Source organism: Anolis sagrei, chromosome 1 (assembly GCF_037176765.1).
Source record: "Anolis sagrei isolate rAnoSag1 chromosome 1, rAnoSag1.mat, whole genome shotgun sequence".
Classification (NCBI taxonomy): Eukaryota; Metazoa; Chordata; class Lepidosauria; order Squamata; family Dactyloidae; genus Anolis; species Anolis sagrei.
Window position 1 is genome coordinate 147,385,692 of NC_090021.1, and position 60,948 is coordinate 147,446,639.

Consider the following 60,948-nt stretch of genomic DNA (forward strand, 5'->3'; position numbering starts at 1 on the left):
TCATAGATACAGGCGACACAAGAAGCCTCCAGGGTTGCCACAGAAGAAGCATGCCAGTTCCGCCCTCCTTCACAAAAATGTCATCTGATGGGAGCTTGCCAGCTCCATGGGTGACTGGGGCTAGAAGATATACCGCTGATTCTAGTCCCGTATGATGATGTGGTTAGTAGGCTTGTTTGATTTAAAAAATGGTTCAAAACTTGTTTCGGATGTAGCTGGTGGTTCAATTCTAAAGTCAATTCCGATTTTCACAGAAAAAAAATGTTCAAAAATGTTCAGAACTTCTGAGACTTCCGAATCCTTCCTTAATGATTTGAAAGTGTTATTTCCTGTTTCATTGGGTAGTCTTTACTTTGAAAGTAGTTGTTTTACTCCAGAAGCGGGGAGGGGTAGGGGGGAAGCAAAGGAAGGAAATTAATCCACTCTGGTTTAAAACGGCTTCCCAGGCTTGAGCCAAGGCCAGGGACCAGAAACGGGGAAAAGCTGAATCATTTCCGACTCCCTTACTGCTTCGTAACAGAAATAGCGGAAAAAGCTTCAGAAGGGCAAAGGGACTTCCGATTTCCTTAAAAACTTCAAAATCGCTTCAAAAAGCAAATCTTTCTGAATTTATTCCGAATTACGAAGTTTCTGACCGAACCTAACCATGCCTAGTGGTTAGAATTGGAAGAGACCACAAGGGTCTCCAGTCCAACCCCCTGTCATGTCATGCAGGAACACACAATCAAAGCACCCCCAACAGATGGTTCTACAATGCAGTGGGGGAAATTGCTTTAGCCATGGGTTTTAGGAGATGTGCTGTCCATTGGTGGCTGCTCTTCTCATCTGCAAAACAGAAATATAACCTTTCTCCCCCTGATAATCCTAATCACTTCCTTAAACATTAAAATAAACAATATTGCCCGTTATTTAAACATTTCCTTTTCTTGAAAGGCAACATTTTGCAAAATTTCCCACTCATGTATTCTTTTGCCTTGCCACAAAAGCATAAATTAGTTCAAAGTAGATATCTTACTTGCTGAATAAACATAACACAAAAAGGATTTAATTGCAAAGTGTTTTTTTTTTAATTTGCACATAACTGGTGATTTGGTACTCTGAAAACACTGAAAGCAGCTTCAAATATCTGAACTCTCAAAGTTACGCTGATTTTTAAAAAAATTAGAGGTATGTATGAAGACAGTGAGAGTGAGAGGAATCATATCCTTGCAGATTCAGCAATGACAACATGCTTTGAGCTTTCTCAAAATGCATTCAAAATTATTTGTTTGATAAGAAAAGGAACAGATAAGGAAACCTCCTCCTCAGGCAAGATGAGCTCATCACTGCAGGGGCCATTTTAAGAGTTTTGGCTTTGTTTTTGCTTGGGGGTGGATGTTTGCATTCATTGCCACAATGCAACATTTCAACCATAAACAACAATGTCATTGAATTGTTATCTTACCATTTTCATCATATTGCTGGCAGTTGGCTGAACATTTCTTCTGATGGTATTGTGTTTATCAAGAATTTCCTTTTGTTTTGTTGCAGAAATCTTACTCAATTTACCCTAAAGTTTTTAAAATATATATATTGTTATGTTTCATTGATTTCAAACATTCCACTTCTCTCACCTCCCACTTTATTATGGACTTAAGGAGTCAAACACATTTTCTATTTGGTGATTACAGGATGTCAACTTTTGATAAAAGGTAAAGGTTTACCCTTGATATTAAGTCTAGTCGTGTCCAATTCTGGAGGGTGGTGCTCATCTCAATTTCTACGCCGAAGAGCCAGCACTGTCCGTAGATATTTCTAAGGTCATGTGGCCAGCATGGCTGCATGGAGCACCATTACCTTCCTGCAGAAGTGGTACCTATTGATCTACTCACATGCATATGGGATATATTGAGCATGGTGAACATATCATGATATGAATAAACATAATAGTTTAAATAATGTACCAGCCTACCGCCCCCAGCTACATGCCTGGAGAGTTGTTATCTTCCCGCTGGAGTGGTACCTATTGATCTACTCACATTTGCATATTTTCAAACTGCTAGGTTGGTAGACGCTGGGGCTAACAGTGGGAGCTCACCCCACTCCCCAGACTTGAACCACTGACCTTTTGGTCAGCAAGTTCAACAGCTCAGTGGTTTAACCTGCTGCGCCACCAGGAGCTTTTCATATTGCCTGCAATTATCAGTTATCTAATCGGACTGGAAATCTATTATTTTAGGTTAATTCCTTCACATCCACTTCCACCGTCCACTATCAGATATTATTTCAGAGGCAAACAGAACCCTCTCTAGCCTTTTCTACATCACAGTGAGAGCTTCATAGCATTTATCATTCCCAGAAATTCTTCCCTGCTGCAGTTTTCTTCTTTAAACTGATTATGGCTTTTATCTCCAGCAATGGCACCAGAGTTTCTTTTTGTGATTGGCTTGTTTCTATTTTGGTTGTCTTTTACAACAGGTGAAGAGAAATCATAACGAAATAAAATAGAAATGGACAAAAGTGGCCAGTAAAAGGGGTTTAATTTGCTTACTCTTTTCTACAGAGAAGCAGGAGGTGGTAAAAAGTAACAATCCATATCTATTAGTTGTCTATTAAAACTTTGTAACGAACCTACAGTGTACCTTGAGTTTTTAACACCATGTATCCAGAAAAAAGAAAACACAACAAAATCTCCTCCAGACCTACAAACACACACACACAACTATAAAAACTGGCTACAAGTGGACTTAGACGTTATTTTTTATTCCTATTTGTCCACATAGTAGGTGGGACAAATTTCCTGGGAGGGTGTGAAAAAAAATGGCCCTTTGACCTTGCTCTAAATGAAATGTACCAGTGTCATACTAATAATTTATTACTTATTTATTAACAGCATTTATATTCTGCACTTCTCCCCCTGAAGGGGACTTAGGGCAGATCACAGAACACATACACGGCAAACTTTCAATGCCATTAAACAGACAGGACAGATAACAAATAGAGATAGTATGTTGGCATTTTTCCCAACTTTGACATCTTGGAGGTTGTGCTCTATTCTGGCCAGAGGGGGTGCTGTTGCTCCATCCTCTATGATGAAGAGCTCTTGATCACAGACTTCCTTTCTTTTATTACTGAAAGATTACAGACTTCCTTTCTTTTATTATTCATTTTCTGGTATTTTCTTTATAGTGCCGTAAAATACCTCCCCATTTAAGCAGTGTCTAATTTCTCTACTCATAGCTCACAGCTGTTTTCAAACTGCTTAGGTGGACAGTAAGCTGGGCTGAAGGTCAGGTGCTCACCCAGACCCAGGCTTCGAACTGCCAACTTTTCTATTGGTAAGATCTATTACTGCTGGTGATTAACCAGCTGTGCTAATGCCCGACCCTATAATAATTGAAATTTAATTGAGGGAAGCAGAGAGGTGGCTGCAACAATTGCCAAGTCACTGTCCCATCAACACAGCCCTTTTGTGTTAGCAGTGAACAGCAGCAATCCTACCTGCCAACACCACAGTTTAAGCATATAGGGTCAATAATGGCTGCAGTGCGGCAAAAGCAGACCTACAAGGTAGATATGCAATCCCAGCAAATGCAACAGGAAGAAATGGTACCAGCAACTTTCTCACTATATAGTCATGCTTCCCTGTAAACTGATTAAGATAATTGCCTCATCAAAGTCAATAGTATGAATACAAATATTTACAAAGATATTTTACTCTATGTAAATATAGGTCCTGATCAAACCATGTTTGGCCAACATTAAAAAAAAAGTCTTAAAGCACATACCTGTTCCAGAGATTGCTGCACCATAACCACCAAGGACAGAATGAAAACTGATACATGCATTTCTAAAGAAACAAAAAACATCATCACGTGCAGTCAGAATCTTTAATTCGATTTCCAATGTTTACTTCTACTCATTATAATCCCATAGTAAATCCATTATAAGAACTCTTAGGCTGGATCTGTAGAGTATTTTTTGCTTTGTGAAGCGGTTTTCTTGCTTTCACATTGTAGTGAACTTGCACCTCTTCATGGCTCACTATCACGGCCTGAATATGATTAAACTTTGATGAAACCATTATTCTAACCTTCTTCAATGTAAATGTACTTGTGTATCCTTCCAATAATAATAATAAAGAGAGTAACATAATAACTGTAATAATAATAATAATAATAATAATAATAATAATAATAATAATGGGTATGGCTCACTAATGGAACCCTGAAGAAGGAGATAGAAAGCCTGATTCTTGCAGCCCAGGAGCAAACCATCAGAACAAATGCAATTAAGGCCAGGATCAAAAAAATCAGCTGATGAACCAAAATGCAGACTGTGCAAGGAAGCTGATGAAACCATGGACCATATCCTCAGCTGCTGCAAGAAAATCACAGAGACGTACTACAAACAGAGGCACAACTCTGTGGCCCAAATGACTCATAGGAATTTATGTCGTAAGTACCACCTGCCGGTAGTAAAGAACTGGTGGGATCATAAATCTGCAACGATGGTGGAATATGAACACACAAAAATACTGTGGGACTTTCAAATCCAGACTGACAAAGTTTTGGAACACAATACACCAGACATCACAAAGAAAAGAAAAAAAGTTTGGATTATTGATGTCGCCATACCAGGTGACAGTTGCATTGAGGAAAAACAACAGGAAAACCTCAGCCGTTACCAAAACCTCAAAATCAAACTGCAAAGGCTCTGGCATAAACCAGTACAGGTGGTCCCAGTGGTCATTGGCATACTGGGTGCCGTGCCAAAAGATCTAAGTCAATTTTTGGAAGCAATAAGCATTGATAAAATCGTGATCTGTCAATTGCAAAAGGACACCTTACTTGGATCTGCGTGCATCATTCGAAAATACATCACACAGTCCTAAACGCTTGGGAAGTGTTTGACTTGTGATTTTGTGATATGAAATCCAGCATATAAATCTCATTTGCTGTGACATATTGTGTTTTGTGTCAGTAAAATAATAATAATAATAATAATAGAGTAAAATAATGGAAATGTAATAATAACATCAATAATAGAGTAAAATAATAAATCTAAAAATAACAATAACAATAAAGTAAAATAATAATTGTAATAATAATAGAGTAAAATAATAAATGTAATAAAATAATAATAATAATAATAAAGTAAAATAATAAATGTAATAAAAATAATATCACTTGACTGAAAGGAAGATTTCACCAAGAACCTACACGTACTGAAAAAGAAGCTGGAGATTAAAGTTCTCAGATTACCACAGAAAATGTCATATTTCTTGCAGCTATCCGCATAATCTTTGACCTCTAATAGTATGGCCAACAGTAGATTAATTTTCTAATGTAATTCATGTCTTTATCTACAATAACGATGCATTTATATTGGAATGGGTGATATATATATATATATATAGAGAGAGAGAGAGAGAGAGAGAGAGTAGGTATCTATATCTATCTATCTATCTCTATCTATCTATCTATCTATCTATCTATATCAGCACTCCATGCAGTCATGCTGGCCACATGACCTTGGAGGTGTCTACGGACAATGCTGGCTCTTCGGCTTAGAAATGGGGAAAAGCACCACCCCCCAGAGTCGGACACAACTAGACTTATGTCAAGGGGAAACTTTTACCCTTATGTGTGTGTGTGTATCAATTTAAAGATATCTACTTGAAATATAAGCAAAAATAGTTAAAAAAAAAACAACCCACATGCTTTTCTACGTTACCTTTCTTTGTATGCTAAACCTTTTCTGTTTCTTCTAAAGGACTTCAGTATGAAAGACCTAAGCTGCATCAACATGTGTATATACTGGAACTCTTCCTGTTATGTAAATGAAAACTAGTAAGAACACTACTTGATTTGCAAATGAAGGAGAAGGAAGGGAAAGATGAAGGGTGAATGCATTTAAATCTCCAGAGCCAGATGAACCACATCCAAGGGCATTAAAATAATTAGCAGATATGATTTCAGCATCAATGGCAACAGTTTTTGAGGATGTCTGGAGAATAGGAAAAATTCCAGCAAACTGGAGGAAGGCAAATGTCTTCTGCCCCTTCCACACAGTGGAATAAAATCCCACATTATCTGCTTTGAACTGGAATATATGTCAGTGTGGACTCAAATAATCTACTCCAAAACAAATATTGTGGGATTTTCTGCTTTGATAATCTGGGTTATATGACTGTGTGGTAGGGCCCTCCATCTTTAGAAAGAAGAGAAAAAGAGGACCCGAACAATTATCACCCAGTCAGTCTGACATCAAAACCAGGAAAAATGTTTACTGTGGATGATTAAACAGACAATCTGTAATCTCTTTTACGCTGTCATGTAAAGTAATGTTTGAATTGCATTAGCCAAGTGCATCCATATAACATACAGGTTAGTGAGATTGAACCTGGGGTAAGTCACTTAATGCAGCTTGAACTCGGGTTTAAAAAACACTGAGAAAACAGTAAGATTCAGACCTTTCCTAGGATTTTGGGCAGTTTGATTTGTCATTCTAGATCTCCATGTGGGATCAAGGATCATGTCCCACAGCCAGCCCATCCTCCCCAGGCTCAGGCAGTTGAGGAAGGTGGGATAGCAGTGCCTTCCTGATCCCCGCTCCCCCCCCCCAAAAAAAAAATGACAGAAGCCACCTCCCCTTTACTGGTGATTTCTGTTTTTTTAATTTCTTATTCTTCCTCCTTCAGGGAGCAAAGCAGTTGGAGGAGGGGACTTTTCCTAAGCTCCTTTGCTTCTTGAATTATGTACAACCAGGAAATAAAGAGCAGACAGCTCTGGTAAGGAGTGAGGATTTTATGTCATGGGGTGGGAATGGGAGCAGGGAAGGTGGGGTTACGATTAGGCAATAAAAATGAAATATAGAGATATGGGATGGGTGACACCTGGATTGAAAACAGTTCATGTGAAAGGGATCTAGGAGTCTTAGTAGATCACAAGATGGACATGAGTCAATAGTGCAGCAGCTTTAAAAAAGCCAATGCAATTCTAGGAGTGTTTAGATCGAGAGAAGTAATCATTCCACTCTATTCTGCTTTGGTCAGGCTTCATCTGGAGTACCGTGTCCAATTCTGGGCACCACAATTCTAGAAGGATATCATCAAACTGGAATATGACCAGAGAACAAAGATTTGGAAACCAAGTCCTACAAGGAGAAAAGAAGACTAGGCGTGGTGGGAACAAGATTGCCATGTTTAAGTATCTGAAAAGATGTCACTGAGGAAGAGGCGAGCTTGTTTTCTGCTGTTTTTGATACGAAGCAATGGATTCAAATTGCAGGAAATGAGATTCCACCTCAACATTAGGAAGAATTTCCTTACATAAGCACTGTTTGACAGTGGAATATGCTGCTTCGGAGTGTGATGGAGGCTCTTTCTCTGGGGCTTTTGAGCATAGACTGGATGGCTATTTGCCAAGAGAAAAGACGGTGCTTTTTCCGGCATGGCAGGGGGTTGGACTGAATGACCCGTGCAGTCTCTTTCAGCTATATGATTCTGTTTTTTTTTTTCCCCTTCCAGAACAGAAAATTCTCATTTTATTCCTTACTTCACAGTTTAATAAAATATCAATTGTATTCACCAACCAAAGATTTCTAGAAGGAACAGAATGTGATAAGTGAATAATGCCTTATAGCAGAACTCCCCAAACTTTTCATGTTGGTGACAAACGTTTTAGACATGCATCATTTCTTGACACAGTAATTTAGTTTTATTAGCAAACCGGAGATTAAACTAACCTCTTATAAAAGATATTGTGATAGCAAAATCTATGGGGACACAATGTCTCTCATGAAAGCTTTTCAGCTATATATATTTAAAAACACATCATTTGTAAGATAACGTGTTTCCAGAACATATGTTATCTATGAGCAACAGTATGTAAATATGTGTAAACATTGTAAACAATGTAAACATTGTATGACACTAATAGAATTACTACTTACTATTTCAATAAGATGTATGAAGTTGATGGGATGAACATTTGGTGGAATATTAGATAAAGACACTCGCATTTCATCATCAAGCATTTTCAGTGTTTTAAGATTGTCATCACTGAAAAAGATATTTCACAAGTGTATGCAATAGAAAATCACAGACAAAGTTTATTTATTAAATGTTTGGATGCATTGTGTGAGTCTAAAAGCTATCTAAGTCATCTTGTTCATACATCATTAAAAGACTTTGATCCTTTTTTATTTCGCCTAATTCTTCAGTGAGTGAAAAGTTCCTCATTACAGTTGAAAGATAATGGATTTCTGATCCAACCGTAGTCTTAGATTTCAGCAATTGGAAAGTAATGAACTTTCCCTCCAAGCAACGTTAAATGGTCAACAATTAGATAGATGATACCATATTTTAGCTCACTTTTAGCAATTTTAGAAAACATTTCAAAGTTTCCTTTTTTCACTTTCCTTTTCCAAACTGTTATTTTGTCTCTCATAGCACCACTGTTCAGATATTTTCTCATTTTTCTTGCATACTGATATTTATTCATTCCAATGTTCAGCTATGTCAGCCAGATCTGCCAATTTTGTTCACCAAAGTGTTTTTAGAATTAGATCACTGAATTCATTTCGCTGATATTCCTCAAAAAGTTTAAGTGTAAGTTCCTTCAATTTATATATATGACAAAGCAATCAACCTCTTGAGAACCAACAAATTTCTATGTGTACTAGAAAAATTTTGACCTTGCCCCCATTTCCTCATAAATATAAGCAAATAATTTTGATTTCAGAAATCTACTTTTAATGTAATTGACCTTTTTTCATAGCTTTTCTTAATATATTTTGCAATGTTTTCATGACTAGTGATTTGCAATATAAAAAGGAATGCATCATTATAATATTTTCATTGTCTTTCTTTGCTAAAGATATATAACTTTTTGTTGAACCAGTTACAGTAGAACCTCTACATATGAATGTCCCAATATAAGTACGTTTTAACTTATGAATCTTCATTTGACATAGAGTGATGTTTTCAGGCAAAGTACAAAGTATTAGTTTTGACCTTTAAAACCCTGCATGGTTTGGGTCCAGGTTACCTACAGAATCGCCTTCTTCTGCACAAATCTGCCTCTTAGGACACTGAGGTTCTCTGGGAGATGCTTACTCTAATCAGCCAAAACCTGACTGGTGACAGGTGACTGACACCCTGAGGACCTTTTCATCAGCAATCCTATGAGTGTGGAATGACCTGCTGTAAGAGCTCTGACAGGTAAATCAGCTGTTAGAATTCAAGACACAACTGAAGGCCTATCTCTTCAGTCAGTTTCATTTTCATGGCAAGCAAGCAAAGCAAAGCCCAAAAGGCTCCTATTCCTCTGTACACGATTCATGCACACCAGGCTCTTTCCAGAAAGGGGACAGCAAATGCCATATGCCACCACTGTGACAAAATGGAAGCTTTCCTGTGTTCCCTTACCACCAACGGGGAGAAGCCAATGATGACACTTCCCCCTGTAGAATGGGGGTCGGGGTAAGTCACACAATGCAGGACTTAAGGGATGGGTTCCCCACACCCCTTGCCAGAAGTCCATGGATTTGCTTTGATGCGTGATGAATCCATGGGCCTGTGTGATGAGGTCCTTACTTGAAAATATGTCCCATTAGTCAATGGAGGGACACAAAGGTCAAGATAAATCTTTTCCGTATCTTGGTTGTTCAAAACAAGATCCGCCTAAATAGTAAATTATTGGCTGCAGAATGTACTTGGCCAACAAACTTGAGTAATATTGCTGAGGAAAACAGTAGATACACCCCACCCCACATAAACACACACACACACACACACACACCTCTTTGTAACAGAGCTTTACACTCTGCAAGTGTTCTTGTCGGATCTTTTCCATATGTTCCCAAATTATAGGAGAGAAAAGTCAAAAGGGATGAATATGCAATATATCTACCCCTGGTATAAGTCTATATAGACATGAAAAATACAGTGTCACTTCAGCATAAGAAATGTCCTATTAAGTGATATTACACAGATTTGGTTACCCTGACATCTGTTAGGGCAACTCTATGCATGCTCAAAGTAAGCTTTGTTTTGATCGAATTTTTTTAGTCAGGCAGTGACTACTGTTGCTGTTGTTATATGTATTTTTACCCCAATTTATCACCCCCGAAGGAAACTCAAAATGGCTTAACATAAAAGCATCAGCATAGCTATTTAAAATATACAAATATACAAAATTTAAAGAGTATTAAATGAAAATAGTATGAAAAAAATTCCCGTTCGAAATCATTAAAACAAATTCAAAGTTTGAAAGCACAGCACCCGCTGAACTGATCTTAATAACCTTCATCCTTAAAAGCATGTCTAAATAATGTTTTAACTTGCCACCGGAAGGACAGCAAGGAGGGGGCCATTCTGGCTTCCCTGGGAAGAAGGGAGTTCCAGAGTTGAGGGGAACTGAGTATTCAATTCTTATCGCTACTGGACTCTCTGGAAATACAACATACATTTTAAAAAATCAGTGGAATGTTTACTCTCAATTTACATTGCATCATTTATTTTAAAATATCATTACTGCTTGACATTTAGGATATCTGGATTTGTCATGCAGAGATGATAGATAAACCGGGTACACAGAGGGAAGAAGCAATGAACCATGTTAGTTAGTAGTACATTAAGTAGAAAGATATGAATGCTTTGTTCAATCAAAGATGACTCAGGTGTTCCAGTTAATGGCTAAAATGTTAGTTTTAAAGCATATGTGAAACAAATAGATTTTCTTTATTTAGACCAAGACTTCTTAAACTTTTCCTACTCGCCACTCCATGTCACATGCTCATGGGCATGTAAGTATATAAAACAAATGTTTTGAGGGGACAAACAAATGTACAAACCAAATATTTACTGATAATTAATTATAAAGAAATCTATTTTGAAACAACTCCTTAGTATATATATAATTTTACCATTTATTAAAGCCCAAAGCAAATTTGCATACTAATAAATTGTATAAGCTTGTTTATTTTTACATAAAGAATTAAATTATAGTGGGATATTTGATCCTGTGAGATGTAGAACATCTTCAACTTTTTTCAAAGTTGTGAATGTGGCTTTGCATAAATACATAGTATTATTAGTATTATTTCATACATTTCTATCCTCTCTTTCTCGCCCTTCAGGTGATGGGCTTAGGGCAGCTCACAACTGGTAACCATTAGATGCCAAACAAACAAATAGTAATAAAATCACATTTAAAACATTAGTTAAAAACATCAAATTATAAACACTCATTTAAAAATAAAACAAATCCAAATCCAAAGTAATAATCCAAGATCTGTCCATTGTCAGTCACATAAATCGTATGCATTATTATCACTGTGTCTGCTGCTGGAATGCTTGATCCTACCACCATGATTAAAGTCCCCCCCCCCTAAAAGTAGGGGGAGCAAACTGATTTCATTAGGGAGTGAGTTCCCCAGATGGGAGGCCACTTCGAGAAGGTCCTGTTTCTCATCCCTGCCAATGGTTATGTTGTTTTTATTCTGTATGTTTTGTGATATTACCTGGGAACCGTTCTGAGTCTCCTCGAGGAGATGGAGCGGTATATAAATAAAGTATTATTATTATCATTATTATTATTATTATTATTATTATTATTATAGCACTTGCGAGGGTGGCGGGATCAAGAGCAAGACCTTCCCCGACAATCTTAACCTCTGAGGTGGATCATAGAGGGAGATACTAGGCCTGGGTAACAACGGAACAATTTGTTCTAAAATCGATTCGTTTTTTGGGGGGTTTTTGCGTTTCGTTATTTAAAATAATTACAAAATTTTCCTTTTAAAAAGTTCGATATTTACGAAATTTCGTAAATGTGAAAAAAATTACAAAACATTAACGAATCGATTTCCGAAACAATAACGAATCGATTCGTTAATGGCGGACGCAACCGCGAAATACGCTAAAAAACCTCCAAAAACTTCTGAAGCTTCCCTCTTCCTCTGTTGTTGACTGTTGGTGTGATATTATAATTTTTTTTCACTAATTAAACAAAAAACAACCATAAAACTTGCCCCAGACATGCGGAAATAATAACGAAACGACCTCAAAACAATAACGAAACGAATACAATAACGAAATACAAAGCATTTGCAAAACTATTTAAAAATTCGTTTTTTAAAAAAATTGCTCCAGAATGGTTCGTTATCGTTTTGTAATTTAAAAAAATTAACGAATTATTAACGAATTACGAATTAACGAAACGAAACCGCCCAGCCCTAGGAGATACATTTGGACAAGTAATTCATAGTACAAAATGACCAAAGTATGTTTACTACTATTTCGGAAATTTTTGAAAATCCTGCCCTAAACCCAAGCCAACATTCATTTAATGATCTTTAAAGAAACTCTAGCTTTAAACTATGTCACGTGATAAGTCAGCAAATTTATCTTGAAGTTTTAATGGCAGATGGCTGACGTTTTCATTTCAGATAAGTATGGTTCATGAACCCAACTTAACGACTTCATCACATGCATTCTGGGCTTCGTTTTTGTAAGCTTCAGAAACAGAATTCCACGGAGGCCATTACATGACGTAAAGCTACTTCCAATGGGACTCTGGGGGACTCCATTTGTGCAGTGCATGGAAACAAAGCCCAGGTGTTACCTTCCAAGCTGGAACAAATGGGAGAAACTGGGGAAAAATGGGGATAGGACATGGAATCGCTGGCCATCACAGAAGACAGATCTTGGTGGTAAGCAACAAAATAAGATGGTTTCACCTGCTTTCCCCCTACTCCTGGGACAAACTCCTTAGTTTTTTGGAATCAAAATCTGAAGGGGAGTATTTCTGAAGCTGAAAAGATAGCCTCAGGTCTGATTCACCATCTAGCCCAGGATGATTAAACTATATTGCTGTTATAGAGGCTCTTTAAAAGCCTCTTCTATCTGCCTTTCTTCATCTCTCTTATTTCATCTGGGTTTTGACATGGCACTTAAATCTATTAAACAAAGACTGTGAGACATTGCCTTCTGCGAGCTGCATACACTCTTATAAGCTTCTTGTTTCCCAAGCACCCTGAGTATACACTATACTGGGCCTCTCTATGAAGTAAATTATCTTAAGAACTTGCAAATATCACTGCCTATTCTAAGGCAAGGTGCAATGTGTTCCCGTCTGAAGTGCTTTGAGGTAGATTTGTGGAAGTCCCATACAAAGCAAGACTTTGGCCATGTAATAATAACCAGGATGCTGAATGTATGTGTCACAGCTTATTGTCCTGCAGTTTTCACAAGCAAGCTCGGCTACATATTATTAAACCACTACTGAGCAACCTACCTGGTAGATCAGCCCAATTTCAAGTAAAGTTTTTACTAGTTGACAATTTTCCCCATGTGACCTTGGCTGTTGCCAAGTTTCTCTCCGAGGTAGACAACTTCCTGTATCTAGCATTGCACTTGAGCTGCTTTTAAATGGTCTTGTCTAGTTTATGGATCTGTTGGCAGTTGTGCACTTTTTATTGCTGAGCAAATTGGATCTTTGGACCATAATAAAGTTTGATTGCTTGGTTGATGAAACAGACACTAGGTGGCAGGGTGCACAAATTATTTTTGGTCCTAGCTCATTCGGAAACCTTTTACTGTTGCTTTTATTTTATTTTTATTTATTCATTTTTTGGAGATCCCCACATTTAGTTATGCAAATCCCATATGGGGTCTTTATCCACAGTTTAAAAAGCTTTAGTTTAGATATAGAGTCTTTTTATTGCACATACGTTATATTCATGTAAATACTGTAAATTTAATCGAATCCTGACTTCAAAATGTTGAGCATCTTTATGCTGTTGTCAAGTAACAAATTTAGGACCGTTCCAAAACAAGCAGGACTTGGACATTGTTCTTCTGGAGCAACTTCTGGCTGGAAAATTTTACATACTGAGGTCCAAACTTCTTCAAGCCCTAAAATAAGATAATCCATTGGGGTGGAGGGATCCAAATTTCATATCTGATTCTTTTTTTTTCTTTTCTCATGTCTTCTGTTAGTAACATTGAATTGCATCTAGAAAGAAAAACTCAACTACTTGACTACCAGAAATTCTGGCTTTACTAATAAAACTTGATAATGGTGTCATCTGTAAAGATATATATACCTGTAATGATCCCCTCTAAAACCTTTCCTGATTTTGATGTCAGGCTGACTGGGAAGAAAGTGTTTGGGTCCTTCTTTTCACTCTTAATTTCTGTTGAGTTATCTTTTGTATATAAGTAACAGAAAAGAGGATATCAGAAAAAGCAATATAATTGCCCTGCTCAAAACCCTTGTTTTGGTGGAAGGGATGATCCTTAGGGCAATATTGATCACATAACATAAGAAAGTCCTATATCTTTTACCATTTCTAAAAGCTTTTGCTAATGTATAACCCCTGAGAAATAAAAGTAGGCTGCATGAAGTTCTGAACATGAATAAGTCTGTTAGGATCCATGGATACTGTCAATTTTTATGTATATCTTTTTCTAATTTTGATGGTGAGAGAGTTACAAGTCCTATCTATACTCATACCATTCAAGAGCCACCTATTATCCTTCCCAAGTTTTTGTCGAAGGAATCTTACCAGTGATTTCCCCACTTTTTCCTGCCTCAGGAATTTCATTTTAATGTTAAACCTTTGTAGAGTTCAGCAATGTTATATCTTTTTCCCGAGGGAACAGCTGTGAGATCAATAAAGTGAAGAATTACACTGGCAACAAACATTTTGATACCAAATGTTAGACGATTTCTGGGAACCCCTGACAAAGAACGGAAAGAAAATTATAACTAAGATCTATTCAAAGCTACTAGAATGGTCCACCGAGATCGTGATCAAATGGGCCAGAAATATTGGAAGACTGATAAACTTAAAAGAATGGAAGCAATTATGGAAAGTGAAACTAAAATATACATATTCAACTGATCTGAAGGAGAACTGGTACAAAATGTTCTTTCGATGGCATATGACCCCACAGAAGCTGGGTCTAATGTATAAAAATATCCAAAATAAATGCTGGAAGTGCCAAACACATGTGGAAACATTCTACCACATGTGGTGGACATGCCCCAGAGCTAGAAAATACTGGAAAACAATACAGGAAGCCTCTCAGAAGATACTACAAACAACGATACAATTAAAACCAGAATATTTCCTTCTCGGCATTACGGATGAAGACATTGTGCTTGAAAAAAATAAGGACAAACTATTCACCTACCTGACAAGACAACACCTGCAAGGATAATATATGCTAAGAAGTGGAAACTAAAAGAATTGCCAACCAAAGAAGAATGGGAAACTAAAGTAGCCGAAATCATGGATATGGACCTATTGACATACTACCTAAAAGACCCGGAGGGCAAACCTATAAACCCAACAGACTGGACCCTTTATAAAAATTATAAGGAACTACAACGAAGCCCATGAAGACTTGATACTCCCAAGTGAGTACGAGTTATATAATTGAAAACAAGAAATTAGAGATTTGAAAAATCCAAAAAAGAAGTGACCAACATCAAACAAAAGTACAGCACCAGTGTGAAAACTAAAACTACCCAGGGAAGATAAAGGTGGAAGTCAACGAACAGGACCTATTTCAAACCTGAATTTTACTTGTTATGTATTTTCTCTTTTTTTTCTTTTTCATTTTTCCTGAGGGATATTGTGAGTTTTAAATATTAAGTATTTCTTATATTTTTAACTGTATTTTAATCAAAACCACACATTGCTATTTATTTATTTATTTAATTTTTGTATTCACTTTGTTTTAAATTGTGACCAAAGTGTGACTTTTAGCCAGCTTTAGTTTTCATGAGGAGAAAGGCGGGGGTATAAATAAATAAGTGAAGAATAAATAATTAAAATTGAATTTGCAGGATTACACCCACATGTTTTCTGAAAAAGCAAAATACACCTTGCTTTGAAGTTGCAAAAATGCAGCTTGCTTCTGAAGAATATATTTTTAGTTACTCCCATTTGCAAAGTAGGGACTGTTCCTGCTATATAAACATACCGTATATGTGTTGTCTAATTTAGATCTAAATCCACCAGCCCTTCAAAGACTGACAAACCGCTAGACTATGAAAGGTAATGTGAACAATCCTTTATTCAGAACACAGTTTTACTTCCCAGACCTATTATTCACATCCAGGTAAATCTCTGATAACTGATTTGAAAACTGACATAAGTATTTGTATTCCCTAATGACAGAAACATAACAGAAATGGGGAAAGACAACCTGTTCTTGTGGTATTCTTCGGGATACATACAAGACTCTTTATGTTCTCAACTGTTCAAAATAATAATAGACTTAACTGCATCTGTGTGCATCGCTAGGCTTCATGTTAATTTGACATGGCTAAAAAGTTAAACCTAGATATACGTTCATGTTAGGGTCATCTAGATGATTGTCCTAGACCAGTGGTTCTCAACCTGGGGTCCCCAGGTGTTTTTGGCCTTCAACTCCCAGAAATCCTAACAGCTGGTGAATTGGCTGGGAATTCTGGGAGTTGTAGGCCAATAACATCTGGGTTCCCCAGGTTGAGAACTGTCCTAGACATTGGAACACCAAGGTTAAAATGGCCTTATCCTTACTGTTCTGACATCAGAAGTCAAAGATTTTCTCATTCCAATGTTTTTTTTTAAAGAAAAGGGTACTTAATAGGTTGAGGTATTGTTTTCACTATATTGTTAAATCTTTATGGTGTTTGTGTCACGTATGTACCCTTTGCATTATTAAAACATCAGAGGCACACGGCAGCCATGATCCTTCATATTTGAATGGAAAGTTGAAAATTCACACTTCACTTTCATTCATTGAAATCAATTGTTGCACACAATTGGAAAAAATGTTTGCATTAGATTCCTTAGTAAAAGATCTAAAATGGCATGAGTCAGAGAACTGTCGATTACAGAGGCCAAGCAAAATTCAATTTGTACTGCAAATATGGATAGAATGCTTGAAGATGTGAGAGCCACTACAAGTATGTTAAATCCTTAACCTTCATCAGAAAAGACAGAGGAGAACTTGTGAACCGAGTCTCACTAAAGGAGTGTCTCACTAAAGCAAGGGAGCCCTCGGTGGCACAGTGGGTTAAACCCCTGTGCCGGCAGGACTGAAGACCGACAGGTTGCAGGTTCGAATCCGGGGAGAGGCGGATGAGCTCCCTCTATCAACTCCAGCTCCTCATGTGGGGACATGAGAGAAGCCTCCTACAAGGATGATAAAAACATCAAATCATCCAGGTGTTCCCTGGGCAACATCCTTGCAGACGGCCAATTCTCTCACACCAGAAGTGACTTGCAATTTCTCAAGTCGCTCCTGACATGACAAAAAAAAACTAAAGCAAGGCAGAGTATCAATATGTTTAAAAGAGTCACATTATCAGAAGGTGTCCAAATGATGCCTCATGATAGTGCACATGATAGTGCACATTAACCTAGAATAAACCTGGAAATCTGGGTCTGTTCTGGGTTTTAAAAAACATCTGCAAAGATCCAGACCTTTTTGTAACATCTGGATCTTTGCAAGTATGGGGTGTGTGGAGACTGTTCCTGGAATCACCATCTGCAATCCCAGGAGCAAACGAAACAGAGAAACTGCTGCCACCATCTCAAATAGCCCGTGGAGGAGGGATGGCAGTGCCATCTTCTCCTCTCTGAACCTCATTTCCTCATTTAAAAGGTAAAAGCTTTCTGACTGAAACTAGAGGCTTCTGAGTGCTCCATGTCGTGTCAAAATGACACACACAACTTTGAAGGGGAAACTCCCCTCCCTTCTTCAAAACTGTCTCATCATTTAGACATGACATGGAGTCCTCAAAGCCTCTAGCATTGGTCAGAAGGCTTCCTTTACCTTTTAAATGGGGAAACAAGCCCCAGGGATGGAAGGGGGGCACACAGGTGGGTTTCTAGCCACTCACACACCGTAAAAGTGGGGTTTTGTTCCTCTGTGTGGCTTCCAAATGTACATGAAATACGAGGGGTATTTTTTAAGTAAGGTCCGTTTTGTTGTAGACACTAGTAGTTCGCGTGCATACCACAACGAGCACGTGTGTCGTGTACCAGCATGCCTCGGGAACAACTGTGCTCAGTTTCCGCTCTGTAGCTAACCTGTACGGTTCTGTTCTGTGCTTTAAAAATGTTTAAGACTATCAACTTACCTGCCGCATGTGAGGTTCGCTCAGTGATACGGTTTTTGTCAGCAAGGAACTTGACAGATTTGTAAAGTGTACGGTGATACTGTTATGAGTGAAAGCAAAGTCCATAAGTGGGTACGACAATTCAAAGATGGCCGTGACAACGTCCATGATGAGGACCGCTCCAGTCGCCCTTCTTTGATTACAGACAATTTGGTGGCTGCAGCAGGTGGCAAGTTTTTATGAAGAGGGTATTTTAAAATTGGTTCAGAGGTTTGATCAGTGTTTGAACAAACTTGGCAACTATGTCAAAAAATAGAGTGAAGTATATACTTTCTTAAAATAAATTTACTTTTTTGAAATAAACTTTTGTTGTGTACTTATGTTCAAACGGACCTTACTTAAAAAAAATACCCCTTGTATGTGTTTAAAACATTTATTTCATGCAAATTTGGGCCAGTGTAGAAGGGCCCTTAGTGAAGATATTCTCCAAGAATCATGTCATAGACATAAAGTTGATATTATTTTCTGGATTCTTTGTTAGCAGCCAAAATTGAACTAACCTTTGTCTGGGTACCTTATTCATACAGCCTTCTTTCCTCTAAACTCTGTCTGCCAGATTTAAGTTGGCACATTGACTAAACACAGGGAACTATGAACAAGAGCAAGATTATCACAAAGTGATGACTCAAGGTGTCTAAAGTATGGACTTTGTCACATGGCCCAGTTGGGCTGTTCCATCTCACCGGCTTTTGCCAGCGAAAAAGAAGGTGTGCAGGGTGAGACATGGTGCCCCATGCACCCTCACTCCTCCACTCATCACACTCCTTCCCATCACATGGCAGAAAGGGTGGCAATGCGCAACAGAGCTACCCGCACAATGCTTTCCTCTACATAGTGAAAATTTTATTATGTGATATTTTATGTGTATTTTCTGTTATAAATTTATGTTGTCATCATTTTATATGCTTATGTATTGTTTATTTTACGTCCAGCACTTGGAGTGCTTTTGTGAGCCACCACGAGTCCCTTCGGGGAGATGGTGGCAGGGTATAAAAAGATTATTATTATTATTATTATTATTATTATTATTATTTATAGTTTGCCTCTGCTTTGTGGGGAAAGTGGATGTGGCCTGCTGTGCGTCATGTGATGACACATGGCAGGCCCTGTCAAACCTATACATGAAGGCAGCAAAGTGAGGCATTTTTGCCTCATGTGAAGAGGAAGTTAAAGAGACAAAATGTAAGAAACTACAACATTTCAGTTTCGGTCTGGAAAACTCATTGAATACAGCAGATATGAAGCACTAGTCAACAAGCAGCCTTTAGCCAGTGGAAATTCTAATCACTTTTTCTGTTTCTGTTTATCCAGAAATGCTTCGACTGTCTGTGCTTCTGCCCTTGGCTGCTGTACTACAACACGCTTTGGGACAGGTATTGGTTCATATGAGCCTTAAGATCATCAGTCAAGCATTCATTGATAGTCAAATATCAGTTCACATAGGCTTCATCTACACTGATCATTAAATGCAAGCTTCAAACTGCATTTGGGACAACAAAATCCCACAAAAACCTGTGAAAAAAAGTGCTCTGCGGTTTGTGTAGTCACAATTTAGGCCGCAAACTGCTTCTAGGATTTTCTATGCAACATCTGCACAGTGAAATCACTTTCTTTAATACCAGTTTAAAATGGACTTAAATAGCCAGTGTAGATGTGCCCATAGCTATTTCCGACACAGAAAGAAAAGATGGTGATTATCTGATCATTTACTACAAAGTCAATGGCAACATTCTAAAAGTAATTGTTTGACAATTTTAGACTACAATACTGGGAAATATCTTCCCACTAATCCATTGATCCTAGATTTCCTGGTGGTTTTTTAAATCATTGTTATCAAGAAATCAGTCACCCCAATAATAAAAGTTATATAAAATAGCTCCAGTGGAAAATATAGCCTGTCGGATCCGGTATTCCAATTTTCTCTATCTATTTGGCATGATATGATCTAGGACCTCAACAGATGGGGTGAATTTAGCATCCTGTGATGCTAATGGGTGGAGCCCCACATTGTATGACATCAGGTGGAGGCTCCACACCCAACCCATTGCCCAGTCATGTAGCTGGGGGGGGGGGGGGTTGAGGGGCTTCAGCCCCCCCCCCCCCAAATTCTCATGGTGGTCCATGAGAAGGCCTTACTGGTGCATTATTTAAACTGTTATGTTTATTCATATCATGATCTGATCACCATGCTCAATATATCCCATATGCATGGGGGTATTGGGGTAATGATGCAAAAGGTTTGCTAGGGTAGACCCTCTTTCTCTCAGACTCAGCCCCCCCCCCCCCGAATCAACTCAGCCCCCCCCCCCCCCCAAAAGTCCTGGCTATGGGCCTGCCACTGCCCTTCCAATTTGGGAGGCCTTGCTGGGAGGGCAATGATTTCCCCATGTGATGGGGAAAGCATGATGGAGAGCTGGCTGCTCTGGGATACAGTTAGCCAGTGCAATGAGCAAATAAGTTTGCTTTTGGGAGTTTCAACAGATGACAACTGAATGAGGGAAGGGAGACATTTTTAAAGTGGAAAACCATTCACTGACATTTTCTTTCTTTCTTTAAAGGCTATCGTGAGTAAAATGTCTCCCAAAAAACAACAGGAAATCCTTGATAATATTAATGAGATCAGAAAAAATGTGGAACCCACTGCAAGCAATATGATGAAAATTGTAAGACATCACCTTTACTGATTTTTTTCAAGAGCTCTATTTGCATGTACATTTATCTAGATAATGTGCAGTTGTAATATAGGGGAACAGTGCATCCAAATGATTTTATTGGTAAGACTCAAAATGTAGGGGAGGTGTATCAGCTTCAAATATCCTTTTCCTGAAGCCTTATTGCACAGCTCCTCCCATTCTTGATGTCCGCTCAAAACCAAGAATTGGCAGGGAGTCTGTTTGTAATCTTGAAAAAGTAGATTTTTAAAATGTTGAGCAGTGTAGGAAAGCTCTCCTTTTATTTAAAATTTAAGCTGTCATTCCGAGGGACTTTCAGGGGTAATCCATCTTGAGTAGAGAAAGCGCACTCAGATATGTGTTTGTCATCAAGACAAACACATATGTCAGGACCTGTCTTAGTTTTTACTGGAAGTGTTCAAATGATGCTTCTGGTAAAAACACATTAATTCAGAAACCTGGTTTCTCTAGTTTGTCCTAAATTAATTAATTACCTGGTCTTACCAGATGTGGACCCTGTGGGGATTGGACCCGGAAACCACGTCACGTGATTCCTGGGCCCAATCCATATAGCCATCTAGGTTTTTTTGGGCTCCTATAGCCAAAAAGACTGATAGGGCACCCACCCCTCTCCCTGCAATCTCCCAATGTATCCCTAAACGTAAAGTGAAAAGTACCTGGCCACCATAAGTTTTCCTCCTTGCCACCCCTCTCCTGGTGCATCATTTGCTTGCACCAGGAGGGCATCCAGAGGGAACTTACAGCAGCCAGGTACTTTTAACTTTACTTTTAGGGATAAATTCAGGAACTTCAGGGTGGCTGCTTGCCATCCCTATTTTAATCAGAATGGCATGTAGCCAACCTCCCTCCCAAAGGAAAGCCTTTAAATCTAGTAAAATTCACTGGATCATCATAAGTCAAAAGGCAACTTAAAGGCACACACAGATGCCAATATTTGGTGAATAGTAATTATTAATTGATTGTTTGATGCCTTTGGTGTAGCTCTATTAATATGTAAAGTTATTTGTAAATGTTATTGTCTTGTAATTGTTATTGAACTATCCTGAAATGCTGTTTTGTTTGGTTTGGGTTGTTGTTGTTTTTCCATGTCAAGAGTGACTTGAGAAACTGCAAGTCGCTTCTGGTGTGAGAGAATTGGCTGTCTCCAAGGGTGTTGCCCAGGATGTTTTTATCATCCTTGTGGGAGGCTTCTCTCATGTCCTCACACAGAGAGCTGGAGCTGATAGAGGGAGCTTAGTACTGCCATAGAACGTAGCATTTACTGTGCATCAATGGATGATAATGCTACAGCAAAAACTTTCTTTTCTTTTTCTTGTCTTGCTAAGGTATGGAGTGCTGCAGCTAGTGAGAGTGCTGGAAGATGGGTTAGTCAATGTCATTTTAGAAATAGTCCCAAAGAAGAACGAACTTCAAATAGTAAGTTATAACACTACACCTTATGAGACATGGAAGTGAATTCAAGGAGTGGCTTAAAGAGCTGCAAATGTTTAGCCTGCAGAAGAAAAGGGTGAGAGGAGACATGTATAAATATTTGAAAGGATGTCAGAAGGAAGAGGGAGCAGGCTTGTTTTCTGTGGTGCTGGAGACCAGGACACATAGTAATGGGTTCAAAATACAGGAAAGGAGATTCTACCTGAACATTAGGAAAAGCTCATGACCCTGAGAGCTGTTCAACAGTGGAACCCTCTGCTTCATAGTATGTGGGAGGCTCCTTCTTTAGAGGCTTTTAAACAGAGGGTGGATAGGCATCTGTTGGGGTGCTTTGATTGTGCTTTTCTTGCACGGAAGAGGATTCAACTAGATGGCCCATGTGGACTCTTCCAATTGTATAATTCTATGATATTAACCACAACAATTCTGGGAAGGTTCTTCTATCTAGCCACATAAGTATCGTATGTCTTGTCAACTGCAGTTTTTATGTGGAACTTCTAATCACCAAGGGCTTCACTAATTTTAGTGCAAATTTCCTTTACCTGCTGTTCTGGCGTACCCTGAACTTGAAGGGCTTTGAGTGCCACTGTATCTTGTTGTGTCTCCTTCAGCTCTTACTTTCCCATTTCTCTAATTTCTGGTTCTTATTATAGATGTTGTCTGTGGGGAGACACTGTCACAAACAATGACACCGAGCTCCTGGCCAGATGTAATTCAATCATGGGCCAGTACAAAGCATAATTTCAAATATGGCATTGGACCAGTTGACCCAAGAAAAAACATCTATAGCTATACTCAGGTATGATTAGAAATATCATATGCTTCTTGCATGTTGTTGGCGTGAGTTTGAGAGATGGATAACACTAATGAAATGATGGAAATTGTGTAAATATTTGATCTTCTGAATCTACTTTAGTAACTTCTCTACTATTCTACCTATTGAATAAGTTATGTGAAAGATGCATTGATTTATACAGTTCAAGAAATAGAAACTATAAGCTGTAGATCAAAAAGCTCTATTGGGAGCCTGGAATACACAGGGGCGGCTCAACTCATTACGCAAAGTAAGCATTTGCAGTATAGTTGATTTTGCCCAGGGGCGCTCTTGAGGTGCTCTTGGGGGAAAATAGACCTTGACATATGTGAGTTGTAGTTACTGGGATATATAGTTCATCTATAATCAAAGAGCATTCTGAACTCCACCAATGATGGAATTGAACCAAATATGGCACACAGAACTCCCACGATGAACAGAAAATATATATCAGTGATTGGTTGGGGGGGGGGGGCAAAATACTGTTTGCTTACCGTTGAAAATTACCTAGGACCACCTCTGGGAATACAGGATGTAAAAAAAATTGAATCTGCTCAAGAACAATGAATAACAGCTAAATGAAGTCTAACTAAATTAAGGAACAAGTCACAATCACACTATAAATGTATAATGTTTTGAGACCAGAATAGATGTGAGAAGAGAGAGAATGGTGCATTGTGTTGAGGAGTCATACTTCATTCTGACTATGTTTGAAGAATTGTGTAGGGCTTGTTGTTGTTGTTGTTTTGGATATGGGCTATGCCTGAGCACATGAGTTTCTACTTAATCAGACTTGTTTTTGGACAGAATTAACAGTCACTAGATCTATATATGCTTTTGGAGCATCTTTATTACAGTCTTAAAATTGTGAAAAATAAATTGTAGGGATGGAGAATGAAGGATCTGCCATTGTCTGCTTCAATGTGTGTGCAATGTTTGTTTTCTTGTGAAAGGAACTTCACTGACAAGACTTGCAGAAAAATGTAAACTGATGGTTGATGCACTGCAGTTATGTATTGAGATTCTTCAACACATGACAGAATAAGAAGACCTTTTGGATAGAACAGAGGGAGAATTGATCCTGCAAAAATAACAGGAAGAAAAATGAAGAGGACTGTAACACTGAGGGAACTCACTGGAGGACAGCCACTGTGACGAGCAAAGTATGCATAAGACTAAGAAATCCCTTTCTATGTCTTCTTGACAATAATGGTGGTAAAGAGGAGCAAACAACAAGAGACACTGCATGCCAGAAGAACCAGGCCTAGCCACCACTGATAGCAAAAAGAAAAGAAAGGTGCTAGTTGTAGGAAATTCATTTATCAAAGCTATAAAGGAAACTGTGTGCCAGCAGGATAAGATGAATTAGGAAGTGTATCCAGGATGTTACTGAGAAATTGTTGAAGGTCATCAAGGGCATAGAGCATTGTCCCTTTCTTGTGATTCAAATGGGCACAACAGCATTGCAAATAACACTTTTGAATACATCACCTTGGAGTATGAAGCCTCGGACAGGAAAGTAAAGAGATTAGCAGCACAGGTGATATTCTCACCAATTCTACCTATTGAAGAGAGAAGGATTGGCAGATATTGCAGGTGAATGACTGGCTATGTAGATGGTGTTGATTGTTTGACTTCTGGGACCTTTATATTCACCTCTTATGTGAAGGATTACTAGCTAAAGCTAGGTTACACTCCACAAAGACTAGAAATAATGTCTTTAGCAAAAGTATAATGAACACCCGGAAAATGTTGAGGAACATTGGAATAAACTGAAGACCTCCATCATCACAGCCTGTGAAGAAACTATTGGAAACCAAACTAAGAAACATCAAGACTGGTTTGATGAAAATGATAACGAGATCCAACAGTCAATTGATAAGAAAAGTCAAGCCTTCCAAATATGACAGAGACACCAACTGTGTTGTTAAGAAACCGATCTATTCCAGTGCAAAAGCTGAGGTCCAAAGAAGGAGCTCAAGAACATCTGGTGGACAAAAAGGGCTCAAAAATCCCAACACTATGTAGATGGCTATGATGCACGGGGATTCTTTAATGCCACAAAGGTCATCTATGGCCCAAGAAATCATGGCATACACCCTCTACATTTATCAGATGGAACCAAACTTCTGAAGGATAAAAAAAAATCAATTGCACTGCATTGGAAAGAGCATTACCACAACCTCCTTAACCACAGCTCCAATGTGTCCAAAGATGTTATCTCAAAAACACCACAACAACAAACCAGGGATGAGTTTGCAGCACTGCCTAGTTTGGAAGAAGTAAGCAAAGCCATAATTCAACTAGAAAATAACAAAGCCAGAGGACATGAAATCGTTAAAGAGGGTGGGCCTGAGTTGACACAACTCCAACAGCTCATTGAAAAAGTGCGGGTGACCGAGAAAATCCCAGCAGACTTCAAAGATGCCATCACCATCACCCTTTTCAAAAATGGGGAAAGAACAGACAGTGGAAACTATCCAGGTATCTCCCTTCTAATCTCCATGAGGAAAATCCTTGCAAGAATCCTTGCAAATAGCCTTCTACCTATCTCAAAAGATATTCTCCCAGAATGGCTTCCACCCCTCCAGAAGGATAGTGGATATGATCTTGACTACATGACAGCTCCAAGCAAAATTCAGGGAACAAATTCCATCTCTCTACATGGCATTGATTGACCTTGCAAATGCATTCAACACAGTGAAATGCTTTGCTCTCTGGACCATCCTCCAAAAAATTGGATGCCCTGACAAATTTGTGAACATTCTGTGGCTCCTGCATGATGACATGATGGCAACAGTCTTGGACAACAATGAATTCCAAAGTGAAGTAAGGTGTCAGAAAGAGTTGTATTGTTGTTCCAACCTTATCCTCCTTCTTCATCACTATGATACTGCACCTTGTTGAGGGGAAGCTACCCACCAGCATGAAAATCATCTATTGGACTGAAAGCCAAAACGAAGATCACAACAATATATGTTATAGAACTCCAGTATGCTGATGCTAATGTAGAATGTGCTCATTCAGAATAAGACCTACAAGCCACTCTCAACACCTTTGCAGAAGCATATGCAAAGCTCAGCCTCTCACTGAACATCGAGAAAACCAAAGTGCGCCTTTAGCAGGCACCAGCCAATCCCTCTGCAATGCCAGAAATACAGCTTAATGGTGTACATTAGAAAATATTGACCATTTCTGCTGCCTTGGCAGCCACCTCTCCACAAAAGTCCACATTGGCACTGAAATACAACACCATCTGAACTCTGCGAGTGCAGCATTTTCTCAAATAAAGTAGAGAGTGTTCAAGGCATTCGTAAGGAAACCAAGATGCTTGTTTATAAAGCTATTGTCCTCCCAAACCTGTTATAAGTCTTCAAAATGTGGACCATCTACACATATCACACTCAACTTCTGGAATGATTCCATCAGCGTTACTTCTGAAAAATCTTGCAACTCTCTTAGGAAGGCAGGCAAACAAATGTCAGTGTGCTGGAAGAAGCAAAGATCGCCAGCACTGAAGCAACGATCCTTCACCATCAACTTCACTGGACTGGCCACGTTGTCCGAATGCCCAATCAGTCCCCCAAAGGAGTTACCATAGTCTCAGTTCAAGAATAGAAAATGGAATGTTGGTGGACAGGAAAAGAGATTTAAAGATGGTCTTAAAGCCAACTTTAAAATCTGTGGAATAGACACTGAGAACTGGGAAGCCCTGGCCCTTGAGTGTTCTAACTGGAGGTCAACTGTTACCAACAGAACTGTGGAATTCGAAGAGGCACGAATGAATGATGAAAGGGAGAAATGTGTTGAGAGGAAGTTGTGTAAAGTCAACCCTGACCGGGACCACCTTCCATCTGGAAACCGATGTCCTCACTGTGAAAGAACATGCAGATCAAGAATAGGTCTCTACAGTCACCTACAGACCAGTCTGGTCTTTACCATTATTTTGAAGGACAGGATGGAGGGGGTTGATCTAATCTCACCAGAAAGGGAGTTCCATAGCTGGGGGGCAATCACTGAGGAGGTGGCGGGAGCAAGAGAAGGATCTTCCCAGAAGATCTTAGTCTTTGTGGTGGTTCGTAAAGGGAGATGCGTTTGGACAGGTAAACTGGGCCGGGCTGTTTAGGGCCCTATAGACCAAAGCCAGCACTTTGAATTGTGTAATAGAATTAATACACCTCTAGTTTGAGGTATCTATTTAAAATTATAGCTAATGCATCTCTAATTTAATACATATGTTTTCTATTATGCCTATAGCTCGTATGGTACAATTCGAATGAGGTTGGATGTGCGCTTGCTTATTGCAAAGGGAAGAATTACCCATACTTATATTCGTGCCATTTCTGCCCTAGGTAAGTTTTGAATCAATACTTCTAAAATTTACCCTGTTCAAAAGCTCCACAAACATTTTCTGACATGAGCTTGATACATCTATTTCAACAGAAGGAAATATATCTGCTAGTGCTAAGGTGTGCATTGGTGAATCCACCACTTAGAGAAATGAATGGTGAATGACAAATGAATGGAATACCTTTTATGAAAGAGTGGGGTAGAGGGATCCCTATCTCCTGTCTGAAATTGCTGCTTTGTGCTATTTTCAGAAAGCAGTCTGGGAGTACGGTTCACTATACTGCATTGCATGAAATAGAGTCCAAATCATGCTACCTCCACTTGTAGAGTCAAAAGGTTTTAAAGTGCCATGCTTATGGAATTTTATGTGTCATAAGCAACTGGTCAGCCACTGTGAAAATCTGTAACATTTACGAATGTAGTCTTATGACTTATGACTTTCTCACACCAGCCTATTGCCTCATAAGAGCTGAACTCTTTAAGCAAACAGAAACATGCTTAGGATTAGTAACACCTTCCCGCAATTGTGAAATGCTAGCATTTTGTTAATGCAAATTCCTGCAATCGGTCTTTTGAACAGCCTTGCTTCCTACTGTATTTTTACCTTCACAGTGCATGTGCACTGTGTTTTCCCTCTGTTTTCTACTCATCACCATCACCACCATTTTGGTGCAACTGCATACTTGTGCAGTTGAGGCATTCTCAAAAGACCTTTGTCCACTTACAATATCAGGATCTCAGTGGAAGGACTTGATTGCATAAGGAAGAGTAATAGAAAAGTAGCATGTTTGATTCAATGATGGATTTTTCCCTTCAGGGAAAAGAGATGATCCAAAATTGATTTAAGCAATGTGTTACTATAAAGGAGAAAGGATATCATGCAGTAAGCACCATTCAATGTCAATTTTATGTTTATGCATCTTATCAGCCTCATGTGATAAGATCGTTCTTAGTGATAGTTCTTCCCTAGCACTGAGAAGTCACTATGTAATCTGTTTACATGGTTGGTTATTATGCATGTTTTGTTTAAGAACTACATTCTTAATTATTAAAGAATGGTTTTGATCTGTGATTTCAGTGGGAACATTCAAGACAAAATAGCAACACCCTACAAAGAAGGCCCTCCCTGTGCAGACTGTCCTTCTGACTGTGAAGATCAACTCTGTAGTAAGTTATTTTTCTTCTTTGGAAATCCTCTATCCCAGCTTGCTTCAATCTAATTCCTCCCAGATAACACCATGCATCTTTCTGAACTGGGAGGTAATGAGGTTTTTAGTCCATGACATCCAGAAGACATTAGAGATTGGTCTACTACCTCTGAATTTCCTTTTCATACTTGACTAGAGTGGGACGCGATCCCTCTTGGAGATCATTATGACCTTTTGACATTCCAAAATAGGCTTTTTTCGTGTCAGGATCTACTTGAGAAAGTGCAAGTCATTTCTAGTGTGAGAGAATTGGCCATCTGCAAGGACATTGCCCAGGGAATGCCCAGAATTTTTACCATCCTGTGGGAGGCTTCTCTCATGTCCCCACATGAGAAGCTGGAGCTGATAGATGGGAGCTCATCCCACTCCCCGGATTCAAATTGCCAACCTTTCGGTTGTGCCAATTGAGACCACTCTAGATAGTAAGGCTTGTTTCTTATATTTAAACCTATCAGCAGATATTCAAATGTGGAGCAAGATAATAGACAATTATACCCCTAACACCCTGGGCTTCTCTACATTTTCATGACTGTAGTGTTGTTTTACTATGTTCCTATCACACATGTAATATCTTGTGCCTTAACTAAAAAAGAGAGAACAAGTCTACATGCATGCTATCATTGATATCAATAATAGAACAGTATGGCCATAGCACACATGATGCTGCTGCTGTCAGTTTCAAATGACTTCAAGAACATCTTTAAAGGAAAAGTATTATGAAAACAAACTCAAGATGTGGTAATAATGCCAATTTTTTAGTCCTTTAGGATAGAAAATTCAAAATGACACCGTTAATATTTTAGATCATTATGGGTAAATCAGTTCAACTGTTGCAAGGCTAAAATAATGCACTGTGTAAGCTGAACAGGAGAGATAAAAGTGGGATATAAATTCATATAATTATAATAATGATATATCTAACTTTCATTTGTTTGCTTTCTTTCAGCCAATCCATGTCCATATAAAAACATTTACAGTGAATGTGAAACAATGAAAAACTTTTTTAGTTGCGAATCAAAAGTTATGTCTGAGAACTGTCCAGCCTTATGTAATTGCCCAAATCAAATTGTATAAATATACGTACATGGACACCACAAAGGTCTTCCTAAAGCAACAGAACTTCACCAAGAAGGATGAAAATTGAGGATTATTGAAAAAAATATCTTTAAGTGGCAAAAAGTAAGGAGCTGAAAATTGTTTTAATGTGTTTTGTTGGTTATAAAGTTACAGTTAAGAAAAAAAGATCTTTCACATCAAACACAAGAAAACATGTTGCCGTAAATTAAAGTTACACCTATCACTTTTCTTGCAGATGCATACTGTAACAGTAATTGTGTCTATGCAAATACAAATGTATAGATACGAGCAATTTGTCATACTATGCATTAAAAGATATACCCAGAATTTTTATGTGTACCAATCTGATATTCATCAGGACTTCATTTTTATTCCATAAGTTCATCTAATTTTTTTTCCTGTAGAGTGATTTGTGCTGATGGTTTTTTATACAAAGCACTACTTTGAACTCTTTTCAGCAAGGCATACAAATATGCTCCCAATCAAATATTTCCAGTTTTTTATTCTAATCATGGGGAAATAAATAGTTAATAGGAGACTGTTGAATCTCAAAGAGTTCATAGTTGAATGCACCCATGTTCCTACATTAGCTTGATTTGGAAGAAAGGAAAGAAACTATGGTCTCACCTCAAAGCTGGTGCAATCAAGCCAGACAATGTACGGCCATTTCCACATCTTATACAGGGTGCAGCAGCATAACTTCTTTTTTTCAAAACTTAATAAAACCCATTGTATGAATCAGAACTTTTTTTATAATGTAGGCACATACCTAAAGTTTTGTTTTATGTAGTTTTGAAGATCAAATTAGGTAGGTGACGACCTCCATTCTCCATACACTGAGTAAACTGATTTCTGGCTTTTGTCATGACTCTTGCCAGCATAGCAGGCATTATGTTGGCAATTTCTTCCTGGATGTTGGTCTTCAAATGTTGTAGGGTCCTTGGACGGTTCACATAAACACGGGATTTCAAAAAAAAAACCATAGAAAAAAATCACAAGGGGCTAAGTCTGGATAGCGGGCCGGCCACTCCAAATCCCCCCTAATTGAGATGAGGCGCTCTGGGAAACAGCCATCGATGCTCTTGAATTGTGTGCAGTTGCACCATCTTGTTGGAACCAAATGTCCCCTAAGTCCAACCCATCTAGCTGTGGGGGAAAAATTCCTTTAACATATTTACATACCAGCCCGAATTCACTGTCACTGCAACTTCATTTTCCTCAAAGAACCAGGGACCAATAATTCCAGCTGAGGAAATTGTACACCACACAGTGATTTTAGGTGAATGCAAAGGCCTTTGATGCAATTCTCGAGGATTGTTGTCAGCCCAGTAGTGCATGTTTTGTTTGTTGATGGATCCACACAAATGAAAATGGGCTTCATCACTAAAAAAAAAAAAATAGCGTCCTCAGGAACAACTTTGAGAAGAACCTCACACGCGTTCCTCTGAGAATTAAAGTCACGTTCAGAAAGTTCCTGCACAATCACCATCTTGTAAGGATGGAAATGAAGATCATCATGAAGAATTCTCCTCACAGAATGATCAGAAAGTCCAAGGGCAGACGCAACATTGAATCTCTCACTGCCTCAATATTCTCAGGTGATCTAATGGGCTGAGGGACTCCAGCTCTTTGTCTTTTACACTTGCAGTTTGTCTGAATATAGTGACCCACGTCACAATTGATTTCTGGTCCAGGACAGGGGCCAATGGGGCTAAATGAAAGTGATTCTGAAAGGCGCGATGGGTTGCGATCACAGAACATCCGCTCGAAAAGTAGGCTTCAACGGCAAAAGCACACTTCTCACTGTTCCAATGCATGATGGCAACTGAACTGTGTCAGGACAAAACTTTATACTCCCACCTCTTGAACGAGACCACTAGCGCTCCGCTACGTCTTCAACTGACTGAATGGCGTGCATTTTTAAAAAGGAAGTTATGCTGCCGCACCCTGTAGCTTTTTATAAAACTTGAAAATTACTTTGGAATTTGCTATGAAGTCAGGTGTTTTTTCAGTATGGATGGGTAGATCAAGTTTAATTTGGGTCAATTCAGTTGTCCAAAAGTCAGAAGTACCCCCTGGAACAGATCAATGCTGGCAGGCAATGCCTTTTTCTGTATGGAAGAATCCTCTAAGCTGTAAAGCTTTTTTACTTTTTTTCTGTGAAATGGCTGGGCTTGGCTAGGGAAAAGGTGACAAGTAGCAAGGTAGTAACACGATGTCAAATCACTTTGATTAGTGTGACACTAACAAAATGAATCCAGGGCTGCTTTGGGGAAAATTTATCAGAGTTGCATCTGGATTATTTGTGTTGACACTGTTCTTACCACACTAGAGCAGGCATGAGCAAACTTCAGAACTCCAGGTATTTTAGACTTCAGCTCTCAGAAATCCCAGCCAGTTTACTGGCTGTTGAAATTGTGGGAGCTGAATCCAAAACACCTGAAGGGCCAAAGGTTGTCCATGCCTGCTCTAAAGCTTAAGAGTTAGCAAAAAGTATCTATTCCATATGATATCCTATTATTGCTTCCAGCAATAATAGTTGCCACTACTTTAGAAACAGGTAAATGAGAAACTAATACATTCATGTGCAGGATACACAGTCCCCATTACATTGCAGTAAAGTAAAATGAAGTGCCAACAATTATTACATGACATTGCTTCAGGGGGAAAATGCTTGTAAGAAGAAGGTATCCATCTATTTTTTTTAGAAAAAGTTGTGAACTTGCATTGCTTTAGAATGAATAATTCAGCACAAAAAATGTCAGACATGATATTGCTATAAAAAAAATTGAAGGGGACACAAATCAGACTCTTTGTTTCTTTAGGAAGGCAGTTGAATGTGTTTACACATTATGTTTCTCTGAATATTCCAATTTCTTTCGAAAAACAGTTGAATCTCCTAGTATATTGCATTATTTGTTTGAGAAAGGAGTCATTGCTTTAGAAAGAGAATGAAATGTATAAAACTACACTATTGTCATGATTTAGAAATACAGATTTCTACTAGATAGATAGACAGATAGATAGAGGAGGAATATGGCTAGCTATCACTAACTGTTGTATCCCAGAGAAGGAACACCTCTGTCCTTAAACACCACACCAGTATAGTAAAGTCAGCAAGCAGTTTATTGAAGGATATATGTAAGCAAAGCAATAAAAATGATAGTATATTCCAAAGGTAACAAATGTTCCATGAACTTCAAGGTACAAAGGTAAAAACGCAAGATCCAAGGATGTAAAATCCAAAAGAGCAAGACAGCATGGAGATCCAACATCCAGAACAGGAACCTGGCAAAACTTGAAAAATGAAGCTAGAAATCTACTTGGAAACAAGACCATCATGAAAATTCAACATTGACACGAAGCTAAAATCCTTTCCTCATCTCATATAAAGCCTTTCCTGTCTTATAAAATGAAAAGAAAACATTTTGTTTGCCTTTTCAACCAGATAAAGATTTCTTATCTCTCTTTTCTAGAATACAGGCTGATCTTCTGTGAGTCTGGGAACTTTGTCTTAATTTACAAAAGTCTTGTCTTCTATCTTCAATCTCATTAACTTCTGCACCTGACAAATCATCCTCAGAAGACAGTTTCTCAGAGAAAGGCTGCAACTGCTGTGGACCCTTTTCAGGAATGTGTCTTTGAGAAACTACAGGAGAAGCACTAAATTCATTAGAAACTTTGGGCCTCTCAGCAAGGCCAGGACCAGGCCTATTAACAAGGCCAGGACTTGACAACTCAGGCCCAAGAAAACCATCATCTCCATTGACATCAGACAAATCACAGGCTAAACTACAACACTAACGATAATTGTGGAGTGTAGGTAATACAGTTGGATAGGTTCACTTGGAAATGGCTGAAATTCGGAAAAACATACAAATTTAGGGAGGGGAATCCAAATTTGAACCCCTTACCATTTTTTCCGTAAATATTCTATAATGTACGAATGTTTCCCAAGGTTATTTTAATTTTCACAACCATTAAGCAACTTTGGTAAAGGCAAGGGAATTTTTAAAATCTCATTTTTTCTGCTGGCACTGAAAGAAGGGAAGCGGTGGGCATGGCAATCACAGCCATCGTTACTGTAGTTTGTGAAGGCCAGGCCCCCAGTGGTAGAGATTGCAAAAGGCCCTGCTGTTAAACTACATTTCCCACAATGCATACCTGCTCAGTAGCCAAAATGGCTGCAGGACCCAAAAGTAGCTGTCTGTAGCAGTCTTTGTCTAAATATAAAATAAACTGATTGAATCTACCAAAGAGTCTAAAGAAGGCAGAAAAAGCAATAAGCAACTTTTGCCCGCCCGCCCTTTACAATAAGTAAGTAATGATAAAATGAAATGATTGATTGCATCTGCAAATAGGAATAAACGGATGTATGTGTGTTGAGGGCCCCCTCCAACTCAGTAGAGGAACCAAATGGATATCAGGAGAGTTTGGACGGTGCCTTTCTGCCCAGAAGAAGGGGGTCAGTCTAGATGTCCCTTGATGGAGCCTGTACTATGATTTCTGTTCTTCACCAATTTAACGCAGTTTGCACCACACAAAGTTTCTGGAGTAGAACAACTACTTTTAAAGTAACGACCATCCAATGAAACAGGAAATAACAATTTCATATCAGGAACAGATTCCTGATGGCTCTTGAGGGTTCTCTTGTTGCTTTAGCAAGCAATTATGTCAGAGGTCTGTCTGACTTTTGAAATGGGAAAATGGCAAAGGCCGTGGACAAGATTGGTTATGAGAATCCTATCTTATAGAATGGAGCCAAACCATCTCTATGGTTTTCCAGAGAGTTGGCAGCAATGAAGCAAGTGATATGGAGATTAAAGCAACACAAGTTGCCTAGATTACTGCAACGCTCTCTACGTGGGGTTGCCTCTGAAGACTGCCCGGAAGCTGCAGCAAGTACAACGCGCGGCAGCCAGATTACTAACGGGTGTGGGGTACAGGGAGCACACCACTCCGCTGTTACTCGAACTCCACTGGCTGCCGATTAGCTTCCGAGCACAATTCAAAGTGCTGGTGTTAACCTATAAAGCCCTAAACGACTCCGGCCCTGTTTACCTCTCCGAACGTATTCTCCCCTATGAACCATCAAGACCACTAAGATCGTCTAAAGGGGCCTTGCTCTCGGTCCCTCTGCCTGCACAAGCACAGCTGGTGGGGACGAGGGACACGGCCTTCTCAATGATGGCCCCTCGACTTTGGAACTCCCTGCCATTAGAGATCAGAACTGCCCCCTCCCTCATGATGTTCAGGAAACTAACAAAGACCTGGTTGTGGAATGCGGCATTTGACAACTGATTTAATTCTTTGCCCACATGAAAGGAGGATGATGAATGGGATTGTGATGGTGTCAGACGATTTGGCTCTTTTAACTGGGATGATAATGTTTTAATGTGTATGGTGCTGATATCTTAATCGTGTAATGAAGTGGCATTGTGTTGTTATTGTATATTTTTTGTATGTTAACACATGTTGTGAACCGGTCTGAATCCCTCTTTGAAGGTGAGAGGGTCGCTATATAAAACCTCGAAATAAATAATAAAATAAATAAACAAGTGGAAGACCGGAAGCAAATTTGACTAAACATAGGTTGTAGCTAATTTGAAGGCCTACTCTACAGCAATGAGGGCAGCAAAGAAATCATGTTTTGCTGCAACTGCTACATTTGCTTGCATCAATCCCATCATGCCTGAAGTAAGCTGTGGAAAGACCTTTTATAAACAACTCTTCCCTGCATCCCACTATACTCAACAACTATAGACTAGTCTCCAGTTTTCCATTTATATTGTAAGGTGGCCTCCTAATGCCTGGTGTTTCCATCCATTTCAAACTGGTTTCAGACCCTGGATAGGGATAACCTTGGTTATCTTGATAACCTATGCAGAGAACTGGACAAAGGGAGTGTGTTCCTTTTGGTTCGACTGGACCTCTCAATGGCCCTCAATACCATCAACCATAGTATCTTTCTGAGCTGCCTCACTTAGATGGGAATTACTCCTTTCCTTTCTGGAGGGAAATATCGAGAGGTTGGTACTGGGGAACTCCTGTTTGAACCCTTGGGTGTTGGCCTATGGGGTTCCTCAAGCCTCTATTTTGCCCCCCATTCTGATTAATCTATACATGAAACTACAAGAGGAGGCCATCTGGACTTTTGGGATGTGGTGCTACCTATCTGCTCTGGTCCTAAACCAATGTCTGTTATCAATAATAGATTGGATGAGGGCAAACAAACTGAAACATAATCGAGACAAGACAGAGGTGCTCCCGGTTTGTCAGAAGGCAATTCAGGGAACAGGGATCCAGCCTATGCTAGATGGGGTTAGATTCCCCTTGAAGACACATCAAGCCATAGGCATTTTTTGACCCTTTTCCCTTACAGAGTCATAAGCTTTCCAACACCTTTCCATAACAAAATGTAGCTGCAGCACAAGACCTTATTGCACTACAATATTTGGAAAAGTGCTGTTAATATTGTAATTATTTTGGAGCCTTTTGAAAAGTATTCAGTAAGAGGGAAGCAGAAGATAGTGGATGAAAGCCAGTGAGAAACATTCACTGTTGCAAAATGCTTTGAAATAAATGTTTCAGGACTGAAGAGAGGAGGCAATAGATACTGCAGTAATTGAAGTTGCCAACTACCAGACACCCCTGAATATTTTGTGAGATGGTGAAGAGCCTATGGGATACTGGGTCAGCTAGGAAGACACTGCAAAATGTTGGACTGTATGAGTGTGCTAACCCAGCTGGGAAAACGTAGTCTCTAGAAGCCACAGCCTACCCTTACAGCCACAGCCCACCCCTGATCTCACCCTAACCCCTTGAAAAGCACCATATAGTAGTGTCCTTACCAAGGAGCAATGCTGTGGTTCCTCCTTGTGAAAAAAAGCCACACATAACCAGAAGCCAGGCACCTCCTCCATCTGATGTGCATAGAACCCAATCCCAGCATTCACCATTAACTCCCCAGCCCTTTCCTAGTTCTTCTCAAGCTTCTTCTCACATTAGGGCAGTTATGGGGAAGACAGGTATTTTCCAGAGGACGAAGATGGGCACATATTCTCTATGTGTGGAGTAATGTTCTTGGTTCCTCTAATATGCACCAGTTCAAGATGTGTAATGTGTTGATTACCCATGAGTTAAATGCCATGTGTCTATTGGTCGGAAAGACTTTCTTTGCTGATGGATCCTTTCACCAGATTCATGTGCTATGCATTGCAACAAAGTATTTATTGTTCTTTATACTCACTTTCCTCACTACATGTTTTTACCGTGTTAGCGGGGTGAAGTCGAGTGGCATATCCTGCATACATTCTTGGTTATCTCCTTCTAAAAAACCACTTTACTGTCCAGCCTCTCCAGGGATGAAGTGGTAACCCTAAGGCAGTCAAGTGGAGTCATATGTGTGCACCTGGAATTTGCTTCATCACCCACAAGCTTTTCCAACCACCGTGGGAGGCTTTTCCTCTCAAGAATCCCAGCCAGCTTCTCATCAGCAGAGCTGAGGTCGACCCAAGACAACAAAATAGAGTCAAGTAGGTGCTCTTTGAACTTGCCTCTTCACTCCAGAGATATTCTGCCCACTTTTGGAGTCCTCTTCCCCTAGATCCACAAGAAACCACTTCTGTGCCCATCCAACATGACTAGGGTGAAATGATTAACAGCTATGATTTCTGTTGAAGTACCGTTAGACCAGTGGTTCTCAACCTTGGGTCCCCAGATGTTTTTGGCCTTCAACTCCCAGAAATCCTATCAGCTGGTAATCTGGCTGGGATTTCTGGGAGTTGTAGGCCAAAACACCTGGGGACCCACAGGTTGAGAACCACTGCGTTAGACCCAGACTTTGTGCCCACCTAAGCCAAACAAAAGCTTGGCCAGGCCAGGCTCTGTAGCACTGGATGTGGATTATGTTGCAACATGGCCCCCTTTATCAAGGTGTCTGAATTGAACTCGGCCTAATAGTAATAAAGAGGAATAGTAGGGAACCAAATCAACATGGAAAGGACAATGTCATTTTCTAAGCCAAAAAAACCATCTCTTTATTGGTTAAGAATTTAAATGTGTGTCATTAAGAATTTTTCAGATCATTTGTAACAATTTACTGGAACAAATTATGTCATGTTTGTTAAACAAAATGCTCACAAGTTGCTACAAGAACATTATTTGCTTACCAAGATGCTTCATTGTCTCTACCTATCCACTTTGTACCCAATTTATACTGTTCTTTCATTTCTGCTCATTAAAACCTTTGGTTGCATTGGTGATCTGATATGTTCTAGGTCAGTTCCTTATGTTCTTTAGCACCAATTCTGAAAACCATAAAAAGCACTCAATACTGTCAGGAAGTCATAGAATGCATTTGTGTTAGTGTGCCCAACACTGGGAGTTTTTTTCCTAGTTCATCTTTAAACCTGGGCTTTACCAAGCCATTCAAAGCTAATTATGCTGAAATGGAAAGCTGGAAAATATTCAGCACATCCTTCAAAACAAAAGGTAGAGCTCCTCCAATGACACACTTCATACCAATAATACCATGGGTCATAATTTCAACCAACCACAGCAATTATGTCACATAACAATGATTGTCTACTTGCTTCTTGTAGACATTTTGGTTCATCCCCCTCTCTAATAGAGAGTCCTCACAAGACCACTTTTAGAGTTTCCCATAGAAGGTCAATTGATGTTTCTGGGGTTTGGTGGTATGACTATAAATGCTCCACCTTATATGTATTTTTATGCTAAGTTTTGTTTGTTTGTCAGTCTCTGTTTTTCCAGCTCTATCTCCATTTTCCTTAATTCTTTTTCCTCAGCCTGACTGGCTCTTTCCAATCCCAACCTCTTCAATTCCCTATCTTTTTCCAATTCCAACTTTCTCAATTCTCTTTCCTCAGCCTGACTCTTCAATTCTCTTTCCCGTTGTCTTTCTTCCATTTCTAACTTTTTCATCTCCAGTTTATATTTGAGAGTCATTTCTGACACAGGCATTTGTTCAGAATCTGAACTCTCTTCCTGGGATTCCTCTGTTTCTTCAGCCATCTTCTTCTGACATCTGGTGGCCATTTTTTGAAAAAATTTGCCTCACGATTTTCTTCTCTAAGCGATCTTAAGGCACTAAACTTCGATGTTACACGTATCTCACGCTTGCCGCCAATTTGCGGTGACGTTAGCTCTATTGTAAAGGTTATACTCCAATTGTACAGGGCTGCCACCAATTTGCAAAGTCTGCACGCACCAGTTGTACAATTGTGCTAATTGCAAAGGTGCTGCAATTACAACAACAGACAGGGTATAGGACTTTTAACCTTAAATAACCCACCCACTGTCACCAACTGTACTGTCTGCTCTTAAATTCTGCCACCAATTATTCAGGTGTGGATGATTATAAATGTAATTCAGGTATCTACCACCAACGTGAGGTATTGCTGATGAGAACTGGCTCCCCAGACGCAGATAAATGGAGATGACACGGTCTTCAAACAAAAGTTAATAAGTTCATTTTGTACAAAGCGTATGGTTGCAGGCTGTTGGTTAACTTGGAATAACTTGGAAAACTCTGAATGTAACTTGGTTTGCAATACAGTTCACACTTCTGGATGATACAACTTGTAATTGACTTTTACTGTGGTGAAGCACTTTCATAAACAATGTTTCCTGAGGTGAATAGCCTTCTTATTTGATCCTTTCTTGATCAAATCCTAGATCCCTAGTTCTTTCCTAACTAGTGATCTAAACAAGCTTCCCCTAGTCCTCTCTGACCAAAGAAACTAATTAGGTTTCCCCCTTCGGCCTTCCTAGACTGAAGAAACCTCTGGCTATTCACACACTGCTTCTCCACTCTCCTCTCTCAACTGCTTACTCCGACTCCAAACCCGCAACTGACTTCATTTCAAAACGCAGATAACATTCTCTTGCTAGGCTCTGCCCACTTCTCCTTCTCCTGCCTGGTCTCCTTGGCAACCTCCTGTGGATACAACCAGTTAGCTCTAGCTTTCAGCTACTGTTACCAAAACAAATATATTCTTACAGTTAAACATATATACAGTATCAATAACTTCTGTACAGGAGGTATGACTATAAATGCTCCACCTTATATGTATTTTTATGCTAAGTTTTGTTTGTTTGTTTTTCATTTCAGGAGCATCTTGAGAAACTGCAAGTCGCTTCTGGTGTGATAGAATTGGCCGTCTGCAAGGACGTTGCCCAGGGGACACCCAGATGATGTTTTGATGTTTTTACCATCCTTGGGGGAGGCTTCAGGCCTGTTGCCGGGGGGGGGGGGGGGGGATAGGTTAAAAAAACTGTTTTACTAATGAATTTTAACTGGTTAACCAAATCCCCATGCTAAGTCTATGAGACACAAAAAATTAAGAGTCCCTCCAGAACTGCAAGCACTATCTCAAGCGAATATTGACAATTTATTCACACTGTCATTACTTGCAGCAATAGCCAATGTAGCAAAGCAACCAAGTTGGGGGGGGGGGCAGGCGGGTTGTTGAATGCTCTCTTTAAGGAGGCCAGACTTGGTGGATGTGGTTGACAGGGGTGGAGCTGCAGGCTATTGAAGGATGCTCCGCCCCCTGCTGTGCTCTTTGCTTTAGCATGAGCTAGGAGGCAGGTTTCACACACCCCCGAAATTTTCAACCCCCCCCCCAAAGATTTCTGGCTACGGCCCTGGGAGGCTTCTCTCATCTCCCTGCATTGAGAGCTGGAGCTGACAGAGCGAGCTCATCCGCGCTTTCCCCAGGTTCAAACCTGTGACCTGTTGGTCTTCGGTCCTGCCAGCACAAGGATTTAACCCATTGTGCCACCCGGCACTCCGCTAAGTTTGTTAAGAGAGTGGGATTAAATCTCCATGCGTTTTTTTTCTTTGTATCAGGATCAATTTGACAAGTTAATATTATGAGAAAGTGATTAGACCAGATAATACTTTCTCTTTCAACATCTAAAATATCTGGGAGTAGTGGTTTCGGTATTAAAAATTGTCTATTGTGGAATACGTATGATGAGCAGTGGAATAAAAGGTGTAGTCCTTTCTTCTGGACTTAAAATCTTCCATGCTAATGAAATCAGCATTGGAAATTAGTCTTGCCAGATGTGGGATTTGAGGTTTCTTTTTACATGAATGATGGGATTTGTTTAGTCTTAATTTGTATGCCTATCCCCACCAAGAATTCAATCCCCTTCTGCTATTTCTTGTATTATTATTAAAGAGAACATAGAGTCAATTTTTGGGAGTTGGGGGAGAAGTATTGCTAGGGTAAACGTGAAAAGGATGAAGCAACCAGAAGGATCACAAACTATTTATGTAGACTGAAGTGCGCAGGTTCTATTGAATAGTATAGCAACCCTTTAGGGGTTATTGGAATTTCCACTTGTGTATAATGTTTCATAAAGAGATTGCGAGAGTATGAGAACCAGACCTTTTCTCTGAGTTTCCTGAAGAAGTACAATGTCAGGTTTCAGCTGTTTTAGTTATTTTGTGATGTGAGCCCGTTTGAAGGGAAATCCTAGACTTTTTACATTGTATGAATCTATTCTGATCCTAACCAAAAAACTGTGGATGAATTATAGTCCAAAATGGTGTATATTTCACCACTGGTATATATTTCAACGAGAGGGCTGAGAGAGGAGGTAACAAAAGAGTAGTTCATGTGAAATAGCCCAAGTAAAATATTGTATTAATGTAGTAACAATAAACAGAGAAAGACCACACAAAAGGCAACTTTCAGATCCAAATCAACCCAACTAATATCAATCTCCTCTAGATGTGGGCATGGGGATAAACATTACAGAAGTATGTCGGGGGAGTGAAGAGATCTCAGGTGGCTTATATAGTATGCAATTGGAGAGTATCATTACACTGTGATTTGCATTATCACAGTCATCCCCACTACCACTGCCACATTGAATTTTCTTATATGTATGTGAGATTGGCGATTTCGAAAAATTTGGGTAGTTGTAGGTAATGTGGAATTAGTTTTCGGTTAGAACTGAGCATATTTTTTTAATGACAACTTTTAAAAAATAATAGATATACTTGTCTTTATTGGACAACAATTATAATGCTGAACAGTTGAGGGTAGGTTTGTTACATTTCATTTTCCATCTCTTTTTTTTTCATTAAGAAGAGCTTTTCAAAGGCCGAAGTTATGAAACCCACATTTATCGTGTTTCACAATTGCAGGAAGCTTTGCACTTTTCCTGAACCCAATCCATCTCACATTCATAATGGTCGATTATGTTTGCACACTCCTTAGCACTCAGATGATTTATATACTTGCATGGATTGGCTGAAAGGAATACATATATTTCAAAAGACAATTAGATGAGATGGAAGATTAAAGCCATTTTTAAAATATGCATTTTTTCCAGCAGTTTACAGAATGTCTGCAGCATTGTTTACTAAGGATGTTAAAGAATAGTCACAAATCTTCTCACCCTTGATAAGAAAAGGTGCTGAAAGAACTACCGCAAAATTGCAAACCGGTTTTTTTTTTTTTGTATAAAAGATAAACATGTTTTTTTTCCCATAAAAAGACCAGGAAATCAATTTTTCTGTTTCAAACAATGGCCAGAATCCTGTATCAGCTTATACTTCACTTAGTACTAACTAAATGACTTCTTCCGACCTGACCTCACTGCCCAAACCTGATAGAAACATCATTCAACATCATTGGCAGAATAGCCCTCGGATAACTGTTTCATGTTCACAATCGCTACTTGGTTAATAGGGCTGGGTAACCACGGAAAAATTTGTTTCTAAACTCAATTCGTTTTTAGGGGGGTTTTGCGTTTCTTTTTTTAAAACAATTCCGAAATTTTTCTTTAAGAAAGTTCGAAATATACGAAATTTCGGAAATTACAAAACAATTACGAAACAATTACGAATCAATTCGTTAATGGCGGACGCGATTGCGCAATACGCTAAAAAAAAACCTCCAAATGGGACAGGGGGAACTTCTGAAGCTTCCCTCTCCCTCTGTTGTTGACTGTTGGTGTGATAATTTATTTTTTTATCACTGATAAAACAAACAACAACTATAAAACTTGCACCAGACATACGGAAATAATAACGAAACAATTTCGAAACAATTTCGAACCAATTACGAAACAATTACAAAATAAATTGAAAAATTCGTTTCAATTTTTAGTTGCTCCTGCATGGCTCAATATCGGATCGTAAGCTAATTTAAATACGAATCAATTACGAATTACGAAATTAACGAACGAAACCGCCCAGCCCTATTAGTTATGCTTTTGACACTATTGCCATGACGGTAACTCCTCCCTCCCCAAATTATTTGGCCTCAGTTGTATGAGGAAAAGAGGGGGGCAAGTATTAGAGGACAGTTGAATTGTGCTTCTGTCAGATTTGTCTTAAAGTTCTGGGGATAAAGTGAAGTATTTTTAGTAAAATGTCCTGAAATAAATACATAAATAAATAAATATCTAAATAGAAATTCACAAAATTTCATAATCTTGCCCGGCACTGAGAACATTAAAAAAGCAAATTCTTATTGGCAAGAACAAAAGAATTTAACATCAAAGACAGTGCACTTTTAGGGCTATCAACAATGAAGAGCTCATGAACCAGCACTTTTTTACATACTACCACTCTAAGTAACACTGGCTTAAAGTTTCTATTTCCACAGGAGACTCAGGGCCCTTCCAAACAGGTACAAGAGGTGTCCAAATACCCTTTGGGTCCCATGGGTCAATCCCCACTGCCACCCTGTTTCTTTGGGCTCCAGAAAGCCTGGAGGAGCAGGATGGCACCAGGATGGGACAAAATAGGGGGTTAAGTGGCATCCCAGGTCAACCTTTGTTGATCCAGAATTCCACCCTTCCCAGGAAAGCCCGAGATTTGAGTTGGGGACTACAACCTGAAAGAAAGCGGTTTGTTTTAACTTCTTCTTGGGTTTCAGTATAGTGTAGAAGGGCCCTCATTCACCTGATTTTCAGTCAGCATATTCTGAAAACCGAGCTGTCTTGGTACAATTAGTTGTTGGTAACCTGTAATATGGCATTGATCACTATTGGTCTAGTAGAAATAGACAATGATTACCCTATGCAAGGATTTCTGGAGTAAATGAATATTTCTAAAGCTTGAAGAACTACTTTTTATAAACAAATGCTTACTGCAGAGTTTATCATCACAGGCGTCTGGACAGTCCGCACATGATGGACCTTCTTTGTAGGGCTTTGGTAATGCATCAACTACGTTTCCGCTGGGGGGAAAAAAGGAATATAAGAATATCAGTCATACTATAGCATTATTGATTTAGCTCAAACTGTGGGTTTTTTTATTACTGCTTTTAGAAAGCACAAGAAATAATTTTCATGCATGTAACCTTACAATGTTTTGCAACAGGATAGGTCAATCATCGCTATGATACTTCACCTTGTTGATGGGAAGCTTCCCACTGGAGTGGAAATCATCCATCAGACAGATGGCAAGCTATTTAACCTCAGCAGACTGAAAGCCAAAACCAAGGTTACAACAACATCTGTTATAGAACTCCAGTATGCTGATGACAACATCATCTGTGCGCATTCAGAAGAAGACCGACAAGCCACTCTAAACACCTTCGCAGAAGCATATGAGAAGCTCTGCCTGTCATTAAACATTGAGAAAACCAAATTGCTCTTCCAGCAGTCACCAGCCAATCCCTCTCAAATGCCAGAAATACAGCTGAATGGTGTAACATTAGAAAATGTTGACCATTTCTGTTACCTTGGCAGCCACCTCTCCACAAAAGTCAACATTGACCCTGAAATTCAACACCGCCTGAGCTCTGCAAGTGCAGCATTTTCTGAATGAAGCAGAAAGTGTTTGAGGACTGGGACATCCGTAGGGATACCAAGGTGCTTGTTTATAAAGCTTTTGTCCTCCCAACCCTGCTATATGCCTGCGAGACGTGGACAGTATGCAGACATCACATGCAACTCCTAGAACGATTCCATCAGTGCTGCCTCCGAAAAATCCTGCAAATCTCTTGGGAAGACAAGCAGGCAAATGTCAGTGTGCCATGTATATGAACATTGTAATCTGCCCTGAGTCCTCTGTAGGGTGAGAAGGGCAGAATATAAAGACTTTAAATAAATAAATAAATAAAAATGTCAAACTGTGCTGTACATTCCAGATATAATATTTTTCTGAGCCTGATACTTAGGGGTACAGGAGGTTCAGTGTGAAACAATTGAAAATGCAGTTCTCATGTCAGAAAATTATCTTCATTCATTTGCTGGAGCAATAGGCTGCTGTATAAATTCCTTTCCACACATACAGATTGGGGGTCCACTTGCCATGGCCACATCCTATGGAATTTTGGGATTTCCAGTTGAAAGGAGGAGATTTCTAAATTCTCAGCCATAGAACCCACCTGCTGCTTCTCATCAAACCACAAATCCCAGGATTCCACAAGATAGAGCCACAGCCCTTAAATTGCAAAGCGCACCACTACAGTCCAGTATGAAAGGGTCCTGGGTTTCCTTGATGAAATGAAGGAGTCCTAGCACACAAGAAACTCTGTATATGTTCAGAGAACAAGTGGAATTTTTGTAGAGTGTAAATTGAGAACATTGATACTCACGCAGGACAGAAACGACATATGTAAAAATAGGTGTAAGTAGGCTGCTTTGGACAGAAGGCAAACGCACATCCAATCTCATAGGTACTATACCAAACCATCTGTGAGGGAGAAAATATTTTTTAAAACGGGTACGTCTTAACATTATTATTGCAACTCTTATGTACAATCTTTTGCCAACTGACCTTGGAGGTGCCTATGGACAACACCGGCTCTTTGGCTTAGAAATGGAGATGGGCACCACCCCCCAGAGTTGGACACAACTAGACTTAATGTCAAGAGGAAACCTTTACTATGTACAATCACAGAAAGGTATGACAATTCAAAGAATATGAAGTATATCTACCTTCACACTTTATAATTAGCTATGCAAGAGTACTTTGTCACTTTGATAACAGTTTTATATATTGTACCAGTTGTCAGTCCTATCTTCCTAGTGAGGGCAGCTGATTGAAACTATTATGGACTTCATCCCACAAATGTGTGGGTGGGTGGGTGGGTGGGTGGAATGGTCTCCTTTGTGTGGTGTCCCATGGTATTCTGTCTTTAATGAAGGCTTAACTCTTTTGTTCCTCCTCCTCGGGCTCGACCCTCTTCTCTCACAAAGGCACCTTTTCTACTCCTATCTCATCCAGGGTTTTATTATTCTATCTGTGCATTTGACCCACCCTATTTATTTGACTTTTATTATGTTATTTTGCATTGTTCATTTTATTTTGTGTTTTATGTATTTTGTTTGATGTAATTTTTTCTGTTGTTTTGTATTTTATTCTCCTGTATTGCATTTTTGTGCTTGGCCTCATTTGAGCTGCCCCGAGTCCACTTCGGGGAGATGGTGGCGGGGTATAAATAAAGATTATTATTATTATTATTACTAGCTTGGGGACCCGGCGTTGCCCGGGTTATTAGAGAAAGTGGGTAATGGCGGTTCTGTATGCCAAGTTTGGTCTTTATTGGTCTTTGGATAACGGCTGCATTATTTTCAGGAAGTGAGTGAAGGTACTTGAAGTCCCATCATCCATGGGCCATCCTCCTACAAACAGCAGCAGGATATAGAGTGGGTCATGGGGGCTCTGTGTGCCAAGTTTGGTCTTTATCAGTCATTAGATGAGGGTGGCAGTGGTGTCAGTAAGTGAGTGAAGGTACTGCAAGTCCCATTACCCAAAGTCCATCCCCATTCAAACTGCAGCAGGACGTAAAGTGGATCATGGGGGTTCTGTGTGCTAAGTTTGGTCTTGATCAGTCATTGGATGAGGATCACAGCAGTCTCAGAACATGAGTTAAGGTACTGCAAGTCCCATAATCCATAGTCTCCCTCAAACATCACCAGAATGTTGAGTTGGCCATGGGGGCTCCCTGTGCCAAGTTTGGTCTTTCTTGGTATTTGGATGAGTGTCACTGTGCTTTCAGGAAGTGAGTGAAGGTACTGCAAGTCCCATCATCCATTGTCCGTCCTCCTCTAAACAGCACCAGGATGTAGAGTCGCTCATGGGGGCTCTGTGTGCCAAGTTTGGTCTTGATTGGTCATTAGATGAGGGTTGCACCAGTCTTGGGAAATGAGTGGAGGTACTTGAAGTCCCATCATCCATAGTCTGTTCTCTCCCAAACCTCACCAGAATGTTGAGTTGGCCATGGGGGCTCTGTGTGCCAAGTTTGGTCTTCATCAGTCATTGGATGAGGGTCTCAGTGGTTTCACTGAGTGAAGGTACTCTAAGTCCCATCATCCATGGTGCATCATCCTCCAAACCGTAGCAGGATGTAGAGTGCATAATGGAGACCCGATGTGCCAAGTTTGGTCCTTATCGGAAATTGGATGATGTTTTGCAGTGGTCTCAGGAATTGAGCGAAAGTACTGCAAGTCCCAAAATCCATGCACGATCCACAGTCAAACCTCACCAGGGCATAAAGTGGGTCATGAGAGGTCTATGTGCCAAGTTTGGTGTTGTTCAGTAATTGTTGAGGGTCGCAGCAGTCTCGGAAAGCGAGTAGAGGTACTTCAAGTCCCATCATCCATGGCATGCCCTACTCCAAACCGTATTAGGATGTAGAGTGGGTCATGGGGGCTCTGTGTGCCAAGTTTGGTTTTGTTTGGACATTAGATGAGGGTTGCAGCAGTCTTGGGAAGGGAGTGGAGGTACTTCAAGTCCCATCATCCATGGTCTGTCCTCCTCGAAAGTGCACCAGGATGTAGAGTGGGTCATGGGAACTCTGTTTGCCAAGTTTGGTCTTGATCAGTCATTGGCGAGGGTCGTAGTGATCGCAGGAAGTGAGTGAAATGATTGCAAGTCCCATCATCCATTGCCAAATTCTTCCAAACCGCACCAGGATGTAGAGTGGGTCATGCAGGCTCTCAGTGTAAATTGTGGTCCTGATCCATCATTGTTGGCAGTTGTAATGGTCTTAGGAAGGGAGTTTAGGTATTGTAAGTCCCATCGTCCATGGTGCATCCTCCTTCAAACTGCACCTGGATGTAGAGTGCGTCATGGAGACTCAGTGTGCCAAGTTTGGTATTTATCGGTAATTGGATGAGGGTTGCAGTGGTCTCAAGAATTGAGCAATGGTACTGCAAGTCCCATAATCCATGGTCCATCCCCGACCAAACCACAGCAGGACGGAAAGTGGGTCATGAGAGGTCTATGTGCCAAGTTTGGTCTTGATCCGTCATTGGATGAGGTTTGCAGTGGTTTCAGAATGTGAGTGAAGGTACTGGAAGTTCCATCATCCATGGTCCACCCTTCTCCAAAACTGCAGCAGGATGTAGAGTGGGTCATGGGGGCTCTGTGTGCCAACTTTGGTCTTGATTGGTCATTAGATGAGTTTTGCAGCAGTCTTGGGTAGTGGAGGTACTTGAAGTCCCATCATCCATGGTCTGTGGTCCTCCAAACTGCTCCAGGATGTAAAGTGGGTCATTGAAGCTCCATGTGCCAAGTTTAGTCTTGATGAGTCATTGGCGAGGGTCTCAGTGGTCTCAGGAAGTGAGTGAAGTGACTGCAAGTCCCATCATCCATTGTCAAATTCTTCCAAACCGCACCAGGATGTAGAGTGAGTTATGCGGGCTCTCTGTGTAAATTGTGGTCCTGATCCATCATTGTTGGCAGTTATAATGGTCTTAGGAAGGGAGTGCAGGTATTGCAAGTCCCATCGTCCATGGTGCATCCTCCTTCAAACTGCACCTGGATGTAGAGTGCGTCATGGAGACTCAGTGTGCCAAGTTTGGTATTTATTGGTAATGGGATGAGGGTTGCAGTGGTCTGAAGAATTGAGCAATGGTACTGCAAGTCCCATAATCCATGGTCCATCCTTGGCCAAACCACACCAGGACGTAAAGTGGGTCATGAGAGGTCTCTGTGCGAAGTTTGGTCCTGATCAGTCATTGGATAAGGTTAACAGCGGTCTCAGAATGTGAGTGGTGGTACTGCAAGTCCCATCATCCATGGTTCATAGTCCTCCAAACTGCAGTAGGATGTAGAGTGGGTGATGGGGGCTCTGTGTGCCTATTTCGGTCTGTATTGGGAGTGTTCTGACCCAGCCCCGGGCCTTTCCTTTCCTCTCTTTCTCATCTCGGAATGTTGGATTTGAGGCTGGCCAATCAGAGACCATATGCAAATTTCCTTCTTTCATGCCCCGTTTCTACCATGAACCCTCTTCTCCACCAGGGGCTCCTATTGAAGCTGCCCAATCAGAGACCATATGCAAATAGCACCACAGCGGCAGCCAATCAGAACGCTGGCACATACACCGCCCTCCACAATTCCTCTGTCCGATACAAACACTCTTCTTTATTATATATACAGATTATTATTATTAAAAATGTACTCCCCTCCCCCTCTGCATCACACAGGAGCTCCTCCTCCTGCTTCTAGTTCAACCATCCATTTTATTCTCATCACATTGGCAGGCAATGTCTCCTCCCATTTCAAAGCTACCAGCACATTTTTTAAAAAGCATTATTTTTGAGATATTGCTTTCCCTGAGATCCTTTGCCCTCAAGCCCCTTATACTAGAGGAGATGTTGTTGTTGTTCATTCGTTCAGTCGTTTTCGACTCTTTGTGACCTCATGGACAACTAGAGGAGATACAAAGTACCATTCTTGAGATCCGATGCTTCCTGGGATTGTTTAACCTCCAAGTCACTTACACTAAAGAAGAGACCCACGCTGTCTTTTAACCACTAATGAAAACAGAGGGAGCATTACCAGACCACCCACAAGAATGGCCACTCTTTAACCACACTTTCCCTAAAATGAGGAAATCGGACAGTTCCGATACCACCTTCAAATAAGTATCTTTATACATTTCTGCATAAATTGGGAGCTCTTAAGATGATTGCTCTCCAACTGCAAAAAACTCTGTTTTGTATGCACTTTAAAAACATTTTAAAGATGGAGACCCATGGGCAACTGACGGCAGTCCTCTTGCATCACTTGATGGGCTCCTGTGAAAGCCATCCACTACATGGCTACCAGCCTCTTCCCAGCAGACTCAAATCAAGGAAAAGCTTTATGAGAACTACCAGTCCTTTTGTCATCCCCCCTCCCCCCAGAAGCAGCAAGAGTATCCCTCTGGGCAGCTAAATCAGGAAATCCCAACTGGATCACCCCCCCCCCCCCCACACACACACACACACACAAGGGTCTTCCTCCAGGGGCAAATCAAGAATGAGCAACTTGGAAGTCCTTGAATAGACTCAGAAGTGGAGTGGGCAGATCAAAAGACAACCTGGCAAAATGGTACTACCTAAAAGAATCCCACACCTTGTGTGATTGTGGAGCAGAACAGACAACTCTGCATCTGAACACTTGTCCACTATGCCCTGCCTCATGTACAGAGGAAGAATTATTGGAGGCTACAGACAATGCCATTGCTGTTGCCCATTTTTGGTCAAAAGATATTTAGCCACCTGTGCTCCTTCTATTTTTATCAGTTTTATACTAATTTATGCAATGCTTTTAATATGAAATAAATAAATAAATTACACTCTTTTACTTCTGGATTTTTTCTTATCTGTTCATTAAAAGAATTGGAAAGGTATGAGGGAAAGGGAGGACAGAGTATAGATAAAGATTTGTGTTTCTTATTATTTATGTTCGCTTTAGGGAAAACATCTTCCAATCAAAGACTAGCATTCATTTGATTCTGCAGCTAGGATAGAATTAAAGCTTGTACTCAAATTGGTATATTAAGACAATAATTTCTTTTTTATGGTGATACAGGAGCTTTAGGGGTAGGGAGGGAATAAACTGAATCAGGACTGTCAGGCCCCTTCTACACTGCCATATAAAATATGGATTATTTGCTTTGAACTGGATTATATGGCAGTAGAGACTCATATAATCCAGTTCAAAGCAGATAATCTGGATTATATGGCAGTGTAGAAAGATACCCAAAGAATAATTGGAATACACAATGGAAGTCTCCAATTAGAACTTCAGCAATGTCATTCAAAAACATACTAATGCTCCAAAACTCTTGGTCTGCAAAATGTTAGAAGTACATGATGTAATATTTGGCATTCTAGAAATGAGAACCTAACTGTACGTCATTAAAATACTGATGTAAAGGCTGCAATTCTGTTTGATTCTGGGGAGGCCCTGCTCTCGATCCCGTCTGCAACTCAGGCGCGGTTGGCGGGGACGAGGGACAGGGCCTTCTCGGTAGTGGCCCCTCGGCTGTGGAACGCCCTACCCATAGACATCAGCCCCCTCATTAATGGCATTTCGGAAGGAAGTGAAAACCTGGTTATTCGAGCAGGCGTTTGAATAGGCAGTGCAATGAATTACAATGAATTATAGGAATTGGAACAATGGATGACGAACTTGGATTATGATTTTAGTTATGAGACGCTAGTGAAGTGGTTATTGATGTTATTGATGGTCACTGATGTTATTTGCTTAGTGTGTTAGTGTGTCAATTGTTTTTTAAATGGCTGTATGGTGTTGCATTGAATTTTTGCCGCTTCTTATTGTTAACTGCTCTGAGTCGCCTAATTGGCTGAGAAGAGCGGTATACAAATAAAGTAAATAAATAAATAAATAAATAAATTAGATGCTTATCTTCTCAAACCTTGTCTAAAGCTCAAGCCATACGTATCAAAAAATCTTATTGCAAGTAGGATAGTCCGAGAGCTATTTTACACAGCATCAAAAGAGAAAATATTTTGTATATTATTTCCACAGTTTTGTTCCCAAATTAACAAATCACACATCCAATCTTTTCCTGTTATAAACATACTTTCAACATTTTTGTTGATTTTCAGAAAATTATTTTATTGGTCACAGAAACTCTGTTGCTGTTTCATGGTGAAAATTGATTAGTCTTTCTCTTTTTTCCTCAATCTGTACATTGTTTTGAATTTGATTTTATCCCAGAACACAAGAATGTGCATCTAGAAATAATATCTGAAACAAGTAGATAAATAATTTGTGTTCATACCTGAGTATATGCCAAAGCTGAACTCCGTACCTCTTCTGACGTATTTTTGCCATACATGAAATGTGACTGAGTAGATTTCCATAAATCTATTACCTCTGCCCAGCTTCTAACAAAATTTGATTGCGAGATACTCTCACCACAAAGGATATCTGTGATAAAAATATAAAGATTGTATTTAACACCTCAATTCAACTGGTATTTGCATCTGAGGAACATTCCATTTGATGACCAACTCTGAAATAACGAGACCAGACACAGCAAACTGGGTTGACCAATATCCTATTTAAGTTAGTTGGATCAAAAAGGAGGAAGTGTGGGTAGCAACTTGCGGCAGATCCAGCTGTGACATACATGCATCCAAGACCAGGCTCTTAAACTTTTTTGACTCGTGACACCTTTCTGCTGGATGCCAAGGTCTAAAATCCCCACCCCTTCCACTACTGCTACAGGAAAGGGACAAGTGTCTACTTTGTCCTTTTCCTCATCAGGCTAGCCAATAAGATGCTCACTCCCAGGAAAATCAAATTGTTTTATCTTGACAATGAAGGCCCTATTCTGCTATGGAAGATGAACATGAATATTAGGATTTGCAGGAGAATGAGTCAACTTTTTGTGTGAAGCATTTTGAGACTCTTTGGTAATCCTTCTATGGGCTCTATTCAGAACCCTCTCACCATATCAAATTTAGTGATGGCTTACCAAATCAGTGAAATCCTGAGCGACCTGGTTCGAATCTTATGGAAATCATGCAAAGCTTGCAAAATGGGCAAGGCCCAAATTATTTCCACCGAATGAATAGGAATTTGAAGGAAGCCCAATATACTCCTCAAACAAAAGAGGCAGCAAACTGTTCCAATGCAGTTTCTTCACTCAAGCTACTCCATAGGGGCCAACTTACTCAACCTTAGGCAAAGGTAAATGTTTCCCCTGACATTAAGTCTAGTTGTATCTGACTCTAGGAGCTGATGCTCATCTCCATTTCTAAGCCAAAGAGCCAGCATCATCCACTGACACCTCCTAGGTCATGTGGCTGGCATGACTGCACGGAGCTCTTTTACCTTCCTGCTAGAGCAGTACCTATTCATTGATTCACATTTGCATGTTTTCGAACTGCTACATTGGCAGAAGCTGGAGCTAACAGTGGGAGCTCATCCTGCCAACCTTTTGGTCAGCAAGTATAGCAGCTCAGCAGTTTAACCCGCTGTACCACCAGGGCGCTACTCTACCCTAGTAAGTCCCAAATTAGCAATTTCAGGTGCTTCTCAAAGGCAACTTCTTTTTCTGAAGCCACTCCACTCTGACATTCCTGCTCAACTTCAGTTGAAACTTTGCGACTGTACACTGTCCAGAAAACTCTATTATTGCTGCAAATTAGGGCCCGTTGTCTTGCCCACGGGCACATAGGAGCAAAACCTACTGGACACATCTACACTGATCACTGATTTCAAAGGGTGCAGCTAAATGATACACACCGCTAACTCAGGCCAAGGCTCAATAAAAACATGTCCATTGACTGGCACAAATTGCTACTTCTCTGAGAAGATTATTTTTGGCATCAAAATTCCCAGAATCTCTCAAGCAGCATGGTCATAATAGTTTGGGAACTCTTGGTGCTAAACAATATTTTTTTTTAGGTCCTTGTGGGTTTTTTCGGGCTATAGAGCCATGTTCTAGAGGCATTTCTCCTGACGTTTCGCCTGCATCTATGGCAAGCATCCTCAGAGGTAGTGAGGTCTGTTGGAATTAGGACAATGGGTTTATATATCTGTGGAATGGCTGGGGTGGGGCAAGGAGCTCTTCCCTGCTGCAGTTAGGTGTGAATGTTTCAGCTGATCACCTTCATTAGCATTTGAAGGCCTGTCTGAGCCTGGGAAAATCTCTTGCTGGGAGGTGTTAATCTGTGCCTGGTTGTTTCCTCTCTGTTGTTTTGCTGTTGTAATTTTAGAGTTTTTTAATACTGGTAGCCAGATTTTGTTCATTTTCATGGTCTCTACCTTTCTGTTGAAATTGTCCACATGCTTGTGGATTTCAATGGCTTCTCTGTGTAGTCTGGCATGGTGGTTGTTGGTGTGGTCCAGCATTTCTGTGTTCTCAATTTTTTTTTTCAAAAATTTGCCTAGTTAAATTTATAAAATTTATTTTATAATAAATATGATGCAATGATTTGTTAAAATGTCAATTGTCTCAAATGCATTTTAGACCAAAAGACATAGGACCTCATCATTTGGGCAGGGGGAAAGCAGGAGAAAGCATTGCCTTACTCTGTTCCCTCCTGTCGAGGTCTGTCTTCTGCCATCCCTGGTCCTTTCCTTCTTCAGGTCTGTCTTTCCCCATTCTCCCCCACCACACACACACACACACACTTTAGGAGTCAGGTAACACCCAACACCTCCAAAGGCACTCTGGGCTATATTTCTTAACACTGCTGAAACGGAGACGCTTGGAATCCTGATGGAAGTTGTCTTGTGTCATGTGATGGGCTCCATTGGACTCCATTTTGGCAGTGTGGATAAGATGCAGAGAAGAATATATCTGATAAGGTTCATAGTCTTATTATCTAAGGGGGGGGGGACTACATAAGCATCCTTCAAGAAAAAGATGATGAGAATAATTATGTGAGCATCCTCAACAAACAACAGCATTCTCTGCAGACGTGATGATAGCAAGCCAGTTCTTGTTTCTGGCATCTGACTTTTAGGCTATCTGCATCATATAATTTACCATCCGCGTATCTGTCATCCAGGAGGCTCGATTTTGCTTGGCATTCTGCAGCCCACTTTTCTGCACCTTCAGCAGCTTTATCACTCCATTTCTTCATAAAGCAAACAAAGAAATAAGTACATTTCTTATTAGATATAACAGATCCCATCATACAATGGAGCACATAGAAGAAAGCTCAAATCTCACCAGTCAGAGAAAAGATCCTGAAACCAGGTCCTCAACTTCCCTTCCCAAACAGCCAGTCAGAATTTAGCTACTGAACAGAATTTAGCAAGTGAAGAGCCTTGCCAATCCAGGGCATATGTGGTTCCCCCCGCGGGGACTCCCGTGCATCCCCATCCAAACCATTTCCAGCTCTATTGCAAGAAAACTATTTAGGTAACAGTATTTTCATTTTCAGAAGTGAAGCCTCCACTCTGCTGTCTTGTAACTGCTTGGTTTGTCAAATATTTTGCAAATACATGTAACTTTAACTATATTTTCATGGTTTTTAACTGGGAATTGGAGCCCCCAGTGGAGGAATGGGTTAAGCCCTAGTGCCGGCAGGACTGCTGACTGAAAGGTCGGCGGTTTGAATCCGGGGAGTGGAATGAGCTCCCGTCTATCAGCTCCAGCTCCCCATGCGGGGACATGAGAGAAGCCCCCCCCCCCCCCCACAAGATGGTAAAACATCCAGGCATCCCCTCGGCAACATACTTGCAGACAGCCAATTATCTCACATCAGAAGTTATTTGCAATTTCTCAAGTTACTCCTGACATGGAAAAAAAAACCTATGAGGTGTGACAATCAATGGTTACTTGAATTTGCAGATCCAAAGCATCCAGATCCACTGTAAAAAAAACTTTTCACTAAAATTCTGGAAGTTGGAACTAAACCTCTTGGAATTTTTTTCAGTTAAAAATTCTGGGCACACTTTTTTTTCCAGCTGTGCTATTTTCTTGATTTATATAAACTGTCAAATAATGGTGGGGGGAGTTGATTTGCAGTATCACAGTAAGGACTTCAAATAATAAGGGGTGGAGAGTTTTGTTTTACCATTTTCTGCATGTTACTAGCAGTTGGTTCCACTGATCTCCTGGCAGCATTATACATGTCAACAATTTCTTCCTGTTGTTGCTTGGAGAGTTTAATTACAAATGATGTTTCTCTCTGAAGTTTGAAAAAAAAAAGATTTCCACAGGTTTATCTGACATGAAAAATTCAATTGCCTTTCATTATTCTGATGAAAGTGAATATGGATTGTGTATTGTATAAGCATTCGGTTTAGGCTTTCACAGAATGATTAAATGCTTATTTTTAATATTACCTTTAATCAGCAGCCTGGATAGCTGCTCAGCTGCACTGCACAAAGTTTAGATCAATTTCTTATACCAACATTACTAAAATTACATAATGTGAGAAAGATTAGGTGTGTGCTATACATTTAGGTGGTGCCGTGGTGGTGCAACAGTTAAACTACTAAACTGCAGAACTTGCTGACTGGAAGGTTGGTGGTTCAAATCCATGGGATGGGGTGAGCTCCCACTGTTAGCCCCAGCTTCTGCCAACCTTAAATTAATTATAATTAATATTAACCTTAATATTGCAACTCATATGTACAATCTTCTGCCAAACTAGCAGTTTGAAAACATGCAAATGTGAGTAGATCAATAGGTACTGCTCCAGCGGGAAGGCAACTGCACTCCATACAGTCATGCCAGCCACATGACCTTGGAGGCATCTACGGACAATGCTGGCTCTTTGGCTTAGAAACAGAGATGAGCACCACACCCCAGAGTCAGAAATGACTAGACTTAATGTCGAGGGGAAACCTTTATCTTTATATGTATAGGTGAGAATAAAGGGCTTGCCATGATACTTATGCTATCTATAGTAGAGAATTATACAAACTGGACTCTGTGGACAAGTTATGTTCCTGCTAGATGTAGTACTTCTATTATGTCAATAGCCTTTTCCCTCTCATGATTACACAATCTGAATGACCTAACTCAGTGGTTCTCAACCTGGGGGTCGGGACCCCTGGAGGGGTCATGAGGGAGTATCAGAGGGGTCACTAAAGACCACCAGAAAACACAGTATTTTCTGTTGGTCATGGGGGGTCTATGTGGGAAATTTGGCCCAATTCTGTCATTGGTGGGGTTCAGAATGCTCTTTGATTGTAGGTGAGTTATAAATCCCAGCATCTACAAAATATCAAAATCTATTTCCCCCAAACTCCACCAGTGTTCACATTTGGGCATATTGAGTATTCGTGCCAAGTTTAGTCCAGATCCATCATTGTTTGAGTGTACAGCGCTCTCTGGATATAGATGAACTACAACTCCAAAACTTAAGGTCAATGCCCACCAAACCCTTCCAGTATTTTCTGTTGCTCATGGGAGTTCTGAGTGCCAAGTTTGGCCCAATTCCATCGCTGGTGGAGTTCAGAATGCTATTTGATTGCAGGTGAACTATAAATCCCAGCAACTACAACTCCCAAATAACATCAATTTCCCTCCCAACCCCACCAGTATTCCAATATGAGCATTTGGATAATGGTGCCAAATTTGGTCCAGTGAATGAGAATTCATCCTGCACATCATATATTTACATTATGATTCATAACAGGAGCAAAATGACAGTTATGAGGTAGGAAGGAAAATAATTTTATGGCTGGGGGTCATCACAACATGCGGAATTGTGTTAAGGGGTCACAGCATGAGAAAGGTTGAGAGCCACTGACCTAGCTTAAATTAACATCCATGTCAACTGCAAAATCCTCAATAGCATTTAGAATTTTTTTCATATTCCAGTGGCTTCCTGCCTACATTAAACTAATTTACTCAGCTGTGCCATTTTGGGAATGTTTATCCAGTTTACCCAATTGTTTGAGCATTACACAGTTGTTTGAGGTGAAATCTATTTAAGAAAAAGATCTATGTGATTTGTATGATAGATGTGTTTGTGTAATAGTTTTTGACTGGGCAATCATTATTGCAATACCCAAAAGTATCACCTACCTCTCAGGAGAAACAAATAACTTTGAATGTAAGGACTGCTTTGAACCCTCTTTGAGAGAAAAGCAATACACTGATCAAACAAACAAAGTCAATACAGAAAAGAATAACTTATTTTGTCACTAAAACCATTATCTTTGATGATGATATTAAAATAAGCATTAGTTAAAATGCATGAATGCAATTGACCTTATGCTGCTACACTCAGCCATCAATAAGATAGAGAAAAAACTTTTTCGTTGTCAGTCATGGTATACTTATGCAACTATAATGAAGCTTATAATGTATGGGATTATATATTTTATCACACATAAACCAAGAGTATTATGTCTCCATTCAACAGCCTACTGTGAAGAATTTGAATGGCACTTTGTAGGTAAAATCACTCAGATTTATTCCAAGGTTCAGTGGATGTAAGCTTGGCTCCTGCTTGTCCAGTGTCATTGCATACTTTTCAAAATGTGCAGTCTGAGGATGAAAGCCATCACATGTGTTCTAAATCCTTGCCCTCTGACTGATCAAATAAGTTAGAGGAGGACTGGCCGAGTGAGTGAAGGGAGTAGTTAATGCTTCCTTAAAACATGACCGAATCACAACTTGCCTAAGGGGAAGTTGTGAGGCCTATATTTATAAGGCCACCCCCAAACCCCTCCGTAATGGACACTTATTGGACAGTGTCCAACATCCTGTTTTGGATCAAGGTATTGGACCATATGGTGGCCTCCCACTTCCAGGAGTTTCTGGATTAAACAAATTATTTAGACCATTTCACTCTGGTTTCAGGCCTGGTTATGGGGAAAATGAAGCATTGGTCACCTTGCTGGATGATCTAACAGGGATCTGGACAGAGGGAGTATGTTCCTGTTGGTTCTCCTGGACATCTCAGTGGCTTTCAATAACATTGACGATCATATCCTTCTGGGCCACCTCATATCCTTCTGGATGAACCCAGAAGGCAGTGCTGGGATCGTCCGTTTAACCACAAGTCGTTGGCCTGTGGGGTTCCCCATTCACATATACATGGAACTGCTGGGAGAGGTCATTGATAATGTTGAGGTGCAGTATTATCTGTATGTGACTGTCATTTGTGTGACTCCTTTTAACAAGTACAAGTACAAAACTTTATTATGGTCACTGAATGACACAAAGTGGGGCACATGACTCCTTTTAACACCAAGCCAAGTAAAGAGTAAAGACCAGAGTAAAGAGAGGGCCAAGAAGACAGTGCAATCTTGTCTTCAGTGTCATCAGTTGGGAGCCCCTTCCCTCAACACCAACTGCTGCTCTGAGACCAGAGTAAAGAGAGGGGTCCAGAAAGATATTTTATTTATTGTATTGTATATTACTTGTAAGCCGCTCTGAGTCCCCTTCGGGGTGAGAAGGGCGGCATATAAATGTCATAAATAAATAAATACACTATCCTGGTCCTAAACCATTGTTTGTCATCAGTAAGGATGATAAACTAGATGAGGGCGAATTTAAACTTAATCCAGACAAGAGAAAAGTGATCCTGGTCTGTTGGAAAGGTAGATCAGATAATATGAATTTAGTCAGTATTGTATGAGATACAACTCCCCCTGAAAATGCAGGTTCACAGTTTGGGTGTCCTCCTGAATTCAGCACTAAACCTAGAAGCCCTGGTTTCTATTATGGCCAGGAGTGCCTTTAAAACTTGTATGCCGACTGTCCTTGAGACACTGGATTTGGCCATAATGATACATGCCTTAGTTACATCCCATTTGGATTACTGTAATGTGTTTACATGGGGCTACCAATGTAGAGTTTTGGAAACTTTTGCTAGTCAAAAAAGGCCAGATTGTTAACTGGGACTGGCTAAAGGGGAGTGGACAACTTTTTTTTTTTTTTTTTGCTACAGGCCCACTGCCTGTCAGTTTGTTTCTGCACACAATTCAAAGTTCTGGTTAGAACTTTTAATGGTGTTTCCTTCAGGAACTGTATATTTGGTGGATAGCTACTGTAGTTTACTCTGGCATTTTCTGCTGTTTTCTGCCAAAGCCCAAGCACTATTACCAGTTGGTCATAGATTACCAGCTATATGCTGATATAAGTTTTATCTCTGCATGACCTTCTAACAGTGGATCATAGGATAATCTCATCAGGTTCATACCTGTGCTAGAGATACTTGCAGCACAGCAACCAACGGCAGGAAATGAATTAGAAGATGCATTTCTGGGGAAACAAAAGCAATAGAAAATATGACTAGGTAACTTCACTGGTTAAATTATTTGGGGGCATATTTATTCAGATGCAAGTCCTACACAGGGGTCACTTTCAAGGACAGGCGCTCTAGAATGGCTCGTTTTTCTATCCTCACGGTATGTAGTAATATTCATATTTTATCCTCCACATTTCTGGGATTTCCCTACCAACATAATGAGGGAAGCCTGTCTCCAACTCAGCTCTCAGCCAGGTGCTCCATGTGATACCATGTCTAAGGGTATTGAAAGAATTAGTTGGTGCAATCAAGACAGCAGAGATGCATGTTTTATCTCCATTTCCTAGTATAGGTCATTGATCAGTTCAACCAGAATAAAAAAGTAATGGAGGTCGGTCTTTTAAAAAAATAGGACAATCCCTCTTCAAATCAAAATTGCAGTGTGGGCTATTATGGATTGTGTGGGTGAAACTGGCACAGTAGTCCACCACTGATTTAATCCAAAGTAGCTAAAGAAAATTTCAGTATAGTGATGCACATAAATTTTCGCACAAAAAGGCTAGACTCAGAAATCAGATGATGTTCAGAGCTCATCTTAAAAGCCTGAAGCAGGCCAGATGATGTTGCATACTACGCAATAGCTATGTTAGAATAATACTCTGTCACAGTAAATCACACCAGATCGTAGTATCCATAGAGTCTTTACTACTTTATTTTGAATTCCCAAATCCACCTCTTCTTCTGTGTATTGGCAATATAGTTCTAAACTTTTATGCCACTAGACCATATTCTGCTGTAAATCTGAGATGATTGGCAGACGATAGTCAATGTTCTACAACACTGGTGAGAAAACATTTCCTGACTCATTATTCTTTGTAATGGATTAACTAATTCTTCTTTAAAACATTTGAAGTACTTTGTCAATAGTCTCCCAGGTCCCGGTATCTTATCTATCTTTAATTTAGTAATAGCTTCACAAAATTTTCTATCTGGCAGTTGGTTTATTCAGTACTTCTCTCTGGTCTAAAGATACCACAGGAAGATCCTTGGATTTCAGATAGTTTTCTACTTCTTCTTTTAAAGAGTGGGTTTTATACTATATTCCACCAATTATAAGACACATTGTCCCCAACACACCAAGTTGTTCTTTTTTAAAACAAATACAATCAAGTCCTCAATTTCTTCTTAATCTTCAGTTTGGATTGCTACAAAAATAAAGCAGATTGTATTGTAAGGGAATTTTGCCAGTATTCTCAAAGCTTACCAATCGGATCCTTGGCTGAGCCGCT

The 60,948-nt window shown here is 39.9% G+C and overlaps 2 protein-coding genes and 1 pseudogene across 2 annotated transcripts in view; 1 reads left to right on the plus strand and 2 right to left on the minus strand.

Annotated features, from left to right (window-relative positions):
• Nucleotides 1-3,827, minus strand: part of LOC132772036 (cysteine-rich venom protein pseudechetoxin-like) — a 14,349-nt gene extending 10,522 nt beyond the window's left edge. The window contains exons 1-2 of the mRNA XM_060770767.2: nt 3,768-3,827; nt 1,445-1,549 (exon numbers count right to left, since the gene is read on the minus strand). Of these exons, the coding sequence (XP_060626750.2) occupies nt 1,445-1,549; nt 3,768-3,827 (165 nt within the window). The remainder of the gene's footprint in view (nt 1-1,444; nt 1,550-3,767) is intronic.
• A 10,576-nt stretch (nt 3,828-14,403) lies between these two features.
• Nucleotides 14,404-29,740, plus strand: LOC132771971 (serotriflin-like; annotated as a pseudogene).
• Nucleotides 29,741-41,905: 12,165 nt separating this feature from the next.
• Nucleotides 41,906-59,671, minus strand: LOC132771913 (cysteine-rich venom protein ophanin-like). Its single transcript, XM_067463471.1, has 7 exons — nt 59,612-59,671; nt 55,523-55,636; nt 54,487-54,577; nt 51,766-51,914; nt 45,337-45,434; nt 43,883-43,971; nt 41,906-42,033 (listed from the first exon to the last, which is right to left on the minus strand). Exons 1-7 carry the CDS (start codon nt 59,669-59,671, stop codon nt 41,906-41,908), a joined length of 729 nt encoding a protein of 242 aa, XP_067319572.1.
• Between the last annotated feature and the right edge of the window lie 1,277 nt (nt 59,672-60,948).

Coding starts and splice junctions, on each gene's coding strand:
- LOC132771913 (XM_067463471.1), bottom strand. CDS start 59,671: ATGCATCTTCTAATTCATTTCCTGCCGTTGGTTGCTGTGCTGCAAGTA. Junction 55,637..59,611: donor TGCAAGTATCTCTAGCACAG/GTATGAACCTGA, acceptor TTCAAACTTCAG/AGAGAAACATCATTTGTAAT. Junction 43,972..45,336: donor ATATGTCGTTTCTGTCCTGC/GTGAGTATCAAT, acceptor TTTTCCCCCCAG/CGGAAACGTAGTTGATGCAT.